This window comes from Bidens hawaiensis, unplaced genomic scaffold, assembly GCF_021521415.1.
Source record: "Bidens hawaiensis isolate Kalapana, Puna unplaced genomic scaffold, B.hawaiensis_p1.1 tig00002343_1, whole genome shotgun sequence".
Taxonomy (NCBI): domain Eukaryota; kingdom Viridiplantae; phylum Streptophyta; class Magnoliopsida; order Asterales; family Asteraceae; genus Bidens; species Bidens hawaiensis.
In genome coordinates, this window is record NW_027491127.1 from 2,488,009 (window position 1) to 2,559,845 (window position 71,837).

At 40.1% G+C, this 71,837-nt stretch overlaps 3 protein-coding genes and 2 pseudogenes across 9 annotated transcripts; 1 reads left to right on the forward strand and 4 right to left on the reverse strand.

The window, feature by feature from the left end:
• Window positions 1-159: 159 nt before the first annotated feature.
• LOC143618889 (sulfite exporter TauE/SafE family protein 4-like) lies at window positions 160-4,861 on the reverse strand (annotated as a pseudogene). The gene is made up of 12 exons (XR_013151099.1): window positions 4,534-4,861; window positions 4,293-4,452; window positions 2,944-3,143; window positions 2,648-2,709; window positions 2,498-2,543; window positions 2,354-2,406; window positions 2,169-2,255; window positions 1,880-1,930; window positions 1,557-1,796; window positions 1,376-1,469; window positions 452-592; window positions 160-367 (listed from the first exon to the last, which is right to left on the reverse strand). The product of XR_013151099.1 is annotated as a sulfite exporter TauE/SafE family protein 4-like (transcript).
• A 23,036-nt stretch (window positions 4,862-27,897) lies between these two features.
• On the reverse strand, window positions 27,898-29,872 carry LOC143618890 (uncharacterized; annotated as a pseudogene). The gene is made up of 3 exons (XR_013151100.1): window positions 28,645-29,872; window positions 28,438-28,567; window positions 27,898-28,272 (listed from the first exon to the last, which is right to left on the reverse strand). The product of XR_013151100.1 is annotated as an uncharacterized LOC143618890 (transcript).
• An 8,022-nt stretch (window positions 29,873-37,894) lies between these two features.
• On the forward strand, window positions 37,895-48,026 carry LOC143618954 (E3 ubiquitin-protein ligase UPL7-like). 5 transcript variants are annotated; one of them, XM_077091005.1, is made up of 15 exons: window positions 37,895-38,060; window positions 39,210-39,332; window positions 39,525-39,765; window positions 40,584-41,152; window positions 41,632-42,513; window positions 43,050-43,384; window positions 43,658-43,936; window positions 44,025-44,277; window positions 44,357-44,527; window positions 44,617-44,709; window positions 44,782-44,889; window positions 45,040-45,156; window positions 45,436-45,525; window positions 45,622-45,729; window positions 47,827-48,026. In XM_077091005.1, the coding sequence occupies exons 1-14, from the start codon at window positions 37,932-37,934 to the stop codon at window positions 45,703-45,705; spliced, it is 3,474 nt and encodes a 1,157-aa protein (XP_076947120.1). In that variant the 5' UTR covers window positions 37,895-37,931; the 3' UTR covers window positions 45,706-45,729; window positions 47,827-48,026. The 5 variants fall into 5 exon arrangements, 4 of the variants coding, with proteins under 4 accessions (XP_076947120.1, XP_076947121.1, XP_076947123.1 ...); XM_077091006.1 differs by having other exon boundaries at window positions 45,622-45,717; XM_077091009.1 differs by lacking the exons at window positions 37,895-38,060; window positions 39,210-39,332 and having other exon boundaries at window positions 39,642-39,765; window positions 40,592-41,152.
• A 2,334-nt stretch (window positions 48,027-50,360) lies between these two features.
• Window positions 50,361-52,611, reverse strand: LOC143618891 (threonine dehydratase 1 biosynthetic, chloroplastic-like). The gene is made up of 7 exons (XM_077090946.1): window positions 51,907-52,611; window positions 51,614-51,820; window positions 51,295-51,543; window positions 51,117-51,190; window positions 50,907-51,024; window positions 50,672-50,806; window positions 50,361-50,591 (listed from the first exon to the last, which is right to left on the reverse strand). Exons 1-7 carry the CDS (start codon window positions 52,180-52,182, stop codon window positions 50,451-50,453), a joined length of 1,200 nt encoding a protein of 399 aa, XP_076947061.1. The 5' UTR covers window positions 52,183-52,611; the 3' UTR covers window positions 50,361-50,450.
• A 4,102-nt stretch (window positions 52,612-56,713) lies between these two features.
• On the reverse strand, window positions 56,714-58,794 carry LOC143618823 (aspartic proteinase 36-like). The gene is made up of 8 exons (XM_077090910.1): window positions 58,760-58,794; window positions 58,244-58,471; window positions 57,977-58,139; window positions 57,821-57,894; window positions 57,603-57,699; window positions 57,389-57,452; window positions 57,178-57,249; window positions 56,714-57,109 (listed from the first exon to the last, which is right to left on the reverse strand). Exons 1-8 carry the CDS (start codon window positions 58,792-58,794, stop codon window positions 56,955-56,957), a joined length of 888 nt encoding a protein of 295 aa, XP_076947025.1. The 3' UTR covers window positions 56,714-56,954.
• Window positions 58,795-71,837: the final 13,043 nt, after the last annotated feature.

Here is a 71,837-nt window from a genome sequence, read left to right on the forward strand (position 1 = left end):
TGGGTCATAGTGTTATATTTTTGGGTCATGATTAATTTATATATAGCTTAATTTAAACGAGCCAACGATCCTGCTAAACGAGTCTAACGAGTGAGCCAACTAGCGAAGGTTACATTGGCTCAGCCTTGGCTTGTTTACAAACTGAGCGAGACAAAAGCCGTGTGCTTCTTGAAAAGCCGTAGTCGTTCTACATACCGAAACTAAAAAACAAAACTATCCTACCTAACCGTGGTAGAAACATAAGCCATCTACATTCTGTACATGCAAAACATGTTACTCTAAAACTATTAACCGCTACAAAACTCAAGAAATCCCATGAACTCATGATTATGGATCATCCGGATGCTTTTGTCCACACCAATGACCCCTGCATATTTATCCAAGTTCATCATATAGTAATAGTACATCTTCTCAAGCATAAAGTACAAGAAAAATGGATTTAGAAAGTTACCCATTGTAAGAGCACTGACAAAGATGACAGCTGAAAGAATGAATACTATAAGTGAAGCTCTTTGCAGAAATGCAATAAGTCTTCTTATGAAGAACTGACCCCAGAAGCCAGCCATAACGGATACCGCCATCAAATATAAAGCTAAAAGTCAAAAAAATTCGTAACATGAGTGGGTTAACTTTGGCAGTGTTTTTTTTTTTATCTCAAACGAGCCAAACAAAAAATAAAAATCCATATTTTTAACGGATACGTCCTATTTAGGGGTGGCAAATGTGACCCATTGGGTTGTGTTAAAATGTATATAATGGGTCAAACTAAAAAAAGAATTTGATTGAGGCGGGTCAAAACGGATTGACGTTTCTCGAGTTTTTTTTTAAATGGAGTGAGAAAAACGGATGAAACTTTTTAGTACTTTTACTTTTTTAGTTTTTTATTTATATTTCGAGTTATGATTTTTTAATTATTTTTTTTGAATTTTTTAATAAGAGGTTTTAAAATGGGTCAAAATGGGTTGAGATTTCAGAAACCCCTCACCAAAAAATTCAAAAAAAATAATTAAAAAATATAACTCGAAATATAAATCAAAAACTTAAAAAGTAAAAATACCAAAAAGTTTCCTCCGTTTTTCTCGTTCCATTAAAAAAAACCCCGAGAAATGTCAACCCGTTTTGACCCGTTTCAATCATTTTCTTTTTTTAGTTTGACTCATTCTTACCCATCATATACATTTTAATACAACTCATTCAACCCAATGGGTCACAATTGCCACCCCTAGTCCTATTAATCTTATATAGAATCTTACTGTAATAATATTGTTTTTGTAACCATAATTGAAGCATTATTAATTTATTATCTAACAAAAACTGAAAATGGACCAAAAAATAATGTTTGCGGATTGAAATCAAAGGGTGATGAAGACGATACCATGAGGAATCGGGAAACGCTTTAGGAGGTAAAACTCGACCACAGATAACGATGACGAAAACATCATCACAAATGTAGCTGTCGCACTTGCAACCTATACAACATCACATGTTACAAGTCTATCATAAAAATTAAATTTTTATACATTTTATTGAATTAAAGATGTTTACAAGTTGTGTACCTGTGGCATGACACCGATCTCAAGTAAGAGAGGTCCAAGAATGAACCCGCCACCAGACCCCAACAGGCCGCCAACAGTCCCACCCAAGATCCCACAAAATGCACAAAACATAAGGTTGGGTGCGGTCCAGTCGATTGCAGCCTCACAAACCGAGTCAGGGTTCCCTGTGTTTTTCCTTTTTTTGCTTTCTTTGTACAACTTAATGCATTCATACCCGAATACAGCTGGTGCTACTGGGAACTGCAAGAAACATAATTAAATATTGCTTGAAAAGAATGTACAAAATGATTATTAGATATTTATTATTTGTAGCTTCAAATTACCTGTATTATGGTGACTACCCAGTATGATGTACTGCATATTACTAAGCCATTCTGCAGGAAAGCACAACTTTTGAAAAGTCAAATGTTTGACTTATCGAATTCGAATTTCGCGTAGGTGAGCTTAATGTTTTAACTCGAAATGCTTCTAATGTAATATTCTTCCGTTATATAAATGTTATATGATTTTTCCCATAAAAGGTTTCAACTGAAGACAATTTAGAAACAAGAATGAATATGTTTGACTCCTGAAAGTCAAACTGAGATGAGACTGAATTTGAAAACTGCTTGCCTTAATGATCTGAAGAGCTAGAAAGGCGGCCCATACAACTATTAGAGCTGTAAGCATCTTCCAACGTAAATTGAACCGAAAAATTTGCTGTAAATTTTGTTAAAATCATAAAAAAGGATTACACGATTTAATAAGTTGGCTGAAAACGTGAATTATCAAACAAAAACGAAGTTATCGATGATCACCATTGGCGTTTTCTCTTCTTTAGGAATCAGTGGCTCGTACGCGTCTATTAGCACTAAACACAAAAAAATAACATAAAGTCAAAGAATAAGATTCATGGAATATTCATAGCACAAAAAAGATTCATTGATATTCATTCGACTTACATTCCCCTCGAGAATTAACGAATTCTTTCGGCCTTTTAACTTCTTTCTGTCATAATATCAAGAACAAAAAACGCGATCATAATATCAGTAAAGTTTGTCTTTTTATCAATCTTTGGATGCTATAATCCAAATCAAAATAATTATTTTTACCTTCATTATTGTCTCTTCCTTCCACATATCAATAGCCTTGAAGAAAGACCTTAAAGATGTCCCTATTAACAAACAATACATCATTACACAAAAGTGAATATTTATTTAAGACTCATTTGGTTAGAAAAACAAACATCTAAATGACTAAATCTATCTTTGGCCATTAAGAGGTCTACAAACAACTGCTAAAAAGGATAATTAATAATATTATAACAGACAATTCTCTGTTTGTTGGCCGTTCAAAAAATAACATTATAACAAAAGTTTGCCTAACGGTAACTAATGAGAAACTTTACCTGAAAATAAGAGGATGATGAGAATAGTGATGAGCCAATAAGGAAACACAACACTAAGAGTCACACCAAGAGTGATTCCAGCATGAGCATAGGCTGAAACAGGAGTGCTAAATCATAATCAATGATTGGTACTTCTCTGCATGGATGTGGGATTCTTAGATTGTACCAAACTGATGAAGCTGATGCTCCCATGATCATACCTTCAACACAACCCACATCAAATTTCAATCATAAACTCAAATTAAAACCAACATTTAACCCCCAAAATAGCTGGCAATTCGTGTCTTAACAGGTTAGAAACGACACGCTTAATACAAGTATCAAACATGAATGCGACTCGTTTAAGTTTTAACTATTTTATGTGTCATGACTATAAGACAAGTTTAAGTTTCATGTACCAATAAGGGAAAATGATAGTCTAGCATACTAATTTCAATTATTTGAAAAAACAAACAAATCAAATACCGCACTTTTTTTATTAACAGGTATTATCGTGTCTTAAACAGGTACCCAATTACCAGCTCTACGCAAAATACCCATATTAGAAACCAGAGGGATGAATATAGATGAAATTGATTCAATCAAGAAACAGAGTATCAAAAACCCAACATTTCAACCCCAAAATACCCAAACTAGAAACTATAGGTATGAATAAAAATGAAATTGAATCAAACAAGAAACAGAGTAACAAAAACCCAATAAAACCCACATCAAATTTTAATCATAAATAATAACTATAGGTATTAATTTGATTAAATTGAATCAATAAAGAAACAGAGTAGCAAAAACCCAATTCTGTTTTCAACCAAATTGATGATTTCCTTTCCCTAATTATTATACATTCAACACGACCCACATCAAATTTCAATCATAAACATAAAATTAAGTCAAAATTCACCCCCAAAAATACCCAAATTTGAAACTAAAAATGATCAATTTTGATGAAATTGAATCAATCAAGAAACAGAGTAACAGAAAGGCAACACAACCCACATCAAATTTCAATCATAAACACAAAATTAAGTCAAAACTAACCCCAAAAACACCCAAATTAGCAACTAAAATGATCAATTTTGATAAAATGTGATTAATCAAGAAACAGAGTAACTAAAACCCCAATTCAATTTTCACCAATTCAATCAGTAATAGTACTAAATTGATGATTATTTAGCACCCATTATCATAACCAATAACAAATAATTCAAAACCCACCTCCAAAATACCCAAATTACAAACCTTTGAAATCAATTTTGACAAAATGTGATTAATCAAGAAACAGAGCACCAAAACCCCAATTCAACTTTCACTAATTCAATCCCAAATTGAAATAAAAAGAGTGGAATACATACACTTTGAAAGAGCAGCAGCTGATTTAGCATCAAAACCGATTATTAACGTAAGCATTGGAACAAAAATGCCGCCGCCACCGACACCGCCAACCGTCCCAAAAGCAGAGCCCAAGAACCCAATTACAGTTGCCAACACAAGTCTCCAATTCAACTCCAATTCCTAAATTAAAACAATAAAGATTAAAACCCAATTCAAAAATAATGTGAATTGATGAATTAATGTTGAAATGAGTAATCTTACGGGCCAGATTTTGTCGTCGGGTTGTTCGGGATTTGGGGAAGAATGGAGGAAGGGTTTGTGGGTTTTGTGAATGATGTAAACGGTGAAGATGATGGCCGAAAAGACGATTGAGAGACCGGAAACGAACCCGCGTGTCGCCATTGATGTTATTGTTGGATTGATTGTAAGCTTTGGGGTTTTGAACAATGGCGTCAATTTATGGAGGTCATGAGGATGAAGAAGAAGAGCGGTGCTCACGTGTGATTCAAATATGGGAAAGTTATATAATAAAATAATAAGAAAAAACCGGGTTTTAACTCTGGACGAGACTCGTACTGGTATTGAAAATGTTCGGGTCGGCATTGATATTATAATATTATAAGAAAGAGTTCGATAAATACTTGTACTGGTACCCGTAGCGGACTAATCCTGATTTTCTTAAAAACTTGATATTGGTATTGTAACGCTTATTTTCTAATACCAGTTGCCAACCCGTAATTTTAGTAATCTTAAACTTTTCCCAACTTAGAATATTCTTATCAACATCTTATCATCGCTCCCAACTACCATTTGTCATCAAGAGTATCCTATATAGGAAGATCAAGATTAGATATTTTGTTTTTATTTGAATTGAAGTTTATGATTTTATCTTATTTGGGTTTTTTAGTTGAACTATTATTATCTCATGTAAGTTTGAGATCTAGGATTTATTTTTGTTATGTATTATTATGAAGAGCACCTATGAGTTTGAGACCTTTGGTGTTTGGGGAATATGTAAGGATGAGATCGGGATTGTACCGGTACCGACCGGTCCCGGTTTCGAAAATTGCGAATTCTTGGTACCGGTACCAGTACCAAAATATTCGGTTCGGTATCGGTACGGGACCGGGACGGTACCGGGATTGAAGGCATAAATTCGGGAAATACCGGTTCCGTCCTGTACCGATACCGAAACTTAAAAAATTGGTACCGATTGGTACCAAATCGGTACCGGTACCGGTACTGATTTTGCTCATCCCTAGGAATATGTAAAAACAATGACATTAATTTTTTTACCTATACCAGCCTAGTGTCACGGACCAAATATTTAAAGATCGAGATGCTTAATTTATGTTGAAATGTTTGGGTTTGTTGGCTTGTACCAGACTTCATCGGGCACGCCCTTAGCGGTAAAGGATGCGTACATGCCTAGTCGTACTTGCACGACGAATGCATCGCTGGTAGCAAGCTGTTGCAACTCGCCTGACGAGTCCAAGGAAGTAGAAACCAACAGACCTAGATCATAAGCATACCGATTGGCTAGCCTTTGGACACCACGCGGAGTCTAAGAATATAACTCCGTGACAATAGTCTAAGTTGGACAAGGTGTTGAGCGATGTTTTCTCCTAGGCTATGCTAACCAACAGGTCAAGGTAAACGCCGAGCCAACGTAGCGTATATGTTGGCTTACCCATATTTGAGAATTTTCTTAATTTTAAGTTGTCACTTATGTGTAAGTGATTATATACACTTCTTATACTAATAAATGGTGATTATTTGCACTAGGTAAAGCTCAAGATTTAATGGATGATGGATTGAGAACTTGGACAAACCATGTACTCGACATCTCTTGTTATCTATTTCAGTGTTTTGTGAGTTAACAATGATGCCATTAGTCTTTGAAATAACTTAGTTAAGTTAGTTTGAAGGATATGGTGTTTATGTTTTTTAAGAAAATCACTTAGTTTTCTTGTTAAACACTTTCGAATGTTGGTGAAGTTATTTTGGAATGATAGGGTGGCCATCTTAAGTGGCGTTTGTTATTACAAAGGAATTTGAACCAATTTATGCACCACTCTTATAATAGTTTAGCGTATTTAGACTTAGCACTGTCATCTTACACGACCCGAAACTTGACACGAACCCGACATGGAAAATTATAGGTTTTGGGTCGGCTTACATGACCCGTTTTCTTAAACGGGTCAACCCGAACTCAACCTATCTAAAAAATGGGTCAACCTGACCCCGACCCGTTAAAAAGCGGGTTGACCTGTTAACCCGTTTAAGAATTTCAGAGAACTTAATATTTTGATTTTAAAGATAAGAAGTGTTAAATTTTAAAGTTAAATACTTTAATTTATAATTTTTCATATACCTATTAACTTTTTAAAAATTAAACTAATTACTTTTTAAAATATTTTTATCCACACTTCACTTCCTATATGTTTATTTTATTAGTCCTAACCATCTTTTTTCTTATTATTTCCATTCATTTGTTCTTATCTTGAACAAAATATGTGAACATAAGTTTATTAATCGGGTATGAGAGATAAATACATAAAAACAATTACATTTATCATAAAAAAATTAAGATGTTTTATATGAATAAGATTAATTGATTGACTACGTTATTATTAAGTCACTAGGTAATACTCGCATTCGTAAATGAACGTAAAATGGGTTGACCCGAAAGTTCGAAACACGACACAAATTTAAATAGGTCGACACGACACGACACAACACGAATATATATATATGGGTTGGGTTAGGGTTGAAGAATCTCAACATGCCAACCCGCTAACCCGAAACCTATTAACCTGCCAACCCATCAACCCGACACGATTGACACATCTGTTAGACTTACAATGTTAAATCATTATACTATATATAAAGGCAAATGTAAAGCTACAGTACTCTTAAAAATTTGACAAGTTTAGTCCTTGAGTTCTAAATTTTGTCAACTTAGCCCATACAAGTTTTAGAATAATTTAAATGAAGCTCCTACATCCTACTTTTGTTACTTTGTTTAAATTGTTCTTTAGTCTCTCATATTTTCATGGTTTTAGTTTGTGTCATATTTGTTTTTCTTCTCACACAGTTTTTTTCCATTATTTATATATTTAATTTATTGATTCTATAAGACCAAGCGTACTGGCACGTTGTGCAGTGCGTTATAGGCTATAACACCGGGGGGCACACCCCCCCCCCCCCCGGCGTTTTGTTTTTTTTGGAACGTTGTATATATAACGCGGAAAAGGGCACACAAATAAAAAAAATAACCGTTGGGGCATGTATCCGTTGGAATTTAAAAAAAAAATTATTAATTAAATTATACTATAAAAACAAACCAAACTCATTTTTAACACATTCGTTTCTTCCTTTCACTTCTATACCAATTATATTTTTTACTCAAATATTTCTACCAAAATGTTTCCGAATAACAACCAAAATGTTTTCGGTTTCGGTCAATTTGCCCGTCAAGGCAACCAAAATCCACAACCGAACCCATCTACCGCCCCGATACCAACCGTACCCGTCCCGCATATGATGGACCCGCAAATGGCCGCATACATTGCATTTTTGCAAAACTCTATGCCAAATGCGGTGCCCGGTTTTCAAAACCCAACGGCAAACATTTTTACACGAACTTGGAACCCAACGACTTAAAGTAAATTCGGACGCCGTCGAACTACTTAGAAGGAATGAAATGGACAAAGACATCGAGATTTTATCAAGTGAGCTAACCGAAGCCAACCCGAAAGTCCGATCTCTAAAAGCCGCTCGACAAGTGAAAATTTTAAGAAAATATAACATGTAGTTTTATTAGTATTATTTTTGTGTTTTTTTTTATTTTGATGTATTTTTTTTATTTTAATTTAGTTTTTAGTTGGAAGTTTAATGTATTTTTTAATTTTATGTTTATTTATTTAAATGATTTATTATTTAAAAAAACAAATAAAATTAATAATGATTGGACGCCACGTGGCACATAACGCCTGGGGGTGGAGAGTTATGACTACACCCTGTTTTTGTACAAACCCATAACTCTGACTGGGCGCCACATGGCGCATAATGCCTGAGGGTGGAGAGTTATGACTACTCACGGTCTAATAACATTTAACACACACACACATATATGTACGTATATATATATATATATATATATAAATTTTTGAGTATGATGATACAACATGTTTATTTTTATCTATGTCTCACCGTTAAAACAAGAGTTTTATTCGCGATAAAGTGCATAAGTTTCATTGAAAACGAGTTCATATTCGTCATAGAGTATCTTTTTTTTTAATTATAAATCAATATCATAATAAGCTGAATTGATACGAACCAAGTTCTTTTGATATTTAGATAAACTTTTTTTTGTAGTGTCGAAGCGATAGTCGTCTTGATGTTTTTGTATATACATATATTAATATTCGGGTTTGTTGTCAAATTCCTCGCGCGTAGGGTACACACTAGTTAACACAATTCGACTTTCGACGGACGTGTTTGCCACTAGCCTTATGGTACACATATCGTGTACTAGTAGCTTCTAATGCTTCTTAGAATTTTAATCCTTCTTAGCTTAATCATGCATCTTATATATATTTTATTTATTTTATGTTTCAACTGCTATTAGGATGATGCCATGTGTTATTTACGGAGTAATTTCATGAAATAATAATTTAGTTTAAATTATAAAGCCACTAATACTTTTTCTTAAAATTAAAACCACTCAAGATTTATTATTATTTAATAATTTTGAAACTTTTGATAATTCTTTAATTGGAATGACCTTTAGGTAGTAATTGGTGTGTAGAAATAAGAGCATTCACATCTTAATAGGGATGAGCTTTTTTCCCCGAATATTCGTATCCATACCTGTTTAGTACCCGTACTTGTATTCGTATATGTACCCGTACGTGTCTATTGGGTACGGGTATGGGTACTCAAATTTACTGATTATAGGTACGGGTACTTGTGGGTACAGGTACGGGTACAAGTACGGGTATTACGGGTACTGGTTCCCGTTTAGAATATGTAGGACTTTTATGTCACACCCCCGTCTAAGGCCTAGGAGCGTGACCCATAAGTTGGTACCGTAATTGTTAATAAATCAAAGTTGCGTTAGTTTGCGGAAGACTTATATACTTTAAGGATCAAAAGTGTAACTTTAATATATATATTCAAAAGTCGGGATTATAAAATACCCGTTTGCGTTAACAAAATTTATGTGTTTATAATTACAAACCACGATATTAAGTTTACAAAAGAAATCCGAGCCATCGGATATATATGTAGCACTTCGACATTCCAAGCGCTAAACTTGTTTACCTGCAAAATGTAAGAAAATACGTCAGCAACGAATGTTGGTGAACACGCTGACGCAAAATAACTTCTTTTACTTTATTACCCCTCGACACTACGCCTGTCTCGGCCCAACGTGGCTTAGGAATAACAAAGTCAAATAACACATTATAAACTAAAGCCTCTACACTAGGTCACCTCACAAACACCACAGCGTTCGACTTAGTTAAGTACCCGTAAATATACACAACGGTCGTACTCCCTGCAGGAGAGCATCCTACGACCAAGGGTGGTGGGATCATGCCCATACATCGCATAGTACCACCTATGTAAGGATCCAGACATATGTATACCACAGCCTGAGGGCGAGGTTCACACCCATAGTTATAACGGTTTTAGGAACACATAGTTCCTTGTAAACAATTTCATATAACAAGTTTGACTCGTTTGAAAACCAGTTTAAAAGTTTGGGGGCGTATTCACCTTATCTCTTTAGGATCGGCTTCACTCACCGTCCAAGGGTCTTTCCCTTTCTTTATCTCGCACCTATAGTACGAGTATAAATATTTGTTAGTCGGATACACGATCCGGCTTAAGACCTTTAGTCTTATATCTCAATCCTCGATTGAACCTTTAGTTCAATTCTTATTTACTTGAAAACCTTTAGTTTAAAAGAAAATTATAAACCTTTAGTTTATAATAAAAACCCACCGTTTCTTCTTATCTAAGAATCGTAATATTTTCTTTTATTATTTAAGAATACTTTTTATTCATTAAATAATATTTTCATAACAAAGAATATAATCATATATACTTACACACATATATATGTATCACAATATTCAATAATCAAACTTTCATTCGTTTCTTTGTTACGTTTTATTTTCTTTTCTTTTATCGAGGCATCGAGTATAACCTTGACTTAAGGCCTAAGTCTTTAATATAATATTGAATTATATTGAATTCATTATTACGCCTAACCTTAGTGGCGTATCGAAACTCTAGGGACTCGAGCAGCACTCCAACGCCGCTTGATCTCTTTGGTAGTCAAACGGTAACGCCAAACTTCAATTCTCGACAACACGCTTATCGAGATTCATTTCCATTTCAACAACACCGTCTTGGTATGTGGGTGGAGGGTAGTACAAATTCTAAGGAAACGTTGGTATACAAACGAGAGATTCGAGGCACGCTTATCGAGGAAACGAGGCACGAATTTCGAGGTATTCTAGTGAGAGAGTAGAGAGATGTGAGAGCTGAGTTGGGATGTGAAATGTGAACACCCCATGGCTGCTATTTATAGGCGAAATTTGGTTCCAATCGCGGTACGCGATGGGTCCCTCAGCAGACCTATCGCGTACCGCGATATAGGTCTGCTGACACACAGCGTAGACCTGCCACGTGTCGACACGTGGCAGGCGCCGCTCCACGTGGCAACACGTGGTAGCAGTGTTTCCACGTGGCAGCACCTAGTGCCACCGTGTGCCACGTGTCACACTCTGTCAGCCACCCCATCGCGGTACGTGAGATTGGATTTTGCCGCCGGACACGTGTCACACTCTGTTAGGTATATACCTGAGTTAAAAAGAAATCTTATTTCTTTTGGAACTTTTGAGAAAAATGGTTGTTATATAGGTTTAAAAGATGGAAAGATTAAAGTTGTTAAGGGTTCACTGATCATTATATCTGGTACTAGGAAAGAGAATAATATATATGTCTTAGATGGACATGTAGTTGAAGGTTCTGTTTCTGTGGCAAAGGGTAGTTCTGTAAATTGTGCAATGTTATGGCACAGGAGGTTAGGGCATATGAGTGATCAAGGTTTAAGTGAACTTAAGAAACAAGGTGTTATAGAAGATCTAGTAAGTTGTGAGTATGGTGAATGTGGGAACTGTATGCTTGGAAAAGTTAAGAAAGTTAGGTTCTCTAGGGGTATTCATAGAATAAAAGGGATCCTAGATTACATTCATGCAGATCTATGGGGGCCATCTAAGGATTTGTCACTTGGCGGTGCCTCATATTTCTTGTCAATAATAGATGATTATTCACGAAGGGTGTGGGTATACATCATAAAGAACAAGTCTGATGCATTTGATAAGTTCAAAGAGTGGAAGACTCTTGTTGAAAATCAGACTGAAAAGAAAATAAAAAAGTTGAGAACAGATAATGGGTTGGAGTTCTATAGTGGTGAATTCAATAGATACTGTAAAGAACATGGGATTGATAGGCATCTTACTATACCAGGAACTCCACAACAAAATGGATTGGTGGAAAGAATGAACAGAACATTGTTAGAAAAGGTCAGGTGTATGCTATTTACTGCTGGTCTGCCAAAGTCTTATTGGGCAGAGGCATTGAAGACTGCTGCATATTTAGTGAACAGGTCACCATCTTCTGCTATTGAGATGACGGTTCCCATGGAGAAGTGGTCAGGTATGAAGAGTAACTATGATAATCTAAGAGTGTTTGGGTGTTTAGTATATTCTCATGTAAGTAAAGGCAAGTTAGAACCTAGAGCTCAAAAATGTATTTTTTTGGGATACCCTGAGGGTGTGAAAGGGTATAGGTTGTGGAGGTTGGAAAATGGTAGTCCTAAGATAATTGTTAGTCGAAATGTGGTTTTTAAGGAAAATATTTTGTATAAAGATGTTAAGGGTAAAACTTTAAATTACCAAGATGATGGTAAGAATGTTCAAATTGAGGTGGAGTTGCCTCAGGATGAACACAAGGACACAGTTATTACTAGTGATCAATCTGAAAGTTCTTGAACAAGTAGTACAAGGCAGAGTATTGCAGCTAATAGGCCAAGAAGGAATATAGTTCCACCTATTAGGTTCAGAGATGATTTGTCAGCATTTGTCTTTTGTGTGGCTGCAGAAGAATCTGCAAGTGAACCATTGACTTATCAAGAGGCTGTAGAGTCTAAAGATAAGGAGAAATGATTAGCAGCCATGAAAGAAGAAATGAGTTCTTTGCTCAAGAATAAAACTTGGGTCATTGTAGATAAACTAGAAGATCAAAGATGTGTGGATTGCAAGTGGATCTTCAAGATAAAAGAGGGTTTAAAAGGAGAAGAACCTAGGTATAAGGCAAGATTAGTTGCCAAAGGATTTACACAAAGGGCTGGGATAGACTATGGTGAAGTGTTCTCACCTGTAGTCAAACATGCCTCTATAAGGGCAATTTTGTCATTAACAGTTGTATTTGACTTAGAGCTTGAACAACTTGATGTCAAAATAGCTTTTCTGCATGGTGATTTGGAAGAAACGATATATATGAGACAACCTACTGGTTTTGAGGTTGACAAAGAAGGGAATAAAGTCTGCTTGTTACAAAAGTCTTTGTATGGTCTCAAGCAATCACCAAGGCAGTGGTATTTGAAGTTTGACAGACATGTAGTAACTCATGGGTTTAAAAGAAGCAGTTATGATATATGTGTGTACTTAAAAGAGTATGGTGACAAGCAGTACGTGTATCTTTTACTCTATGTAGATGATATGCTAATAGCTTGTAAAGACAAGCAACAAATTGATGAGACTAAAAGGTTGTTAATGGTAGCTTTTGATATGAAAGAACTTGGAGAAGCTAAGAAGATTCTTGGCATGGAAATCTGTAAAGATAGGGCTGCTGGTACTAAAAAGCTATCTCAAAGCTCTTATGTCAAGAAGGTGCTTAAAGATTATTTCATGGACAACTGTAAGTCTGTCATTACACCACTTGCTTTACACTTCAGATTGTCTAGTTTGGATTCTCCAACTACTGATGAAGAGAAGGGTAAAATGGTGTGTACAAGACCAGATATTGGTTATGATGTCAGTGTTGTTAGTAGATATATCAGCAATCCTGGGAGACAACATTGGGAAGGTATTAAATGGATTTTTAGGTATCTAAGTGGTACTATGCATAAAGGTTTAGTTTTTGGTAAAACTGATAATTCGGATCAGGTTATCAGTGGGTATGTGGACTCTGATTTTGCCAAAGATTTAGACAAAGGGAGGTCCATTACTGGTTATGTGTTTAAAGTTTTAGGTGGAGTTGTAAGCTGGAAGGCAACATTGCAAAAGGTTGTTGCCTTATCCACCACTGAGGCTGAGTTCATTACGATGACTGAAGCAGTTAAAGAGTGTATTTGGCTTAAAGGTTTCATGTCAGAATTGGGTCTTGAAATAGAAGATGGGCTGGTGTATTGTGACAATATGAGTGCTATTCATCTGTCAAAACATCAGGTCTTTCATGAGAGATCAAAACATATTAGCGTAAAGCTGCATTGGATCAGAGAAGTTTTAAGTTCTAGGGAGATCAGGGTTGAGTATGTTGATACAAGACACAATGCAGCTGACATGTTAACTAAGAGTGTGCCTGGAACTAAGTTTATACATTGTTTGGAATTATTGCATATTTCTTAGGTTCAGGGGCAGTTTTGGTATTTTTCAATTTCTACTCAAAGGTGGAGATTGTTAGATATTGAGCTAAATTGAATAGATGGCCAAGAGTTAGTCAATGACAGTTGAGTTAGATTGGTTATGTCAAAGTTGGTAAAGTTGAAGATGTTACTCAGCTGTAACATCAGGGACTGTTTTGTTACTCAGTTGTAACTTCAGGGACTGTTTCTGTTATTCCTTAAAAACATTGATGCTGAAGCCGTTAGCAAGTGGTTAGGGTTATAATTGGGTTTTTTTTTCAATTTAGTTTTAATTCATTTTTCTTGTAATCTTTCTTAGTACTCTCTTAGATTTCGATTTCATTGTAATTGTTCTGATTGTTTATAATAATAGACAAGTAATCTTTTGATCGTGTTCTTCTTCTGGTGCTTTGTAATTCCGCTAAATAGTTAAAAAAATAGCTCATTGATTTTATATCATAGCCTTGTATTATGTAATAGAATCACAATTAGCTTTGATACGTCGTCATCATAGCGTTACATCATCCAAAAAAGTTAGGGTTCATGCATATAATTAAATTACAATATAACTTTAAATGAGTGACAATGTTGCCCAAAGTTCACTTGCAATGTATCATGTATGTTAGCTTCACCATCTGCTCTTGCATTTCTGTATTAACTGCATACGACATTATAAAAACCTTGTATTATGTGTGATATTTTGTTTCTGTCAGATGCATCAATACCAGCCTTCAAATTTTGGCTTGTTTATATAACAAAGAAATTAAAACATCACAATAATTTGACTTTTAGTTCATGCCTTTGAATCTCTTTGTTCTAAAAGTTTAGATTATAACTGTACTAATATATATAAATCTTTTGTAATCAAATGTGATCACTGATACATTAATTATTTCTGAAGAAACACTAAGTGAACCCACGGGCAGATTATAGATAATCTGGGGGTTAAGTAATGTTTCCCACGAGTATGAGGTCCAGCAGAGAAGGTTGTTCTTCAGGGGACCTGCAAAACAGACACCGTAAGCTCGTCACTGAGAAGGGGAGGTTCCTCCTTGTGACCACCCTCCGGCGTGAGAATCAGACTAGATTGCTCTGAATATAAGTGTATATTAAGAGATTGCTATATAAGATTGAGATATCAGATGATGTCCTTACCATTCCAAGGTGTTGGAGTATTTATAGCCGAAGGTAGGTTTCCTAGAAGGTACAGCCGGCTGAATAGTATTCCTGTTCTACCAACAGTGGACTACGCACAGGCCATGCTGGTTGGTGGATAGGCTACGGCCAACAGTAAAGGTTGGCTGTATACTGTTCCTTTACTGCCGGCTACGCACTGTTCCACCAACTGTAGGCTGCGCACGTCCCATCGTAAGGGTTGGTGAGTAGGCAGCGGCTAATAGTGACAAACAGTACTAGAGGGTGCTCCTCCTCGTATTGTTGTCGGTGAGCTGTCACCCTGTGATTGGTTCATGGGCTGCTCTGGTCAAATTGTCTGTTCCGCCCATACCTTAGTAGGTATAGTACGAAAGACCTTCCAGAAGCATACGGACTGGCTCATTTAGGCGGGAGTATTCCCGCCTTGCTCATTCCTTCATGTGACTACTGAAGTAGCGAATGCCTTGTGCGTGTAGCCTTGCTGTTAGTGCGGGTAGCCTTCCCTGATGGCTTGTATCCGCAGCTGCGGGAACAGGCGGGGTACTTCGCCATTGGGAGGCTTTCCCTGCGGGTACAGCTGGCGTACTGCGCGTAAGGTTCTCTGAGCATGGTGGGCCCTGCTGGAGCAGTTGGTTATTGCGCAGACGTCCCTATTCAAGGTGAGTCTTGCGGGTCCAACTGGGCTCTGCTGGGACCTACCTCTTCAAGTCCCCCCAGTCCAATGTTCTTCTCATGAATTATTAATAAGTGAGGTGAACTTTTGGACTTAGCAAGGAATTTTTTGAAAAGGGTTTAGTTTTTCGGTTTTCCGTGGTGATTCTTCCCGCGGTTTTCCTGATGTCACGCAGAAATTCCCGACTTTTTTGCTTGATCTTTGGGTGTGAAGCGGGTAGGTTTGTAACCTCCTCGTACGTCAGGAGCGTTGAGTCCCACTTGTGTGGATTCTCCGTGGGGTTTTGGTAGTTTTCAACATACTGATCAATTATGCTAAAACCACCAATCCCATCATGGAGTTTCGAACAATATAGTTCTCGACGTTCCCGTCATGCGGGGATGTTATTCCCGTTCCCGCCAGCATGGCCCAGAAGATCCTTCTTGGTTTGAATTCCCTGCAGAGTGCTAAGTATGTGAAGGGTTTTGCCTTGACACCGTACCCGCACTTGTCTTACGGTTACTTTACTTCCAAGGTATTCCTGGCGTCAATTCCCTGCGGGTGCTAAGTATGTGAAGGGTTTTGCCTTAACACTGTACCCGCATCCGTCTTACGGTTACTTGGTTGCCGAGGAATTCTTGGCTTCAATTCCTTGCAGGTACTAAGTATGTGAAGGGTTTTGCCTTAACACTGTACCCGCACCTGTCTTACAGTTACTTGGTTGCCAAGGTAAGGGGTATTTTCCCGCTTACTTTTGAATCTTTTTGAATTTTGAATTTTGAAATTCGAAGAGTTGGTGGAAGGATAAGAACAGTCCAAACCTCTGACACGTCGTGCGACGGTTTCTTCTGACTGTGTCAGGACGTGCAGGAAGTTATGGTGACGTGACAGTACATGGTCATTCCAGACGCTTTTTCAGGCGCGTGGGCGCGATTTTTCGGGCGCGTGGCCGCGAAATTAATGGTATGCGTCCTGTCAACAGCTGTTGCCAGCTTGCTTTTTGCCACGTGTCATAGTTTCATTGCACCTTCGTTTTCTCTCTCTTCCGCATTAATTTCATCGCATTAATTGCGATTAGTATATAAAGGGGGAGAGGGTTCTTTGTAATCCATACTCACTCTTCTCTTCATCTTCTTTGCGATTTCCGGCGAATACTCACCTTTTCAGGCTAGCATTCTCCCGAAATCGTTTTCTTTTTCTTTTACAAGATGTCTCGTGATCTCGAATCTACAGGTGATGACCATAGTACTGCTGGCGAGTGCCAGTGTGCTCTGCCTGGCGATCTGTATCGGTACGTCGTCAGGAAGTTCATGCTCGAGTCTCTCGAGCCTGAGTTTCCTGAACCCCATCAGACGGTGTACGATGCCCCCAGAGGCAAGATCGGGGTTTATGCTGCATTCTTTGTTTATGGGAATCTTAGGTTCCCATTGACAAAGTTTGTTTACCGTGTCCTTGAGAGGCACGGTGTTCATTTGACCGAGTTGCACCCCATGGCGATCGCCAAGATTCGCCACTTCGAGTGGGTGTGCCGGATTTTGGGCATTGAGCCCTATGTTGACCGCCTGATGACCTTCTACACTTGGAGGTGCATCCAGGGGTGGTACACGTTGATAACCCGGATCAAGGGTTTGAAGATTTGCGCAACCGAGCGCAGTCTTCGCGCGTGGAAGCGGGAGTTCTTCTTCATATCCGCTCGCGCCATCCCCATTGCCATGAAATTCAAGAACGGGCAAGCACTTCCCAGCCTTCACGCCTCCAACTACGAGGAGGCGGAATGGTTTTCGAAAATATCCCGGGTCCAATCTCCGGTTTACCGGTTTGCGGAGTCCGGGATGGTGATGTTGGGGATGAGCCGGGTGTGGAAGGAGGCGGATGCGCGAAAGATTCCGATCGTCCTCGAATACGGTTCGAACTCTGTTCCTTACGGTATGCTTCGTTTCTTTTTTGTTTATTTAGAATCTCTTCTAACTTTTCTTTTTTTTTTTTTTTTTGTTGTGTATTTCAGAGGGGAACGACTTGCAGTCGCTCCTGTACCCGCGGGAGGCTGACGGTCCCGCTCGGATGGGTACTCGCGCTCTAGACGAGAACGAGTTGCCCATCCTAGAACAAACGGCGGATCGGTTCGTGGAGGTCTATCCGCAAGGCCATGAGATCCTTAGCGCCCGTCGGCCAGGTAAGGCGCTATTCGACCCTCGACCCCTCAATGTTGAAACCTCTGCTGGAATTCCTCTAATCGTTTGTTCTGATGAGGAATCCGCAGATGGTCCTCCGTTGGTGCGGAAGAAGAAGGCTGCCGGCGGGAAGGGGAAGGAGAAGGTGGCCTCCACTGCCGATCCGGCGCCTCGGTCTGATTCGGAGACCGAGAGCGAAGAGGTGGCGGGGAATCCCGGTGGTGATAAGACCACCGCTCCGGAGGCTGCGACTGTCACCTCCGGAGAGCCCAAGAAGACGACGGTAACCGGCGGAAAGAGGCCGGCTCCATCGGGTTCGTCCCCGCCTCTCCGTACCTTTAGGCTCAAGAAAACCCGTAAGTACAAACTTCTTGTCTTTTAACTTCATAGCTTAATATCATTTAACACTTATCTTCTTTACGCAGGCGTGGATGTTGACGCATTCCAGGGTGGAGCGCAGAGGAGTACCTCTCCGCCAATGACGGTAGGCTTGGTCAGCCTACCTGAGGCGTCGACCCAGGCGCCTGCGCCTGCTTCCGCCGGTTCAGTTGCTCACTCCTTTGAGCCGACTGTTCCGGCTGAGATGACGTCACCGCCGGCTGTGAGTGCGATTTTTACAGCATCCTTCACCGAGCCGGCGGTTACTATTGCTGCGGCTTCCGCAGCGGCCACCGCGGCGGCCGCCACCATGCCTCCTCCGTCATCGGCAACGACGGCCGGTCCTTCAGGTATGCATGGGGCGTATCGCCAAACTCTGCCACCTTCCCATCTGCCTGACCTCTTGGATAGATTTCCCTTGGGTTCAGGTGATGGGTTCGGCGGCTATCGGCCTGTTATTGACCCTACAGGTGCATAGGGTTCTTTTGGCCTATTTTATATTTGTCAATCATCTTTTCCTAACTGCTCTTTGTTTTTTGCAGTGTCGGATTCCAATGAAGTGTATGTTCCACGATGGAACATTCGCCGAGGAACAACCCTTCGCACACCTGTGGAGTGCGTGGAGTGGGCTCGTCACGCTGCTCCCAGTGGTGCGTTGGGGGAAGCCATGGCTAGCTACCAGGAGGGTAGGCTAAGCAATGAGCTTCGGGTTCTCCTTGCCCGGATGCAGCCGCGCGTCGAGCTGCTTTGTCGTGAAAACGACAAGTTAAAAGCAGCTCGCATTCAGGAAGTAGCTCAGGCGCGGGCTGTCCGGGAGGAGAATAGGAGGCTTTCCGCCGCGGCGGCGGAGAAGGAGAAGGCGTTCAAGGCCCTTGAAGTCGAGGTTCAGGCCCGTCTCGAGGCTCGCTCCAAGGCTGCCCAAGCTGTTAATGAACAGCTTCGGCTGGCTAAGGAGACTGCTAGGAACGCGACTGAAAGGGCCACCAAGGCTGAAGCTGTTGCTGAGCCTCTACGCCTGGAGAATGAAGAGCTTAAAGCCAAATTAGAGGCTCTCCAGCAGGCTCATGATGCCTTGGCGATGGAGGACGCTAAGAAGCTTCAAGAAATCCTGGATCAGAGGGGGGTGCTTGACCATACCGAGCGTAAGCTAAAGGGCGTCGAAGAGGCTGCGGCTAAGGATGTGTTGCTTGCCAACCTCAACAAGAGTGAAGCCGAACGCGCCCGTAACGAAGCTCAAGCTGCCCTCCAAGAAGCTCTGGTTGCCAAGGAATGGCTTCTTCGAGAAGCGTTGTCTTTGTAAATAGAAAAGGTTCTGATACTTGTATTTTTTCTTTGTAGGTTGTGCATCGGGTCTTCTCAGAGACGTCTTATGACGATGCTATGAGCGCAGCCCTCAACGCTTCTCATGAGGATGGGGAAAAGACCGGCTTCCTGCTTGGTCTAGGGTTCGTTGAGAAAGGCATCCCGCCTTCCAACTTCCCTTTGTACGATGTGGATACTGAAGCTATTTACGACCAAGCAGTGAACCAGTATGCCGCCTTCCCGCATCCTGTGGTGGAGAAGGTGAACGAAGTCGCTGCTGCTGATGATGTGCTAGCTATTCTTAAAGCCTTCCTTGAACCACCACGCTCTACTGATGGAGCGGGTCCAAGTGGAAGTGGTCCTGAAGCCTGATTCTGAAGATCCCTTTCCACCATTAGCGTAGATTTTTGCTTTTGTATAGCTATCTTTGTAATATTTGAATTTAATGAAATAAAGATTGCGTTTGCTCTTTGCCTTGTTTATTTTACGCATGTTTTGTTCTAACTTAGTAATTTCTTTAGTGCTTAGATAAGTTAACTTTTTAACGTGGTAAATTATAAGTTTGTTTCGCTTCCTCTTTCATGATTGTGCGGGTATGACCGTCACTTACACTTAGTAGGATGGCTTAACTTTACTTATATCTGACCTGCGTGGAAGTTTTCCTCATCTTTTCCTTTGAAATTTTCTAAGTGTCCAGAATAAGTTAACCTTTGAACGTGGTAGATAGGTTGAAGTTTTGCTTCCTTGTTCGTGATTGTGCGGGTAAGACCGTCACTTGCACTTACAAGGATGGCTAAACTTTACTTACATCTGACCTGCGTGTAGGTTTTCCTTATTTTTATCGTTGTGTTTATGCGGGTTTTGCCGCCTTCCACACGTAACGACTTACTTCTTCCCCCATTTATGCGGTGATTACCGGCACCAGTGTGGGAAGTTCATAAGTATAAAGGTAAGGCTATCAACACATTGTGAAAGGAGAATCATTTCCATTAAAGTGGCTTTAGGCCTTTTCTTTACAAGTTTGGAATTGATCTACATATAACATTTGCGTAATTGAGCTCCATTCCATGTTCTTGGGATGGGAGTGCCATCGAGCCTTTCGAGCCGGTATGCGCCCTTTCCCAGGACTTCGGCCCTTCCCAGACCGGGGCCAACTTTCCTGGGCGTTCTTGGTTCGAAGCCTCGTTGTTACGCAGTATGTAGTCTCCTACATTGAAGTTGCAGAGTTTTACCCGCGTGTTGTAGTACTTTTGCATTTGTCGCTTGTAGTTCTCTTCACGCACTGCGGCTAAGTCTCTGCGTTCCTCAGTTAGCATAAGGTCTAACCGTCTTTCCGCATCATTGTCTTCTGGCTGAATCAAGACCCTTGGTGAGGGTAAACCAATTTCGACCGGGACCATGGCTTCAGTGCCATAAGTGAGACTGAACGGGGTTTCTCCCGTACTGGCCTTCAGCGTTCTGTTTGCCCAAAGGACGTGCGGAAGCTCGTCCACCCAGCCGGATCTGTGTTCCAAGAGTCTTTTCTTTATGCCTTCGACGATGCTCTTATTTGCTCTTTCCACCTCACCATTACCTTGCGGGTGTGCCACTGAGGTAAAGGTGTGGGTGATTTGAAGTTCTTTCAGCCACTGTTGTAGCTTCTTGTCAGCAAAGTTGGTGCCGTTATCGCTCACCAAATTCTGTGGAAGTCCAAAACGACAAATAATAAATTCCCAAATAAATTTTTTGATATGTTTCGCGGTTGTTTGGGCTAAAGGTTTTGCTTCTATCCACTTGGTGAAGTAGTCGATGGCTACCACTAGGAACTGAACATTTCCTGCTGCTGTAGGAAATGGGCCTGTCACATCGATGGCCCACTTCTGAAATGGCCATGAAGAAGTGACTGGAACAAGTTCATTATTCGGTCTGTGCGTGTTGTGTGCATAAAGCTGGCAAGACCTGCATTTTCTGATGTATGCCAGTGCATCCGTATGCATCCCCGGCCAAAAGTATCCCGCGTTGTTTAGCTTAGCTACAACAGCGCGGGGACCTGCGTGTACTCCACAGATGCCTTCGTGTACTTCCCTTAGGAGGTAGTCAGCATCTTGGTTGTCCACGCATCTTAAGAGTGGGCCAAGAAAGTTACGTCTGTAAAGGATGTCATTGATGAGTTGATAATTCAGTGCTTTACAGCGTAGTTTTCTTGCCTGTGTTTTGGATTCTGGTAGTGTACCTGCCGCAAGGTATTTTATTATTGGTGTCATCCACGTTTCCGTGCCGGTTTGGATGACACAAATTTCCTTGTGCGGGACCGAAGGTGTCTCAAGGAGTTCAATGCGGATATCCTTTCCTAAGTGGGTGAAGGCTAATGATGCAAGCTTGCTTAACGCATCCGCAGATTTGTTTTCACTTCGCTTGACGTCTATGACTTTGCAGTCGTTGAAATCGCGCATAAGGGATTTTGCTTGTGCGAGGTACAGGGCCATTGTGTCGTTCACGGCCGTGTACGTCCCGTTGATTTGATTGGCTACTAACATGGAATCCACGTGGGCTTCCAAGTTTTTCACTCCCATCTTACGCGCAATTCTCAGCCCAGCCAAGAATGCCTCATACTCGGCTTCGTTATTCGTACTTGGAAAATCCAGTCGAATAGCGTAAGTGTATTCTTGGCCCGCTGGGTTGGTTAGTTTCAGCCCTGCACCTGAACCCTCGTTACTGGCTGCTCCATCAGTGTAGAGTCGCCAGACATCATTGATGTCTTGTGCTGGAGAGGGTTGAGCCTCTTCCTGGCACTCTTTTTCCCGCGATACAGGCACTTCTGCAATAAAGTCGGCCAGAACCTGGCCTTTTATGGCTGGTCTTGGCTTATACTTTATCGCGTATTCCCCCAACTCAATTGCCCATTTGGCTAGGCGTCCCGATAACTCGGGTTTGCCTAGAACGTTTGCAAGTTTGAAGTTGGAGAGAATGGTGATTGGGTGACCCTGGAAATATCGTCTTAGCCTGCGTGAAGCGTGTATAAGTGCTAAGACTAATTTTTCGAGGGTAGAGTACCGGGTTTCTACGTCTGTTAGGATACGGCTGACATAATAGATCGGCATCTGGATGCCTTTTCGTTCTACTAGCAGGACTGCCCCGGTTGCTCTATCAGTTGCGGAAAGGTATAGAATTAACTCCTCTCCCGCTTTTGGTGCTGTCAGCGTTGGGAGTTCGATCAAGCGTGACCGAATCTCCTGAAAAGCTGCTTCCGCTTCTGGTGTCCAGCGGAAGTGCGTTTTCTTTAAACAGTTTCTCAATGTTGATACGAAGGGAAACGACTTATCCGCGTGGTTTGCCAAAAAGCGATTAAGTGCCACTAGTCGTCCATTCAGTGTCTGAGCCTGTTTGATGGTAGTAGGTGATTCCATTTTGATAATGGCTTCGACATTTTCAGGGTTCGCTCTGAAGCCATCTTTAGTGACGATGACCCCCAAGAACTTCCCTTCTTCCATTCCAAAGGCACACTTGCTCGGGTTGAGCTTCATGTTTATCTTCCTGAGCGTGTTGAAAGTTTCTTCGATGTCTTTCAACATCGCTTCTGGGTCAGGGCTTTTGATGACCAAGTCATCCATGTAGACCTCCAAGTTCCTCCCAATTTGGGCATGAAACTGGCTGTCCATCAGGCGTTGGTATGTGGACCCGGCATTCTTAAGTCCGAATGGCATCATTTGGTAACAAAATGTGCCATCGGGCGTCCGAAAAGCGGTTTTGTCCTGATCATCAACGGCCATGTGGATTTGATGGTACCCCTTATACGCGTCCAGGAAGCATTTAAGGCGGAATGGTGCCAACGAGTCCACCTTAAGATCAATTTCAGGTAACGGATAACAATCTTTTGGGCATGCTTTGTTCAAGTCTTTGAAATCTATGCACATGCGCCATTGTTTGTTATTCTTCGGTACCATAACGGAATTTGCAACCCAAGTTTGATATCTACTAACGCGTACGATGCCTGCGTCAAGGAGTTCCTTGACTTGGGTTCTACACGCGTTAGTTTGTTCTGGCCCCATTACTCTGCGCTTTTGTACGATCGGCGTAACAGCCGGATCGCATTTGAGCTTATGCTCTGCCTTACTTCGGGGTACACCAGTCATGTCAGCTGGTGTCCACGCGAAGATGTCAGCGTTCTTTTGTAATAAGCGCTTGAGTAAGGTGCGTGTGGGATCAACAATTGTTGGGCCAATGGTGACGGCCTGGTCAGGGTACTTGCCGTTGAAGGCCCATCTTTCTGGTTCGGTGATGGTTGGTTTAGCCATCTTTGGTTTGGGTTTAGATGAGACAGATGCGATGCATACCTGGGGAATGCCGGTGATCATCGCTACACCCTCAGCTGTTGGCCATCCCATCATGCCGTGGACTGAGGATACCACGGCGTTGAACCTTGCCATCCCGTCTCTCCCGAAGAGGATGTCGTATGTATGGTGTGGCTTCCTCATCACGACAAAGTCCACATCTTCTGTGCGGGAGTGTTTCCCATCCGTAAGAGTGACGGGGAAAGATAGGATACCCAGGGGGGTGTTTTTGCTGCCATCAAACCCTTCCATCGAGGCGCAGATCGTTTCCAGGCGTTCCTTGTCTTCGTCATCTAGCTTGTCAAAGAACTGCCTGTACATCACCGTTAACGAGGCGCCGTTGTCAGCAAGAGTGCGGGAAGTGATGTAGTGCCCCAGCTGGCTTTTGATGACGATAGGGCCTTCTTTGCTGGGTCCTCCTGGCACTCGCGGGAAGCGCACCTCAGCTTCCTTCCACGCACATGGTTCTGGCGCTCGCCTTTTTCTTCCTCTGATCTTACCATGAACCATGTTGATGCTGATGTCAACAGGCTTTCGTCCGTTGCCTCGGTACCGGTTGTCGTTTCTTCCTCCCTTCTTGATTGATGCCACCAGGTGTGCCAGTCTTCCATCCTTGACGAATGCTTCGATAATATCCTTCAAGGATGTACACTCTTCCGTACTATGACCTTTTGTCCCATGGAAGTCACAGGATTTGCTCTGATCCGCATTAGGTCGCTGCCGGATCATTGGAGCTTTTGGCCACGGTAGCTTTTCAGTGGCAAATATCTCCGTGACGCTTTTGGTGAGTGGCGTCCACCGGTGCTTTTGGTTTGAAGGGTGTGTGTGATTTCTTCCGCCAACAAGAGGGTGAGAGCTGGATGAGGTGTCAAAGTTTACTCTTGACTGCCAGATACCTAGCTTCCTCTTTTTGTTCTGCCGGGCGATCCGAACATTGTTCTCTCTTGTCCTCTGCGTGTAGAGGTGTGTACTCTGGGGAAGATCCCTTCCCAGTTGCTTCTCCGTCTCGGCAAAGCGCTTAGCCGCCGTCATGATGGCATCCCATGTTGATGGCATGCCATCCTTACCCGTCAATGTGCGGATAAGCTCTGGGTATTCGGCGCCTTGGATGAAAGCGGCGCGAACAAGATCCTCACTTATGTTGCCGAGACTTAGCTTTTTGGAGTTGAAGCGGGTGATGAAGTCTAGTAAAGATTCATCCTCCTCTCTAACGCAGTTGAGGATCGTCCACTGTTCTTCAGTATATTTCCTCTGTTGGCTGAAGTGCTGGCTGAACTTGTTCTGAAAGTCCGCCCAGTCATATATGTGGTGGACCGGTAAACGATCGAACCATGCCCTGGCCGCTCCAACCAGAGTCATCTGGAACATATAACACCACGTGGGTTCCGTCCAGTTATTGACGGTTGCCCCCGCAATGAATCTGTTCAAGTGGTCGTCTGGGTCAGATAGACCATCATAAGTGCCAATGTTGGACATTTGTTTGGCACTTCTCGGGGAGATTGCTTCCGCAATGTCCCTTGCGAACTTTGACTTTCCTGCATTTGTAGCAGTTGGCCTAAAGGTTTTGGAGAAGTCACGCGGGTTTCTCTCCGCATTCGTTGGTTTAAAAGCTTCCCCAAAATTCCTTTTCGGCTGGAAGTCCGTTTCCTTACGCTTCCCTTTCGCCTTATGGCGAGGGTTTGCGTCGGTATCGGATTCTTCCCTTTCGTCGTCTGAGTACTCGCACTCGCTGTTCATATTGAGATGTTGGCGAGTACTGCCGAATTCGTCAGCCTGTTGAACTGAACGCAAGCGTTCATCCAATTCAGCTTGGAACTCTCTCTGACGTGCTTCGGCCCACGCCTTCACTTGATCCAGTGTTTGGCGAGGGACCCTCGTTCGTTTTTCCAACTGGGCATCAGTGAACCCTAGTGGAATATTTACTGCACTTGCCCCGGCTTGGGTAGTCGGGGTAGTGTTCGTAAGATTTGTATAACCGCCGGTGTTCCCCCCAGTTGCTGGGGTTGTGGTTACCGGTGTTTCTTGGTCGGTTACTGGCCTTGGGACCAGAGTAACGTTAACCATTTCTTCAGAAATTTTGAAAAAACTAAATTAGTTCTAGCTTTTATGCATGGATGGCGCCAATGAAGAAACACTAAGTGAACCCACGGGCAGATTATAGATAATCTGGGGGTTAAGTAATGTTTCCCACGAGGATGAGGTCCAGCAGAGAAGGTTGTTCTTCAGGGGACCTGCAAAACAGACACCGTAAGCTCGTCACTGAGAAGGGGGGGGGGGGTTCCTCCTTGTGACCACCCTCCGGCGTGAGAATCAGACTAGATTGCTCTGAATATAAGTGTATATTAAGAGATTGCTAGATAAGATTGAGATATCAGATGATGTCCTTACCATTCCAAGGTGTTGGAGTATTTATAGCCGAAGGTAGGTTTCCTAGAAGGTACAGCCGGCTGAATAGTATTCCTGTTCTACCAACAGTGGACTACGCACAGGCCATGCTGGTTGGTGGATAGGCTACGGCCAACAGTAAAGGTTGGCTGTATACTGTTCCTTTACTGCCGGCTACGCACTGTTCCACCAACTGTAGGCTGCGCAGGTCCCATCGTAAGGGTTGGTGAGTAGGCAGCGGCTAATAGTGACAAACAGTACTAGAGGGTGCTCCTCCTCGTATTGTTGTCGGTGAGCTGTCACCCTGTGATTGGTTCATGGGCTGCTCTGGTCAAATTGTCTGTTCCGCCCATACCTTAGTAGGTATAGTACGAAAGACCTTCCAGAAGCATACGGACTGGCTCATTTAGGCGGGAGTATTCCCGCCTTGCTCATTCCTTCATGTGACTACTGAAGTAGCGAATGCCTTGTGCGTGTAGCCTTGCTGTTAGTGCGGGTAGCCTTCCCTGATGGCTTGTATCCGCAGCTGCGGGAACAGGCGGGGTACTTCGCCATTGGGAGGCTTTCCCTGCGGGTACAGCTGGCGTACTGCGCGTAAGGTTCTCTGAGCATGGTGGGCCCTGCTGGAGCAGTTGGTTATTGCGCAGACGTCCCTATTCAAGGTGAGTCTTGCGGGTCCAACTGGGCTCTGCTGGGACCTACCTCTTCAATTTCTAAAAAAGTATATCATATAATTATGAACAAAAAAAAGGTGTTCCCAATTCAACCCAACCTTCCCATTTTGATATGTGTAACATACTGAAAAAATAACTCGTTTTAACCCAAACTCGAGTTATAACCCAAACTCATTAAAATGATAAAATGATCCGTTTCATGAAAATGATCCATTTTAACTCAATCTTTTCACCCACCCATTTCAACTCAAAACTCGTCACCCAACCCATTTTAAGTCAAACTCCGTCACCCAATCCGAACATATCCGTTTCAACACCTCTAAAGGATGTCTTAATAAAACCAATGCCATATTTGTACCCTCCCGAACACATCCGTTTCAACACCTCTAAAGGATGTCTTAATAAAACCAATGCCATATTTGTACCCTCCGTTTTAACCCAAACTCATCAATGTCATTTGTACCCAAAATGTAGTTAAAAACAAATTATTCGTTTTAACCCAAACTCATCACCCAACATGAAACCATCCATTTCAACACCTCTAAAGGATGTCTTTTTAAGAAAACCCATGTCATATTTGTAACCAACAAAATAGTATGTTTGCAAATAAAGAGAAAAAACTAATCCGTGATTTTATTTAAATTTTTTTGTAGTTCCTTGTTAATTGTGTCTTGAAAGTAAAATTTACACCAATGAAAGATACCCATAATTCAATTTTTATGAATGTGAATACTCCGTAAGCCAGTATAAAGATCCCACTTACATGACCACAAAAGTCAATCCACAAACCCAAACAATAACACACACCCCTCTCACATTAACCATAACCAGCAGCCCGCTTAATGATATTGTATTATTCTAGTAAGTAATAACATATATGTTTAAATATATTTTATATCAACATATAGAACAAAAGAAACAAACTAAGTGACCATGTCCTTAAAAAACCCAAAATGCACAACAGAAAACACAAACCACATAACAAAACAACCCACCAACAAAATCCACAAACCATAAACCAAACATCAAAACAACCCTATTGCCTACGTGTCTCATCCTCTTCAACCTTTCTTATGTGTGCCTGCCGGAGCACCTCTCCGGACGCACCCAACGGCGTGTCGGAGACGTCCACCACCGCCTTCATCCCCGTCCCTAGCCCTCTCTTACCGACTTCCACAGCCGCCACCGTGGCTTTATCAGCATCGTCTCTCAGGTTCATAGCCTCCATCCGCTTCCTTGCATCCTCTTTTGTTACATCATCAAACATTTCCTAACCAAATAAATCATTCATATTATTATTATTAATTAATTACTTCAAATACTATTTTTATTACACAAGATGTACATTATGATACATTATTATTTATTTGCTAAGCTAAAAAATTTAAAAATAAAAATAAACTAAAAAGTTTGGTTTTAATCACATCTTACTAACCTTTGTGGACTCACTACTTTCAGACAACTTCTCCTTAGCCTCCTCTTTCTTTCCGGTTAATAGATCCATGGCTTTTCTCGCGGTGTCGGCCGCGGCGTCCTTTAATCCGACCATCCTTTTCAGCGGTGTAGTCCTTTGCATCAATAGCCTTTTGAGCGGCGTAATTACCATATTCGGAGGTCGTGTTCACTGTGGCGTCTTTTGCATCTTTTGCCTTTTGCATCTTTTGCCTTTTCTGCCGAGTAGTCTTTGGCCGCAGCCGCCTTGTCCATTGTGTAGTCCTTAGCGGCAGCCGCCTTGTCGACCGTGTAGTCCTTGGCTTCTTTAGCCTTGTCCATGGTGTAGTCCTTTGCGGCAGCCGCCTTGTCCATTGCTTCTCTTGCCCTCTCAACCCTGTAGTCCTTCGTGGCAGCCGCCTTATCAAACGTGTAGTCCTTGGCCGCAGCTGCCTTGTCCATGGTGGTATTTTTGGCGGCAGCAGCCTTATCAACCGTGTAGTCCTTCACGGCAGCCTCCTTGTCAACCGTGTAGTCCTTGGCTGCAGCCGCCTTGTCCATGGTGGTGTTTTTGGCGGCAGCCGCCTTATCTGCTGTGTAGTCCTTAGCAGCAGCTGCCTTATCAACCGTGTAGTCCTTAGCTGCTGCTGCCTTGTCCATGGTGGTGTTTTTGGCCGCAGCCGCCTTGTCAGTCGTGTAGTCCTTAGCGGCAGCCGCCGTATCTACCGTGTAGTCTTTAGTGGCAGCCGCCTTATCAACCGTTTAGTCCTTAGCTTCAGCCGCCTTATAAACCTTAGCTTCTTTCGCCTTCTCCGCTGTCACATCTGCCGCCTCCTTTGTTTTCGCCGCACTATAATCCTTATACTCCACCGCCTTATCCTTCGCCTCCCGCCCTTTCTCCGCGGTATAATCCTTATACTCCACCGCCTTCCCCATTGCCGCATCCTTCACTTCACCCGCTTTCTCCACCGAATAATCCTTATACTCCCCCGCCTTATAACCCGCCTCCCTCCCTTTCTCCGCGGCAAAATCCTTCCCTTCTTTCGCCTTCTCCGCCGTAACATCCGCCGCGTCATTCGTCTTCCCAGTAACCGCCTCTTTCGCGTGCCCCAACGTCCCGGTCACCGTATGAATAATACTACTAATAATCCCGGGACGGTTTTCATCACTTATTGTATGCTCACTTGTTTCCACCACCACTTTACCAGTACCGCCTTGCCGATTAATATCCCTAATCTCGTCCGCAGCCGTCCGAGCCGCCTTCTCCGCAACCTCTTCTTGCCTTCTAATATCCTTATTTGAAGCCATTTTTGATATAATGTAACACACAACGTGACTGAAATATTTAGAGAAAGTATATATTATATTATATGATTGTTTGTTTAGGATGATAGAATTAAAGGGTGTGAATGAATTTATAGGAAGGTGTGGTTTTATGGAAGGTGTTGTTGCTAAGGAACCGAATACGAAAGATTAGGTTTCATGGAGGTAAGGTGGTATGGCTGGTTGCCACGTAGCTTTGTGGATGGGCACGTGGACATCATGCAGAGTAGTTGGGTGGCAAGTTTACTCTATTGGATAAAGTAAGAAGAAGTGCTCGAAATAGATACGTGAGCGCTTTTACGTCTCTAGACACTAAGTTCTAGTATACGTGGTTTATTAGAAAGAAAAAGAATAAAATTGTTTTTAGTTAATTCAAGGTTTTTAAATCTTTCTTAAAAAAAGAAAGTGTCAATTGATGATCTTATTAAATTAAGTGGGCATGGCATGTATATAATCCGCGCGTTACAAGGATGTTAAAATTTATAAGATTTGAAAAGAAACGTGTTGCGGCAGGAATTATAATGTCGGTCACACTCTGAATACGATTTATATTGAAGTGTACATGAAAATAAGCATTTTAAACGTATAAAACATTGTGTTTCAAAGTAAGTAAAGTTAAAGTAATCGGAACCCATATCTGTTTTGTTTCGTGATAAATTTTATTAAAAAAAAACTAAAGTTAAATCTATATTGCATGTTAAGGGTAATCCGTAATCATTAAATAGTAAAAGAAGTGAATTTAGACGATAAAAAACCAAAAATAAATGAAATAAGACAAGGGAGGGGTTGTATTCTAACTCGGGACACAAGAATGGAAAGGTGGGACGCATGGATGTGTGTTTAAAATCATCATCATTGACAAGTAATATTACAACTCATAATATAATCTTGATCATTAACAAAACCAAAGGATTAATTAAAGTGTAAACACAATAACAATATGCAAGAGCATTCATATGCATAGTGAGTGTCTAGTAACATAACGTATTTGGTGACAAATTTGATAGGGAAGAATGTGGTGTCATGTGATATTCTGTTAACATTAAGAAACATAATGAGATTATGTGTTTACACTTATATATGCAACACACAACATACATTTTGCATGACTCAGCAAATAGGAAAAACTTAATGGAGGCTCTTATATCACTTTTTCGTGTAATGGCTGTATTTTCTTCTATAGTGTTTTTCAAACGAGTTGGAATATTTATTTTCTGTTCATTAACAGCATTATTGCTAGAGTTATGGCAAGCATTCGCATGTGCTCATATAGGTTGTGATGTACAATTCAAGAAATCTGTAATCAGGGCCGGTCTTGAGGATTAAAATACTTCGGCTGAGCCTAAATAAAAAAATGCCCGTATAGGTTAAACGGATTACGGATAAAAAAAGTTTTAGAACCAATATAATTTTTTTTTGTTGCGTATAGCTTAAACGGATTAGACAATAGACTAATAATCATTAATCGGTTAATGTAAAACAGGATCACCAATAAATAAATTAAAAAAAAAACCTTTTTAGCCTCTTTGAGTTTCGCTTTCATTGGTATTTAAAAGATAAAATACTCCGTATAACTCAATTATTGTTTAAGGTTTTTTTTTTTAAAAAATATTATTTTAAAGAAATAAACATGCTTATTAATTAAAACTAGAGTAAGTTGAATAAATTTATAGCCATTAAAAATTTTGATATAGAAGGTACAATAATCAGATAAAATTTAAAAGAAACAAACCATTACTCATATCAAATAATATATATATTAAATAAAAACTAAAAATAAATTACCCCTTTGATTAAGTTAGATAAAAGAAAAAAATAAACTATGTGTATAAAGTGATTGTTGAGTTTGGTGTAGAAAATAATATTCTCTCTTTCAAAACATCTTCTTCTTCACCTTGCCTCCACAACTCACCTTTGCCGGAAAACTTCTATCACTTCTTAAAAAAACAAAAAAAAAAAACGGGGGGATATGCGTAAAAAAATTTCGGCCCCAAAAATATATGTGTCTCGGCCGGTTGTCCAGCTCGCAATACCCTAGGGCCGGCCCTATATGTAATATATATGTTATTCTTTCAAATTATTGATGTAACTTTAGCCAATAATACATTTTGCGTACGTATTAGATTTATGATAAAAGAAAGCGGTTTCGACAAAAATTAAGAATTAAAATATCCAAAGCTAACATTAGGCATGCCTAATACATTGCACCCATGTGTTATAAAGGGGCGTCTTGTAACATCACGTAAATTTCGGGTCAAAAATGTCAATTTTCAAAATCAAGGGACCAATTCTGCCAATTTTCAAACTCCAGGGGCTTAAATGAAAAATTTGTTTTCTTGACCCATCGTGCTACGCGACAGGTCAAGAGAGACACCCATCGCGTACCGCGATGGGGTGTCTGACAAATTATGACACGCGTGCAACGTGGCACACGGTGGCAACGTCTTCCGCAACGTGTCACCATGTGGCAACACGTCTGCCACGTGTCACCACATGCCACCACGTGACGCGGCGCCTGCCACGTGTCGCCACGTGGAAGGTCTAGGTATTGACTCAGCAAGCCTACATCGCGGTACACGATGGGCTTGCCAAGGGACACATCGCGTACCGCGATGGGGTCCAATTTCAGCCTATAAATAGGCAGCTACGAATTCAGATCCCTCACACCTCAAAACACACATTACTCTCTCACTACTCTCTCCCTAAACCTCGAAGTTTGTGCCATCGATCCACCTCGTTTTGCGTACCCGATTTCTCGTAATTCTTGTTATACCTCGATAATCGTGCCACCCCCCGATAATGTTAAGCAAGAAAATGGTGTTGGAGTGATGTCCCGACAAGATACCTCGTAAAGCGTGCCAACGTAGAAGAGTGTCTCGATTTGCATGCCGAAGTGAAGTGTTGATCAAGTAAAGCGTTGAAAAGCAAGCGGCGTCGAAGTGCTGCCCAAGTATCTAGGGTATTTCCAAGCCAAGCAAGGTAGGCATAATGCCCGACCGAAACAATAATAAAATATTATAAAGGCTTAACACCCCAAGTCGAAATTATACACAATACCTCGAAAATAAAAGAAATACATATAACAAAGAAAAGATAGAAAGAAAAAGAAATATATATATATATATATATATATATATAAGTATTCTTTGTTATAAATATTATTTAAGTATAATGAGTAGACTTAAATAATAAATAAAGAAATATGTTTCTTACAGAAGAAGAAGAAACGTAGGAATTTATAAATAAACTAAAGGTTTTTAAGTTACTATTAAAACTAAAGGTTTTAAAATAAAAGAGATTATACGAATTAAAGGTTCGTCGAGGTAGAGTTTATAAGACTAAAGGTCTTAAGCCGGATCGTGTATCCGACTAACAAAAGTTATACTCGTACTATAGGTGCGAGATAGCAAAGGAAAGAACTCAAGGACGGTGTTGGAAGCCGATCCCATTTTAAAAGGTGAATACGCCCCACTTTTATAAACTTGTTTTCAAACAAAACATGTTATGTGTAAAACTTTACATGAGGCTACGTGTCTCTAAAAATATTGTAAATAAGAGTATAAGCCTAGCCCTCAGGCTGTGGTATACGTTTGTCTGGATCCTTACATATGTGGAACGCGGTGGGCACATCGCATCATGCCTGGTCACGACCTCCAGCCACGATGGGCCGAACCAAAGTATGTTCGAGTGAGAATGACCTTGTGTATATTTATGGTACCTAAGTACGTCGAAACGCTGCGGTTTGAGGTGATTTAGTGTAGAGACTCGAGTTTATAATGATTGTTTAACTTGATTATTCCTAAGCCAAGATGGGCCGAGGCTTACGTGGTCTCGAGGGGTAATTAAGTAAAGAAAATATTTTTAGCGTCAGCATATTCACCAGCATTCGTTGCTGACGTATTTTAATACATTTTGCAGGTAATCAAGATTAGAGCTTGTGAAGACGAATAAGCTCAAGAATCCGATGGCTCGGATAATTTTGTTTAAATATTAAAATATGATCTTTTTGTAAAACATATAAACAAGTAAATATTAAACGAGACTCTCGTCTCGTCTTTTTGTAATGTAAATATTTATAATATCGATTCTTATGTTTTTATAAAGACTTCCGCATTAACCCGCTACTCTGATTTATTTACAAACATGGTACCAACTAGTGATCACACTCCTAGGCCCGAAATGGGGGTATGACACGTCTCTCGATCCACACACAAATGATTTAGGTGTTGTTTGTTTTTTAAGAGGTAAAATGTCTGCAGTCTGCGGACCACATCTGCAAGCTTCTGTAGCAGAAGAGGTGGACCAACCTCTGCAGTTTGCAATAAGAAGATTGTTTGTTTTTTAACGTATGCAGACTTCTAAAATATAACCGAAATTTTTAAATAAGATGAAATTTAAATAAAAAAGTCGTTTAACATATAAATGCCGGAAAACACCATGCCGTCGTCGCTAAGGGGTTGCCGGAGACTATGCCGGAAACTTGCCGGAGAATAATTCTCACACTTTTTAACACAACAAAACACAATAATTAATCAAAATGAACAAACACATGTAATTTCTCATTAAAATCGGGCAAATTACAATATTACAGATCTAAAACATGGTGAAACTGAAATTGAAAAATAAATTATAATGTTTACATATATTTAGCTTAGATCTTGGAACTTGGATCTTGACGAGCGGGTGAACAGGTGGTGCCCGGTGGTGGCAGATCTTGAGCTTGACGGTGGTGGACAGGTGGTGCCCGGTGGTGGCAGATCTTGAGCTTGAAGGTCGGATGTGGGGGTTGGGGTGCGGCGGTCGGAGGTTGAGGTTGGGGGCGGAGGCCGGAGGTGAGGGTGGGGTGCAGCGGCCGGAGGTGGGGGTGGAGGCTGGCCGGCGGTGGGGGTGGAGGGTGGAGGAGGCGAAGAGAAGGAGAAGAGAGGGTGGAGCTTGGCTAGGGTTTGAGAGAAGGGTTCGAGAGGAGCTTTGTCTGATGAAAAATAAGAATGAAGAGGTGGGAAGAGGTGGGAAGAGGGTTGAACAACACTTCTAGGAGAAGAGGGCGCGAAGATGTTTTTTAATGAAATCTCTTCGGGAAAACAAACACACTGCAGACAAAAACCTCTACGCGTGTTCTGCGCGGCGAAGAGGAAAATGGTCTGGAAGAGCTTTTGAGGAAAAACAAACAACCCCTTATACTTCTACTTCATATATGCTAGACACATGTTCTAAAAATATATGTGAAAACTACGGATCATATATGAACTTGCAACAGGTTGTGAACCTTTTGTTAAGTGGGGAAGTTACAAAGAACATTTTTAGGATTGAGTTTCATAACATATGACTTATTGGATTTTTCAAAAAAACATATTGAAAAGTCAAGATTTGTGGCTTTTAGAAAACAACTTTTTAACTTATTCAAAAAGACAAAATAAGAAAGATTTTTGTAATTGCCAAACATGTTTTTAACTTCTTGTCTTTTAAAAAAACCAGTAAGTCAATTTTTGTATGCAAACTCAATTCCAAATCCCAACTTGGGTATTGTACATCTCAAAAGATACTTGGACAAGCTTGAAGAAACAATAACAAAAAAAGCCATGTTAATTCAGAAGCTAATTAAGAAGCTAAAATTCTAATAGACGTCGTTGTTCAACCACATTTGTAGTAGTGGGCAACGTAAGAGTCATAATTGAGCATATATAAATAAGAGCATCCCTCAAACTTTTGGTAGAGAAAGGAAAGACAAGTTCAATATCTTGGTATTTTAATCTTATTATGATATTAGAACTTTAAACGCTTTTGGTGGCCAAATCATTTCTGCTTGTTTGTTTGAATCGACATCGACGGAGAATTTCAAAAAACTATAGCACAAAATGCAACACTAGTATGCAAAGTAGAAGAAGGGAAAGAATAAGAAGCATGTGAATGAAAAAGGAAGAAAAGGGAAAAAAAATCATCTCAACAACCAAGATCATTCGTATTTTGGTTTCTACCTCAAAAACCTACTTATCATGGCTATTTTCATTTTCTTTATTTTCTTTATTGTCTCAAGCTTCCATGTTTTTACTTTGAGTAGGCATGTTAGAGCTTCTCCGGCATGGACGTCCGACTCTTAAATGAAGTTGAGGCAGAGGACTGAGAGGCAAAAAAGAAAATAGAGAGGGTCGAATGTGTCTAAAAATTCGGACATAAAATCAAACGTTTGGATGGGTTTCGTGAGGGGGAAAAGGAGAGAGATGTGGACAAGAGGAGAGAATAGAGAGAAGCAGACGGTGGTCTTTCTATAACCACAAGTTATTCTTATAGAGCACTTGATTTATTGAAATTACTAGGGTAGCATGTAAGTGCTAAAAATGATCATTCTACAATTTATGAAAGGCAGGTTCCATGAGTAAGCTCTCATAAATTTGATTAGATAATTGTTCTTATGTAATCAAGTCGTTCTACGTCCAAAGGGTCATTGGCCTATCGGTATCAAGGTGATTGATGAGAGTTTGCATTTTCAAATGGTGAAAAATAAGTCCCTTGATTGTAAAAATGTATAATTTAGAAGTAGAGTTATAAAGTATATGAGTTTATATTATTAAAAAAAAGCGACAACAATTTTATCATTTTAAACCCTATCACAAGATGTTTATAGTAGAAAGTTATTACTAGTGGTAATTTTAGTGTCTACTGTATCACCTTGAAATAATATGTTTCTCCATCAATATGCAAGTGAAATAGAAAATAATACTTCATTACATCATGTTTTAGCTATCACATCTCATTTCTAATGAACAATACCATATTTTCTTAATATCAATAAGATAAAACATCAAGCTAGGTATATTAAGCAAGCGAACATTGCAAAATAAGTTCCACAACGCCAAACAATCACAAGCACACAATACTCAAATTCCGTCACTTTTCCCCCTTGTTTTAGGTATATACTCCCCCATCAACCTTTGAAGCCAACATAACACTATTGTCCAAGCTCTTGGCCAAAACTAAAGTTGTGTCATTTCAAACGTGCTATAATCAAATTAAAATATAACCATGCTCAATCGACAAAATTCAAAAAGATTTACCAGATGTTTAATATACAAAGGAATTCATTTTGTTGCATATAGAGGGATTGTTATGGATTAGATATAGATCTGAAAGGTTTGAGGGATCTTGGACCGAAGGTAAAGAAACAAAGATGGAAGATCTAATATGAGATATCAAGTCACTGGGTATTTTATGAATTAGATATAGATTTAAAAGGTTTGAGGGATCATGGACCGACTAGTGTAAAAATGGCCTTATGTAAAAAAAATTTTATGATGGTTGTTTGCTTTCCCGAGCTCTGTGGAGAAACTCAACCCGTATAATTGCTTTGATGGTTTTTAATGAAGTTCATTGTTAAAAAAGGGGGCTTGTTATGGATATATAATGTGTTTTTATGAGAAAAATATAGTGATATTTCATATTTGGGATGTCAAGGTTCAATTTAGATTAATATTAAACCGAGCTTTTATACTTTTTTAAAATAAATTAAAATATTTACTGTATGATGTATCAAAATTTAATTTTTTTTCTCTTTCTTCCCAAAGAGGTCCATAATACACATAGATCTGGTTTAGAGAGTTTTATGTCTAAATTTTTTCATATAAAATATCTAAGGGTTGTTTTCTAGAGATTTCATCAAAATATCCAGCAACTTGAAATATCTTTTGGGCTGTTCAAGCAGCTTTGGTCAGCCTTTTCTAGGCCTTTTCATGTATTAAATATCTTGGTATTTAGATGACGGTTCAAGGCTGGTCTAAAGCTTTTCTCGGCAACAACTTTGTGATCGAAGTATGTAGCTCTAGAAGCTTCTTTAGGTTGTTTCTGATAACATCTTTTGGGTAGATTTGTGCAACCCTTCTAGCCTATTCCAAGATGTTTATTGATTGTTCTAGCAAACAATCTCATTTGCCTTTTGGTCTAGCACGTTGCAAATACTTCTTACAGCCTTGTTAAATAGCCTGAAATTTAACCGTGCGTGACACTATGCTCTTATAGTTCATAAAGTTTTTATCCACGTATATATTTTAAAATAATAACTAATTTAAAGGTTAACAACCTTTTAACTTAAATCAATCAAAATCCCAAACACCAGGTAATCAATCAGTTAGGTCAAAAGTGCAAGCCAAGCCAAACATACCCGGTGATGGCGTAATGTAATATATGTACTTCCAATTCCAATGCAGCAAATGGATGACCTCATCATCATCGATCATCTGCTCTGATTCAACTCAAATTACGTCGATCTTCTGCTCTGATTCATTCGCCATGGATAGGCTTAGTAAACAACAGGTTACTTTTTACCTCCACTATTATCATCACATGTTTAGCGTAATTCATATTAATTCGATATTATAGTATATAGATTAATCAATTTGTGGACTCTAGGTCATCAATTTGTCTCCTATTTGACTCAAATTACTCCGATCATTTGCTGTTAATCGCCATGGATAGAGTTCGCAAACAACAGGTTACTTTCATCTCTGTTGTTATCGAACATGTTTAGCGTAATCAAATTAATTCGATATGTAGGTGTAGTTAGCATATAGATTAATCAATTTGTGAACTCTAGCTTATACTTTTGTCTCTGATTTGACTCAAATTACTTCGATCTATGGATAATAAACTTTGTAAACAACAGCTTACTTTTATCTCTGTTGTTATCGAATACGTGTAGCACAGTTTAAGATGATCCGATATGTTAGGTGTTGTTAGCATATAGGTTAATCGGTTTGTGTTTAATTATCAGATAGTTTTTTGACTTTAGGTCATCCTTTCGAGTTTCGTCTTTGATTTGACTCCAATTCGATCGATCTTCTGATTCGAATCGTGATGGATAGACTTAGTAAACAACAGGCTGCTTTTATCTCTGTTATAATCAAACATGTTTAGCGTAATTCAAGTTAACTCGAGGTGTAGGTGTTCTTAGCATATAGATTAGTCAATTTGTATTCGATCATCAGATAGCATTTTGACTCTAGGTCAAACTTTTGAGTTTCATCTTCGATTGACTCCAATTCGTTCGGTCTTCTGATTCGAATCACCATGGATAGATGCTTTTATTTCTGTTGTTATTGAACATGTTTAGCGTAATTCAAGTTAATTTGATATGCAGGTGTTTTTCGCATATAGATTAATCAATTTGTATTTGATCATTCGATGAGTAAATGGTGCCAGTTAAGTCATAGACTCTTGTGTCTGATTCGACTCATAGTTTCGTCGATCTTCTGCCTTGAATCGCTATGGATAGACTTTGTAACCAACATGTTACTATTATTTGTTCTATTATCGAACATGTTTAGCATTTAGATTATCAGTTTGACTAGATCATGACCGTATTATATTGAAATTGTATCTGTATTCAAGTGGTGAATTAGTTGCAGGTTGGTTGGTTGAGTGCTTCTGTTATTTTTCTTCTGAATGATGTTTTGGTTGAATTAGGTCTCTCTTCGGGGAGCTAGTGCGAAAGAGATCACTAGGGATGCTTTACTTGAGAAGGTTGCTCAAGAGAGGGAGTTTCGCAATTACATGCGGCGAGCTACCACAGCTTCACTTTTTATTCAGGTTTTTGTTCTCAAAATAAGAGGTGTATGATTTAAAATTGGTTTTTTAATTTCATTGAGAAGAATTTGAAAACTTATGTTATTATCAAGAACAAAAGAATTGGTATCATGATTTTGTTCAACAATGTTGTGCTTTTTACTGCAAGCAAGTCTTCAGGTATCATGGCATGATTTTTTGTCAAATTTTATGTAGAGGGTTTGGAGACGCTATGTTTCAATGAAGATGACAGCTGTACATCTTAGAGAAGAGTGGCTGGAGATGGTCAAATGTCTTCCAGTTCCTATGAGCAGAGTTTGGATTTCCAACAGCCTATTGAGACCTTTTCTTTTCTTTGTTACAACTTTAGCAACTCGAGGCCGAAGGTTTGAAGATAGGGATGTAGATTGTATGCAGATTTGCTTCAGAATTCTTTTGGAGAGCATAAATTCCAGTGGTATGGTTTTACTGTATTAAATGTGAGATTCTTGGAAAACTTTATAGCACAATCTTTGTGCTTATCAGTTTTTATCTTTAACTTAGCTGGTTCTTTTGTTTTGTTTATAAAGTTTTGTTTTGTAAGGCATAGATTAATAATCTTAAAAGTTAATCTGCATTTTCAAAGTTAATAATTTAATGCTTTGACATATCTGTCTACGATTAGGGGTGTTCACGAGCCGAACTGAGCTCGAACCAGAGCTGGCTCGGGCTCGGCTCGAATTTTGATCCAGTTGGCTCAGCTCGAGCTCGAAATCTAAATCGAGCTGAAAACCTGAGCTCGAGTTCGGCTCGGTTTTAAAACGAGACAGCTCGGCTCGATTCGAATTGGCTCGAAATACAAAAAAATATTGCAATTTTTAAGCTTAATAGCTTAACTTAAGATATAATATTTAATTTAATAAACCATATGCAAAAAATGTTCAGCCAAATAGATAGATGTCCAAATCAAGTCCATATATAAGAGATAAATATAAAATAATTAATATATACATATATATATATACATTATTAATTATATATATATATAACCACCGAGCCACGAGCCGAGCCAATGAGCCGAGCCACGAGCCGAGCTGACCATGGCTCGGGCTCGGCTCGTTTCAAAACCGAGCCGAGTCGATCCGAGCCATTTTTGTTCGAGCTTTTTTGAGCCGTGCTTTTTTCGAGCGAACTTCGAGCGAACCACGAGGCACGAACTTTTTGAACAGCCCTATCTACGATATTAAACAGTTAAAGCTGAATTCTATTTCCTTAATTGAACCTTCTCTTTTGAAGATCCACAGAAAAACTTTTGCCCTCTTGCTACATCTAGCATCGAAGAACGAAGTACATGGAAGTATCAAGCAAAGAAATTGATTTCTTTATGTGTACTCATTCTTTCAAAATGTGACTACTCAGACAAAGAGGGAAACCAGTTTGTTGTTCTTACATCTATGGCAATGCGGTTTGTTGTTAGCTTGACTGATTTAAAAAGTTGGAAAGGTCATAATGATATTACCCTGCAAGATGCAGATACAGCAGTCAAAGATCTAGTTTGTTACATGTGCAGTGACAAAATTCAACTTTACATTTCCATCAGAAAATACCTTAATAGATTGGATGTTCCTTTTTCTTCACCGACAAAAACAGTTGGCCATACAGATGATAGGTTCTTGATTACTGCAAGTGCAATAACTTTGGCACTAAGACCCTTCAATAATCACAACGTGAATATGCGGTTTACTGCTGAACAATACTGTGTGCTTCTGCTCACAATTCCTTGGTTTACTCAACGCCTGCCAGCTGTGTTGTTATCTGCTATAAAACATAAATCTATCTTATCACCTTGCTTCAGGGAAATATTGGTAAGGCTTACGGGAACGCATTCTGAAAGCATGTTATAACATCATAAATGATAACTTTATGTATATTATATCACCTCTTTTCATCTGCACATGCAATTAAGTTTTCTAAGTGCACTATTTTCATTTTGTGGATCACTTTATTAGGTGCAGATGTGGTTTTTGGGGGACTTTAGTATAGTTTTAAGCTAGATTTTATTTCTCTTCATAAATTTTATGTTCATATTGTGAACTAGTAAGGATTTAGAAGTTGGATTGACTTCGATAACCATTTCTAGCAATAGAATTACACAGCACATCATGTTATCCTAATCATATTCCTTGGACCAACCGTGTGACAAAGTTTTAATGTTTAAGTGATATTTTAGAATATTTGAGCTTTTATTCATTAGTCACACAGATTTTTTTGTCAAACTTTAAAATAATACTGCATTAATATATAAGGCATGAGAAGCTGATCAATGTTTGGCAGGTGATGGCAGATGTCGAAAGAGAGGGTTTTAAAAGAGATTTCAAATTTAAATAGTTCGGAACAGAGTTCAAGTCCAAAGATTTTGCCACCTGTTGGTTGGGCACTTGCAAACGTTTTATGTCTTGCAATCGGGTCAGACAGCAATTCAAAGGATTCTGGAAGGTTCACTCAAGATCTAGACTTTTCATCTTTCATTCGGGTTGTTATCATTCTTGCTGAAAACCTGATAACTTACTTTGAGAAAGTTAAATGGACCCAAGTTAATAGCGAGTCATTGGCTGAGTTATCCCAGAAACAGTCAAATATGCTATACACTGATTTACTGAAGCCCGTTTGTCAACAATGGCATTTGATGAAGTTGTTGACCTTGGTCAAAGACCCATCCATTCAGAAAGCTGATGAGAAGTGTGAATTAACAGATGTTGCGTATTATTATTCTTGTATGCTTAGAATATTTGCCATTCTTAATCCAGTGGCCGGGTCAATGCATATTCTTAATATGCTCGCTTTTACCCCTGGATTTACTTTAAATCTATGGGGACCACTTGAAAAGTCTTTTTTTCCTATATTAAGTTCTGCTTCTGAGACTAACTTATCCAATCATAACACTATTGAAGACTTAAAGGATGCGGTTTCCAAGAAGAAGAAAAAGTGGGTCAATGTATTAAATAAGATAACTGGAAAATCCCAAGGAGATATTGAACAAACAGAGTCTGTTAGTAACCTCAGTATTCAAATTGGGGATGACTCTTCTGATGTATGGAATATTGAGTCTTTGAGGAAGGGTCCTGAGGGTTTAACAGCTGATGATTCTCATCTAATCCACATCTTTTGTGCAACTTATTCACACTTGTTGCTGGTTATTGATGAAATAGAGTTTTATGAGAAACAGGTTGTGTGATTCTTTCCCAAAATCAATATCAATATGTCCTTATTTCTAGGGGTGTGCAAAACTTACGGGTGCGCATGGGTCAGTTTTAGGCTAAAACTGAACCGAAAACCGAAATTTTGGTTTTTGAAAACCGCTTTGTTTTCTGTTATGCCATTTGGGTTCAAAAATTGTGCCGAACAAAAAAAATTGGCTCAAAATAATGAATTTGGTTAAATCTTTTTGTTAATTAATACATAATTATTTATTATACATTTAGGCTGAAATATATAGGTTGCACGATGTTTGAAATAAAAAATGAAAATCTGTAAATTTGGTTCAGTTTTTTCGGTTTTTATTACATGCAAAACCAAAACCGAAGAAAAAGTTCGGTTTTTACGAAAACCTAAAACCAAACCTTCGTTTTTGGTTTCAGTTCGGTTATTTTGGTTTTTTTGGTTTCCGATCAGTTTGTTCGGTTTCATGCACACGATGTTGCACGCCCTATTATTACTATTGTTATTCCTATTTGATAACAAGTCATATTGGGAAATGCGTAGGTTCCATTTATACTGGAGCAGCAACGCAGAATTGCATCTATGCTGAATACTTTAGTTTATAATGCTCTGTCCCATAATGTTTCCCGCCAAAACCGTCCTCTTATGGATGCTGCTGTGCGCTGCCTACATTTGTTATATGAAAGAGATTGTAGGCACCAGTTTTGCCCTCCTGATTTGTGGCTTTCTCCAGCTAAAAAGAATAGACCGTCAATTGCTGTTGCTGCAAGAACTCATGAAGTTATGTCAGCTAATTTAAGATCTGATGATGCATTGGCAATTGCAAGCATGCACTCTGTTATCACTACCACCCCACATGTTTTTCCGTTTGAAGAGAGGTAATTGCAAGTTAATGTGGTTAGTTAAATCCATCGTTTCATAATTTTCATACTATGAAGATTTAACTGGCAAATATGAAGATAAAAGAGTTGATATTCTCCAACACCATATTAGACACAGTAAATATTAGACGTTGATATTCTCCAACACCATATTAGACACAGTAACATTTTCTTAAAAGTTCTACCCATTGAATTGTTTTTTTTACAAAATCAATTACTGTTTTTCTCTTGAAAAATTAAAATACTGAAAGATTTCTGCTTGTTTGGCAGAGTTCAGATGTTTAGAGAACTTATCAGCATGGACAAGGTATCTAGGAGAATGGCTGGTGAAATAGTTGGTCCAGGCCCACAAGCTATTGAGGTAGTAATCCGCCGTAGTCATATTGTCGAAGACGGATTTCAGCAATTAAATCCTCTAGGGTCAAGATTAAAGTCAAGCATTCATGTATCATTTGTTAGTGAATGTGGTCTCCCTGAGGCTGGACTAGACTATGGTGGTTTATCTAAAGAGTTTCTAACTGACATAGCAAAAGCCGCATTTTCCCCCGAGTAAGTCGAAAATAATTTCATATGTTCCACTTTTACACCACTTTTTGACTTTTAAAGTTATAATTTCCCTGATTTTTGTATATTGTAGTTATGGATTATTCACACAGACCTCAACTTCAGACAGACTGCTAATTCCAAGTTCAGCTGCAAGATTAGTGGATAATTCCATACAAATGATTGAGTTTCTCGGAAGAGTTGTTGGCAAAGCACTTTATGAAGGGATATTACTAGATTATTCTTTCTCACATGTTTTTGTACAAAAGCTGCTAGGTCGCTATAGCTTTATTGATGAGCTGTCAACACTTGATCCAGAACTCTACAAGAATCTTATGTATGTTAAGGCAAGCATTTATTATATACTAAACTGTGGTAGTAGAAATCTTTATTTTGGTTGCAATAAATAGCATGCTCATATTGCAGCATTATGATGGTGATGTCAAGGATCTGTCACTAGATTTTACAGTTACTGAAGAATTACCTGGAAAGCGGCATGTTGTAGAACTTAAAGCTGGTGGTAAGGATCTCAGTGTAACAAATGATAACAAGTTGCAATACATATACGCTATGGCAGATTATAAACTTAACCGACAGGTATATATAATATTATGTTCATTATATGAATATGATACTAACATGTAAACCCTTTTAGTTGATTTGTGTTCTTGATGCACATATGCCAGGTGTTGCCGCTTTCAAATGCCTTTTGTAGAGGATTAACAGATCTTATATCTCCGTCTTGGTTGAGATTGTTTAATGCCGGTGAATTCAATCAGGTATTGTTCATTTGGGCTGTATTTGAGATTTGACTTTTAAGGGTAATACTGATAGGTGATGTCTCTTTTAAGCTTCTTTCTGGTGGCAATCATGACATTGATGTTGATGATTTGAGGAATAATACACGTTACACTGGTGGTTACACTGAAGGAAGTCGCACAGTAAAGCTCTTCTGGGAGGTATACATTTTTCTATTAACTATAAACTATAAAGGGACTTTCCATCTTAAAAAGCTTTTTTCTCAAGCTCTAATAGTTGGCTACTGACTATACAAATTCTATTCATTTCGGGTAATGATTAATGGCGTGTTGCTGCTTACTCTGGCTCAGGTTATTAGAGAATTTGAGCCAAAAGAACGTTGCATGCTCATGAAGTTTGTGACAAGTTGTTCTCGAGCTCCATTACTTGGCTTCAAACACCTGCAGCCAGGATTTACCATTCACAAGGTTATTTTACTTTCATAATCTATGTTGTTACCTCTGTATTTCTATACCTAAAGTCTGTGACTGAACCTTCATTAATAATAAAATGAATTAAAGAAAAAAAAGGCTTTTGAGATTATTGCAAAATAGCAAGTTGCTCATTAGATTTTGATTTGATAACGGATCTTTCTCTCTCATTTGTCTGGTAGAAAATGATATAGCATCTAAGGGGTTAAACACTTAAATGTATATTATGAACCGGAGAGAAAAAGGAAAATGACTTTTGATATAATCTATTTATAGGTTGCATGCGATTTACCTCTTTGGGCCTCGTTTGGAGGGCAAGATGTGGATCGTCTTCCATCAGCTTCAACATGCTATAATACTCTTAAGGTATCTTATTTTATTAATGCAAACTTTTCAAACACTCACTCATGTATTCATACATATTTGGTTCTGTTATCTTGACCTTTTTTTCATTGTATGTAGCTCCCAACTTACAAACGATCAAGCACATTGAGAACAAAGCTACTATATGCCATCAATTCCAATGCAGGATTTGAACTTTCATGAACATTCAAAATTGTATGTGCATAGGTAAACCCCCTTTAATTACTTCCGAATGTCATTAGATGTCTTGGTCAAATTTAATGAAAAAAGTGGAGCATGAAAATTTGACCAAAAAGAAAACAGGAAAACCGTAGAATTCATGATCCTAGACGAGCTTCCTTTTAATTTTGTGGAGATAAAGGTTTTAGACATGATTGTAATAGTTCTCCACCATTGTTTAAATAAAGACGCTGAAGATCGTGGGAACTCACCCAACATAACAGCTAGAGTAGGGTATGTGGATTTTACTTATAACTGAATATTCCGAGTTCTGAATGAGAAGATCGGTTTGGGTACTTCGGGTTAGCATGTGATCGGATTTTGGTTAAACCATTCTAGTTGTGTTCAATGAATGGGTGGTAATAAATTGATTTGGGTTATAACCTGAACAACTTTAAGTGGCGGCTTTCATTTGTGGGAGAAGTAGGGTTGCCAGAGAAGAAGTGAGTGTTAAACAAATTCGGGTTAATCTGAATCAACCGATGGTATTCAGGTTATTTGGGTTTTTGTTTGAAAGTGTAACAGATAACTGACCCTGATTACAATAAGGTATCGAAGGTTGGTTCGGTTTAATTGCTTTCAAGGTTTTAATGAATTAGTGGACTTGAATATAGTTTTGATCCCATTGTTTAATACCCAAAATCCGATTAAACCAACCTGATAATCGAGTGCCTGATTAAACCGTATGTAATTAAGGCCTGTTATCTGCTTGATTTTCAAGCATAGAATAATTAAATTCAAACAACCCAAACCGATCAACCCAAATACCAATTGTTTATTCTAGTTAGCCCGAAACTGTTTTAACACCAACCTTTTCTCCAGCGGCCCTTCTCCCGCAATCTGAAAGCCGCTACTTCTGGTTGTTCAGGTTAACCTAAATTGATTTTTTTACCATACATTCACCGAATGAAGTAGATCAGTTAAACTGAAACCCAATCACATGCCAACCCGATGCCCAAACGATCTACCCCTTCAGGATTCTGCTTACCGGTAAAATCCACAGGCCTACTTTAAATTTCATCAAATCTACATTTTTTAAGGAAGTCCCAACAATCTTTGACTGGAAATTTAGATCTAATATCACCGTTAAGGCTCTTTTCTCCTTAGTTATTTCTTTTGGGAGATCTTTTATGTTTTCTGCAATTCAAAGTGTTTTCTGCAATTCAAAGTTGAATTAATGTACAAGATATATTAAAAGCTTACAAGATCTAAACAAAAGGAAACTTACCTACAAATGGTACATAAAACTAGTTTGTAAATTGTAGATGTAGAATGGTTTAAAAAAACTTAACTACAATTGAAACAAATTACAAAAATTTCTAATCTTAAATTGCCAAAACATTGTATTAAACCGTTAATAGTTACATACTTACATAAACCCTAACACGTAACCTCAGGAAGCATCATAATTCACAAAACCAAAAAATAAAAAATAAAAAGTCTTATGGTTGAACAAGCAACTTTGGTTCTCTGTTCTCATCCTAACGGGAAGCTTACAATGTGCAAATCCTAAGGAAGGCGGAAAGTAGCAGACTTGGCAGATTATATGCATATAAACCATACTCAAAATAAAGGACAAAAGGGTAAATCTATTTGAGTAAAACTTACATTCACAGAATGATCTGAACCACAAACAGTCGGGAGAAACCGTGACTTAGTTAAACTGGGGACATGGTATTTTGCTGGTTCGGTTTGGGGGTAAGATTGTGATGAACTGATGATGAAAATAAAAACCGTACATAGGAAATATGGGATGCATGGAAATATATGAAGTAATAACTAATGACAATAGTAAAGTTTGTTACTTTACTAGTGGTAACCAGAATTTAAAGTCAACATGAGTAATTGTACAATACAATCGTAGGTCGTATATTTGTCACTCCTGCTGCAATAACTTAACGATCAGGTGCTTAACGATAACTGCTCTTGAAAGAACCTTACTGTTGCATGTAACATGATCATATCGTACCAGTTATTAAATTAGCACTTTCCCACAAACTACTTGTAACTTGTAGTTTTCGATTTTAAAGATTAATATGGATGGTGTGGAACTAATTCACAAGTGTCTTAAATATCTTTTCGCAGGGAAAACTGCCTGGTAGGTCGAATCTCATGCTGATGTAAAGACGTACAGACCGGAATCTCCGTCTACTGCAATCTTGTGTTATTGTAACTATATTGAGAGTTGTATAAGTTGCTTTGCAGTGTAAATAATATCACAGATTTTTGTAGACATGTGTGTCTAAACAAGAACTAACACAAAACCTGATCTAAATTTTCGTACATTGGCTGGTGTGTTTTGTCATCGGTTGCTTGCTTAATCACAGTGTTTTTTCCCTTCACTTTTTTTGGGTTTTTAGTGAATTGCTACCTTTTTTGTTTGACTAAGAAAAACCTGAGCTATTTGCAATCGAGGCTTCTATTTAGTGTGCCGTAAAAAGGTTTCGAGCATTACTCCGAGTGTTTGTAACACCCAACCCTGTTAGGACTTACGTGTCTTGGTATATAAATGCTCAACTTGTTACAGTATATGTAAGGACCACTTCAATAACAATTATCAGTTGTATTGGTTAACTTTATTTTACTCACATTAACCTTTTACAAGGGTGGTAAGTTATATAGAAATCATGAACAAATAAATATGGATCAAGATGCAACCTTTTAAGATAAACTAGTACTACAACTAAGGGGCTGTTTGGCAAATGCCGAATCATTAAGTGCTGAATGAATAAGAGGTCTGAATGGTTAAGAGACTCTGAACCAGTAAGTGTTGAACCAGTTAAGTCTGTTTGGTTGGACCTCTGAATAACTGTGCAAAATGACTATCTTACCCCTCTGAACTATTTCGTGCTGAATGAAATGTATGTGTTTCGTTAGAACTCTGAATGGTAAATAATTATAAAAACAAACGAAGCATGAGAGAAAATCCAAAGTACACATTATTGCTTCAAAATCCATAAATGGTTTCATAGGTATAAACAATAACGTAGAAGGTAAAGAAAAAAATAAGAATACAATTGAAAATTATAACTATCAAGTCTCATGGCCAAACACCACCATAACTTCCTATGATATCTCCATTGGCCGTCACTTTAGTTTCCACCTTAGCCCATCGGTTGCTTTCCATATACTCGCCTGCAAAAGCCAATTCTGACCAAAAATAAACTTTGACCAAAAAGTCAAATTTATCTAAAAAGTCAAAAATCAATATATCCACTCAATACCTAAATCCGTTCATACCCATACCAGTCATCAATGAGTGACGAATAACATATAACTTTTACTAATGGGTCGGACCAGTTTGACCCGCATCCCTTTTTTATTTCCCATCTTTTATATATAAAAATTTTACTGAGGATTAGTATGTTGTTAATTTACATGTTCATAAATCATAGAAACTAAGATGAATTGTAAGCATCATCTTTTTTAGTTATGTATTAATGCTTGAGTTGCTAACGGGTCAAACTGTTCAAGTCAAAAAAGGCGAATACAAACAAATCTAAACCTGATCTCAAAGTTGATTTGTGCGTTTTAGTAAATTCAGTTAAATTCATAACCTAACGTTTTCATTGATGATTTACAATTACAAATGTATATTTGGCCACTATAATACCTTCTCAATTAAATGGAATCACACAAATGACATAAACATGAAAAAAATAAAACTGACATAGAATTCGTTCACATTGTACACCCAAGTTTCTCATAAAATGACATGCAGAATTTAACACGCAAATTCCTAAATCATATCTAAGGCAAGTAATTAACTTCCAGAAAGCTTTATAGCATCATCTATGATATAAATACTGAATTTAATAATTTCAGGTTTTCTAAGAGAACTGATGCATATTAGCAAAAGTCTACCATCAGTTGTTAAAATCGTCAAACCTAATCAATGGTACACACAATATTAAGCTATATCGATTAACAATTGCAAAAATTGAATGATAATTAGGTTAAGATAACGAGGTTTACAATAATAAAATTGACCTAATCCCAACTTCCTCGGCAATAGCTCTTTGCTTGATCACATCCTCTTCAAATTCTCTCCGTCTGAACAATTACAAGAGGAAGATGAGGACACTGGATGGAGGCGGAGGAGAAGAGTGATCGATGGTGGGTAATCAGGTAATTTTTCTCATTCAGCGTTGATTTATGGCTGAATGGGTAAGATCTAGAGGTGAGGGCTTTTGATGAAACAAACAAGTAAATGTCTGAGCGAATCGGATCAAGTCTCCGAATGAATCCATTCAGACCCAAACAAACATGGCCTAAGTCTCTCTATGAACAAACATAACCCAAGTCGACGAATATGAAACAGAAAGTGTGCACGTTTTGTTTTAGGTCCGCAAAAGCTGATCACGCCAAGCTAGTAGCGTGTTATTGTGTTAGTTTCATGGGTTAATGGCTGAGATCTGATGTTAAGCTAAGACGATCCACTTATCTTACATCCCAACCCACACACACGTTTATCAAATAGGTTATATGCATAACCCGTTTCCCTGTTAATCGTTTTGGGTACTACAAACAAAAACTGCAAGAATCAGCCAACGAGCACACCCTAGATAAAGCCTATTATTCTGAGACACGACACATCGTCATGTTTCGGGTGACATAAATTAAAAGTTACACAAGCACCCATATCTACAACAATGTCATGTTTCGGGTGACATAAATTAATGTTTGATCCTTAATCACTAACACGCATCTTAACGCATTAAAAGTTGGAATGCTTCATTATGGGTCTCAACTGCATACTCGTATCCAAGATTGTTTGCATGATACCGAAACTCATCCAGCTCATTCGATGGAACTTGAATGCCAACTAAAACATTTGCCCCCATTTCTCCCTACAAACACGAAAACAAGCTTTAGAATCGCTAACATCAAAAGGGTAAAATAGGAATTTCACTTTGTTGAAAACTCAAACCTGCGCACGGTAATGAAACAAGCTTATATTCCAACGCGGGCTAAAAGCGTGCAAGAATTTCATCAAAGCCCCTGGCCTCTCGGGGAAAACAAACCGACAAAGAAGCTCATTTTCAACATTAGTTCGCCCTCCCATCTGAAAAGACGAGTGGTTTTTGGTTTAACTATTAAACCATATTAACCTACTAAATAGCTTTTATTCCAAGAATATATAAATAAAGTAAATAAACCGTTACCAGATGGCGTAAATGATCTTTAACCATGTCGTTATTTGTAAACTCGATAGTTTTTAGGTTATATGACTCCATTCTTTCCACCATTGCATGAAGTTCAAACTTTGTATGAAGACCAACACTATAACAAATCACAAAAACAAATATAAATTTATTAAGATTAAAATACCAGAAAATAAACTTAAAAACTTACAATTAATAAAATATTCTTGCCTGTATAGAACTAGAGCTTGTTTCTTTTCAGATTCATATCTGTACTTGAACTCAGTAATATTCATCTTCCCAATCTGCCAACAAAATTATTAACATTATGCAAAATTTAAGGGGTATATATGACATTTTGTCCATAATAATGACGTTTAATAGTTTTTGAAAAATACAAAAAACTGACCAGTTCGGCAAACTGTTTAAAACTTCCAGGTTCCTCGGGCATTAAAGTTGCAAGAACAGCCTCTTGTTGTCTACCAACGTTCGCAAGTTCGGTTACTAATCTTAATCTATCAAAATTCATGTTGGCCCCACTAGTTATTGCTACAACATTAATATCCTTAAGATTATAAAACTTGCAATATGCTTCTGCACCCGCAAGAGCAAGTGCACCTCCCGGTTCTAAAATGCTCCGTTTCTCCTCAAACATGTCCTACAAAATACACACTTTAATGATAAAAAGTTCTATGAGAATATTCCACACCGCACGTAAATGAACTCACTTTTATGGACGCACAGATGGCGTCACGACTAACAAGAACCACTCCATCTATCAATTCCCTGCATAACCGAAACGTTTCTGAACCAACTTCTTTAACCGCAACACCATCTGCAAAGCCTCCAACTTGGTCAAGCATTACCCTTTGACCATGATGTAATGATAACGCCATCGCATTTGCATCAGCTGGCTCTACACCAATAATTCGTACCTATATGATAAAGTTGATTAAAAATCTTATACGGTTATACAAAGAAAATAAAAGCTTATACGGTTATAGAACATTTGAAATATTACCTCTGGTGAAACTCTTTTCTCATAAGCACCAATACCAGCTATTAAACCGCCACCACCAACAGGCACAAATATGGCATGAATGGGACCTTGCATTTGGCGTATGATCTCCATTCCAACCGTCCCCTGGCCCATTATGATATCCGGGTGGTCAAAAGGTGGAATGAAAGTTCGGTTCTCACTCTCGCATCGTTTTTTAGCATATGCTTGTGCTTCATCATAGGAATCACCTTCAAGAACAACTGTTGCACCTAACCTCAACCGATTCCCACTAATCATTTAACAAAAAAAAAACTACTTAAGATCGTATAAGTTATATGTAATATGTATAATGTATTCATGTTACATCAAGCAAGCAAACCTTGATCCGGGGTGTGGTGACTGGCATGACGATCACAGCATCACATCCCAGTGTCTTGGCTGCTAATGCAACACCTTGAGCATGATTTCCCGCAGACGAACATATAACACCTTTTGCGAGTTGTTCTTTTGGAAGCTTTGCCATCATGTTATATGCTCCACGAAGCTTGAATGAAAAGACCTGCAAACTCAAATTTGGAATCTTAGAATTATTATTATTTTTGTTGAGTTATGAAGCCTTGGTTGGCCTTTTGCATGGTCCACATAAAGAAACAAGAAAATGGGGGCAATCTTAATTATTTTAGGCGTAGCTAATAAATACCCTAGTTGCAACTAGGGGTGTACACAAGTTAAATCACGCCTAAACTCCTCTAGGCTCGAGCTTGGCTCATTTTGACTTACAAGAGATCAGCTCGCTTCGAGCTCTTCTCCCAAAGGGAGTCATTTTTTCAAGCTTGAGCTCGGCTCGTTTTGACTTAGAAGACATCAGCTCGCTTTGACCTCTTTTCCTAAAGCTCGAGCCCGGCTCGTTTTGACTTAGGAGACATCAGCTCACTTTGACCTCTTTTCCTAAAGCTTGAGCCCGGCTCGTGAGTCGTTTTTTCAAGCTCGAGCTCGACTTGTTTATTATTTACTAACTAATTTAACATATTTTAAATTATTTTTATATGTTGAGAAAAACCTTAAACGAGCCTACGTTTGGCTCAAGCTCATGTCTAGTACCTTAAAGTCTTAAACAAGCCAAAGCTCGACTTAAGCTCGGTTGTGCAATGTGAAACTAATACATAGAATTCTAGAAAAGTTTATACTTAAAAATACCCAAGACTCGAGCTCAGGATCGATAACTAAACGAGCATTATTCATTTATTTAAGACTCAACTCTTTTTGAGCTTTTTATCGATCCGATCACAAGTAGCTCACGAGTGGCTCGACTCGTTAGCACCCCTAGTTGGAGCCATGGACATAGGTTTCACATCACAACCAAACCACATTATATTGACATGTTCGTTTATTTTCCATTCCACACGATATTCATTTGCGTGTGTCTTGTTTTAATTCCTAACAATTATGCTAATAGCTAAACTAATTAATCAAACTAATCAAAATTAAGAAATTTGTGCACATCTATCAAAACCACCAATTTTCAATATCAATAAAGGAGTTCACGTTTTTCTTTTTCCTTAAAGGCTGAAGATCTTCACGTTTAAGCCAAACATTCACCCCTAACCTCTCCGAAAGCTTTGGGGCACGATTCAATGGCGACATCATAAACCCGATTCGACGACAAAATATTCGTCAAATACTCCATCTCCGTCAACGCCCCATTCCCATCCTCCACAGCTCCCAACCGTCCCGATTCGTACGGTGTGAAGCACAGAGCGTGCTGCATTATGTTATATTTATATGGTGTTGTATGACTTATGGGTGTGGAGGCGGGATTGTTGTTATAATGTTTCAGAGAAAGAGAAAGGAATGGAATCAGGGTTAATTGTTAAAGGGACAGGGAGATTATTGGTTTTGGTAATGAAAGACAATTAATTTGGCAGCCGCCGGTTTTTATTATTATTATTATTATTATTATTATTATTAGATACATGTGTTTTTATTGAATTCAAACACGACTGCACGAGGGTTTGTTAATTACTAATTAGGTCGAGGTTACGGATGGTGATGGTGATGGTAACGGGACAGGTTTTGATGGTTACACGTTCATTTTCGGTTTTAAAATTATGTTAAAGCAATGTGTTATACGTTGATCTTCATTGCTTTGGGTTACTCATCGCCTAAGTGTCGCCTCAGCTTAGTGGTAAAACTTGGACATATACGTCGAGAGACCGGACTCAATATGTATACAAAAATATCATAAACAAGAGGGGTCCGGGCTCAAAGTTTCGGTAAAAACGGATAGATTTACATTACGTATAAAAATTTTCGGCCGAAAAATGATAAATTTACACTACCGAATAAAAAATCGAAAGGGACCGGAGCCCAAGGCCAACTAAGCTACGTTTTTTGCTTCAACTTTTGGTCCACTATTCAACCTATGTTATACTATATTATTCACAACCATTTCATTATTTTATTATTTAAATGAAAAATAAATCATAAAAAAAGGGGGAAATGTGTTTGGGTATGGTGCTCAATGGATTCCGTGAGCTGGCGGTGTTTCGATGAGGCCACTAGTGGTGCTCAATGCCATCCACACCAGTAGTGGTGTCAATAGAGATGTAGTGTTTCAATGAGGCCACTAAATCAGTAACGTTATCTCAGCACCAATAGTGGTGTTGCCCAGACAATACCGCATAGACTAATCGGTGTTCTAAGACTCATTCTACTTGGTCGAGTATTCACTACTTGACATCCTTCCAAGGCGGGTGTTTTTTTCCAACTCGGCCTATATTACTAGGACTCGGATATAGGCAGTCAACTCAACGCTACTCAACGATTACTTGGATCTAGTCAATGGCCCGCTGGGAAATACTCGAATATTACTTAGATCTAGTCGTTGGCAAACTCGGAACTACTCGGCGATTACTTGGAGCTACTTGGTGATTACTTGAATTTAGGCGATTCTGAACATGTGCTTGTTTGATTAATATTGATATTCGCGTATTTTGTTATAAATATTAGTAAATTTATGATAATTGACGGCAGATAAAATTTTCTAGAAATTAATTTCTTTATAATTTACCATGTCCAACTACTCCTCTCCTAGGCCGAATACTCGCGATTTCCTTGTCTACCGACCTAGAAGCGCCTAGCAAATTCTCTGGTTCAATACTCGTTTGGTTCTATCATGTAATTACTTGTAAGGCGCTGGATATACCTATTAGTTTGCTAAAGTTACTCGTTGATATTTTCAAATACATTTCATAGTATTTAAACTTTTATGTAACTCTGCCACCAAAGAAAATTAAAGTTAATGAATTAGTAGATTGTTTTATTATTCAAGGACAAAGAAAAATAGAAAGAGGGAATTTTTACGGTATTGTTCAGGTAAATAGGAACCTTTGTTTTGTTAATTGAAGTGGGCATCATCTAATACCATGACCGTCTCATGCCCGTGAAACATTTTTAAGACTAGTCTAATAAACGGTCCCATATGGCCATACCCAAATCCCCCCACCCCACCCCAAGAAGGAATTTTATCGTTTTTAGTTTTGCCCGTTAGGTTCTGGTTCATTTCCCTTTTGTAACCGAACTGAACAGGGAAACGTCACTTGGTAAATGGTACAAGCTAGGAAACGGTCTAAAAAGTCACAAGTCTCCTAGATTAATTAAGCTTGTATATAGAATTCCTGCTTTTCAAATGTCTACATGTTTGGTTGTCATTTAAGAGCCTCATTAGTCTTTATTATGACAATAATGCTGTGATAAGATTCTAAAGGGTAAACAAAACATGTTAATAACAAGTTGTAAGAATCTCATAGGATTGGAATCTGATTCCATGCCAAAACGGAATTATTTAAATTTCTTTGCGAAGTGATGGAACCTATGAGTTAAACCGGATAAAACACGTTGATAATTAATGTAATATACTATACCACGCTATACTATATACACAGTAAAAAATACAGGTACAATTGCTAGTCTGAAATTGATTTATGTGTAATCATATCAATCCTAACCGAAACACAATTAAAACCTTGAAGCTCAAAATTAAATTGTGTACTTTGATTATTTAAATAGGCTAAAGGGGTTGGCGGGCCAAATAAGTAAGCGGTTTTGTAATGATGATTCATAAAAAAAAAAAAGGTGTAAACATGTTGACGTGCTGAGCTTTATAAAATTGTATATTTTTAATTCTAATATTAAACAAGTTGATGGATCGACCCGTCTATTTACATCACAACTCATTTATTGAACGTATTAGACGGGTTAGCCCGTTTACAACCCGAACATAGACCCAACTTATTATCTGTCTAAAGTCCCAAACCCTAGTTAAAGCACAATAAATACAATATACAACCATATACATACATACACCCATGATTGAGTGTTATGTGCCTTACAACCATATACATACACCCATGTGGTGGCGTTGATAGCCGAAAGACAAGGGCACATGCACCAATCAGCCGGTGTCCCGATGATTGAGTGCTATGTGCCTTATGTCCAAGGCTTGATGCAAAACTACTATCGAGCCAAGGGTCTCACCGGAAGCAGCCTCTCTATCCCTATGGGATAGAGGTAAGGCTGTCTACATCTTACCCTCCTCGGACCCTACCATAGCATTGCTATTGGTGGGATATACTGAGTACGATGATGATGATATATACATACACCCATAAAAAACATATAGACATACATTGTAAGTTAACATGAAAAATCAATATTAATAAATATGGTATTTAGTTACTTTACAAAAAATAGTTACATAAATCATCACTAAAAAGTGGCTCAAAATGACAAAAAAAATATCTAATAACTTTGAGCATGTTACCACAACATGAAAATGGAAAAAAAAACCAAAAGATCTAAAACCGTGTTCTAAACAACTAGGACGACGGGCCCCTTAACTCGAACCAAACTTAGCCAGAGTTCTCATCTTAACTCAAGACCACGATTTAAATCTTTCCACACGCAGCATAGTGCCGCCTGCTATCGCCAAAACATTGGCCGACACAACCAACGGGCCAAAACAATGACTTTCGAGTTATTGACTTTTTGAATCATTTGTACTTGACTTTTTACCGTAGTGAAGAACCTAGAGTAACTGCTACTATATGAAGCAAAAGAGCTTGAATAACACTTATCGTTCTTGATGAACCACTCTCACTCAACTCTCCTGCATACCGGGATTCATCTGTACTTGAAGTTATCGACACGTTTACATCATTTGAACCTGAAGGTAATAGATGATTTTATATCATTTGGTATAAAAAGAATGTTAGGTAAAAAAAAGACGCTTACAATCATAATCAGTCCATCCAATTCGTTTCTTCGATAAATCATAAACGAATATCTTATCTTTAAGAACAAGATCTGCATCAAAAAATAAATAAATTGGTGATCAAGAAGTAAAATATGAAAAATTAAATGAGCGGGTCAAGTGAAATATTTTTTTTATTATAATTAACTAATTAATTAACGTTTGATTTTAATCCAGACTATTTTAACTGACCTCCAAGAATCGATACGCTGTTTTGAACTTTTTGGAAGCCAATGCACCATGGTGTACCTCCGTCCTGTACGCATTCGTGCAATCAATATTAGCTTAGTGCTTTTTAATACGCTTTCGTTTAGAATTTATAGAAACTGAATAATAATAATAATAATAATAATAATAATAATAATAATAGTAACATATATTAATAATTGATATTAGGAACACTTACAACGGGGTCTCCATGTACGAGATAATTCTCGGGCTTAAGGATCATAGCTGCACCGCCAGCAAAGTTTAAAGAAACATCCAGGAAAATCTCATTTATGCTTTTTTATGCAAAAAAAAAATAATAATAAAAAGAAAAAAGATCAGTTGGATGTCCAAATGACTACAAGTAAAAACCGAAAAAAAATAAAAATATATATATATATAGGCATCAAGAAGTACCTTGATGTAACCAAATAACATTGGGTGTCCTTGGAGATAACAGGTGTTGCTAATTGTGAAACAGCAGCCGTTATCTACAATGTTTAACGTTCAACGAATCTGACATACAACACGTTTGACCACCAAAGTCAAAAACATAAAAAAACCGAAACTTACAGCATTGACAAAAGGTTCAAATGCTTCTGCAACAAGGTATGTCAAAGTTGTTCCAGAGTCAACAATGGTTCCTCGGTTATCTGACGTGGCGAAAACAGTCGGGTCAATTGGCAGCATCTGTCCGTTGACTGCAATGCTTTGCAAATCCAGATTGTAATGAGGCCTAAAAGATTAAACAAAAAATCCAGCATTTACTTATTTGCAAACTTTAACATTTGACTAATCAAAAAGCCGCGATTAAAAATATTAAAAAATAATAACACGTACTGTGACGGGACAAGGGGACTATAAACCATGGCGGGGTCCAATATTTCACCAAGAACAAGCTTCCCACCACCCGTTCCGTCTCCTTTTAAGCAATGTGAAAATACCTTTGGAGTAATCCCGTGTGACGAGAGTTGTGACACGACAGATAAACGTTGTTGACCAAAACCAAAGATCCCGTCAATCGCTTTATCGGGTTTGGTCAAACTACCTGTTTGATATGTTCTACACCTATTACAAATTATATAAAAAAAATATATATATAATGATAAAATGGTTAACATTTTATTGAATGGTGAGACTGAAATAAGACACGAGCCAAATATTATGTGGCGTTTTTTGTTAATTCTAATATAGGACATAAATCACATTTAAAAATATAAAACAGGTTACACGAACATGACCCGTTTAGCTAAACGAGTTTGCGTGAAAAGATTATTAAGCTTTCCAATACGATCAAGTCACATTGCAAGTGAAACAAAGCTTTTAAAACACGTGACAAAAAAGCGAGAAACTCACCCGAAAGTGATGTAAGCCGAAGAGTTAGCGACCATGGAGGGTCCCACAATCGTGTCAAAATAAAACAAATCCGTGACATAATGACCCGAAGTTCCACTACTGAAGAGGTAGGTCCCAGCAGAGCCCAGTTGGACCCGCAAGACTCACCTCAAAGAGAGACGTCTGCGCAGTTGGACCCGCAAGACTCACCTTCAAGAGGGACGTCTGCGCAAAGACCAAACTCGCAAGACTCACCTTGAAGAGGGACGTCTGCGCAAAGACCAACTGGATCCGCAGGACCCACCACGCTCAGAGACGCGACGTCCTTACGCGCAGTATGCAAGCTGTTCCCGCAGGAAAAGCCTCCCAATGGTGACGTACTCCGCCTGTTCCCGCAGCTACGGATACTAGCCATCAGGGAAGGCTACCCGCACAGCAAGGCTACACGCACAAGGCACTAACTCTCAAATAATTCAGTAATGTCACCTGAAGAAGGAATGAACAAGCCGGGAATACTCCCGCCCAAAGCCGGGAAAACTCCCGCCCAAATGAGCCAGTCCGTACGCTACTGGAGGATCTTTTGTACTATACCTGCCAAGGTATGGACAAAAGATCTGACCAAAGCTGCGACAGCTCACTGACAACAGTACGACGAGCAGCACGCTCTAGTACTTAATGCCACTATCAGCTGCTGCCTACTCACCAACCCCTGTCATGGCACGTGCATAGCCTGCAGTTGGTGGAAAAGGAATAGTACACAGCCGGCCATGTCACTATCAGCCGCTGCCTACCCACCAACCACTAGCATGGCATGTGCGTAGCCCACAGTTGGTCGAAAAGGAATACTATTCAGCCGGCTGTACCTGCTTGGAAACCTACCTTCGGCTATAAATACTCCAACACCTTGGAACGGTATCATTATCTTATATCTTCATATATTATCTGATATTTTCTCTATAGCTATTTCTCTTAATATACACTTATATTCAAGAGCAATCTAGTCTGATTCTCACGCCGGAGGGTGGTCACAAGGAGGTACCTCCCCTTTCTCAGTGACGAGCTCACGGTGTCTATTTTGCAGGTCATCAGAAGAACAACCATCTTTGCCGGAACTAACCCTCGTGGGAAACATCTATTTAACCCCCAGATTATCCGTAATCTTTATTGGCGCCATCCGTGCATAAAAGCTAGAACTTATTCTTTTTCAGTTTTTTCAAAACTTCTGGAAAGATGGTTAACGTTACTCCGGTCCCAAAGCCAGCGAGTGACCAAGAAACCCCGGTAATCACAACCGCAGCTACTGGGAGGAACACCGGTGAGTACACAAATTTTACGAACACTACCCCGGTTACTCAAGCCGGGGCAAGTGCAGTAAATTTTACGAACACTACCCCGGTTACCCGAGCCGGGGCAAGTGCGGTAAACAATCCTTCACTGGGATTCACCGATACACAGTTGGAGAGACAACAGGCGAGGCTCCCCCGCCAAACACTCGATCAAGTTAAAGCGTGGGCCGAAGCACGTCAGAAGGAATTCCAAGCTGAGTTGGATGAACGCTTGCGTTCACTCCGACAGGCTGACGAATTCGGAAGCACTCAACTGCTCAACATGAGCAGTGAGTGCGAGTACTCGGACGACGATCGGGAGGAATCCGTCACCGACGCAAACCCTCGCCATAGGGCAAAAGGGAAGCGTAAGGAAACGGACTTCCAACCGAGAAGGAATTTCGGAGAAACCTTCAAACCAAGGAGCGCGGGGGGAAACCCACATGACTTCTCCAAAACCTTTAGACCAACTGCTGCAAATGCGGGAACGTCCAAGTTTGCAAGGGACATTGCGGAAGCAATCGCCCCGAGAAGTGCCAAACAGATGTCCAACATCGGCACTTATGATGGTATATCTGACCCAGACGATCATTTGAACAGATTCATAGCGGGGGCAACCGTCAGCAATTGGACGGAACCCACGTGGTGTTACATGTTCCAAATGACGCTGGTTGGGGCAGCCAGAGCGTGGTTCGACCGTCTACCGGTCCACCACATCTACGATTGGGCAGACTTCCAGCAGAAGTTCAGCCAACACTTCAGTCAGCAAAGAAAGTACACCGAAGAGCAATGGACGATCCTCAACTGCATCCGAGAGGAAGATGAATCTTTGCTAGACTTCATCACTCGCTTCAACTCAAAGAAGCTGAGTCTGGGCACTATTAGCGAAGATCTTGTTCGCGCTGCATTCATCCAGGGCGCGAAAGATCCAGAGCTCATCCGCACCTTAACGGGTAAAGACGGCATGCCATCCACATGGGATGCCATCATGACAGCAGCTAAACGCTTCGCGGACCGGAAAAGCAACTGGGTAGAGATCTTCCCCAGAGTACAAACCTCTACACCCAGAAAACAAGAGAAAACAACGTCCTTACCGCCCGACTGAACAAAAAGAGGAAGCTAGGTATTTGGCAGTCAAGGATAAACTTTGACACCTCATCCGGCTCGCACCCTCGGTTAGGCGGAAAGGATAACATGCAGTCGTCGAACCGGAACTCCAGATGGACGCCACTCACCAAAAGCGTCACTGAGATATTCGCCACCGAGAGGCTCCCATGGCCAGAGGCTCCAATTATCCGACAGCGTCCAAACGCTGATCAAAGCAAATTCTGTGACTTCCACAGGATAAGAGGCCACACCACCGAGGAATGCTTAGACTTGAAGGACGTCGTCGAAGCATTTGTCAGAGATGGGACGCTCACGCACCTCGTGGCGTAGTGAACGCTGAGCAGGCTAATGCGGGTAGAACCCCAGTTGGGGAAAACACGAATAAAACTGCAGCTTCAATATTGGAGACTACATACTGCGTAAACAACGAGATTCCGAACCGGGTGCATGTCGGCTCGAAAGGCTCGATGACACCCCCATCCCAAGAACAGGGAAGGGAGATTAATTACACAGGTTGCATGTAGATCAATTCCAAACTTGTAAAGAAAAGGCCCAGAGCCACTTCTAATGGAAATGATTCTCCTTATCACATTGACGCTCATGGTCTTACATTTATACTTATGAACTTTCCACACTGATATGCCGGTATTCACCGCATATATAAGTGTAAAAAGGAGGTCGTTGCGTGTGGACGGCGGCAAAACCCGCATAAACACAAAAACGGCAAAAATTTCTAAGGAAAAGATGAAAAACACCTTCACGCAGGTCAGTTATGGGTAAAGTTTGGTCATCCCACTAAATGAAAGTGACGGTCCTACCCGCACAATCATGATAGAGGAAACTGAACGTTAACCTATTGACAACCGCGCGTCGAACGGTTAACTTATTCAAAACACTGATGCCGGTTTTCACCGCATAAATAAGTGGGGAAGTAAGTCGTTGCGTGTGGACGGCGGCAAAACCCGCATAAGCACAAAAAACGATAAAAATTTCTAACAGATAAGGACAACCTTCACGCAGGTCAGTTATAGGTGAAGTTCGGTCATCCCACTAAATGAAAGTGTCGGTCCTACCCGCACAATCATGAGAGGAAACTGAACATTAACCTATTGACAACCGCGCGTCGAAAGGTTTAACTTATTCAAAACACTGATGCCGGTTTTCACCGCATAAATGTGAAAAGAAGTCGTTGCGTGTGGACGGCGGCAAAACCCGCATAAACACAAAACGACAAACCTTCACGCAGGTCAGTTATAGGTGAAGATTGGTCATCCCACTAAATGAAAGTGACGGTCCTACCCGCACAATCATGATAGAGGAAATTGAACACTAACCTATTGACTACCGCGCGTCGAACGGTTAACTTATTCAAAACACTTGAAAAATTGCTAAGTTAAACTAAAGTATGCACGAGCGAATTATATATTGTTTATGCGGCAAAACAAGTGCCAAATTAACCTATAATATGCATGAGCAAGTCATATAACGTTTATAAAGCAAGTCATCCAGTGAAAGTGGCAGTCCTACCCGCACAAACATTTATATTTCATAAAAAATTCAAACATTACAAGAATGGCCGGGTATCTACCCGCCTACAGAAATATAAATCTATCCTAACGGTGGGAAGGGATCTCAAGGTTCAAACTTCAGGACCACTCCCTCCAAACCCACTTATACCCGCACCATCAGTTGGCTGTGGCGGTTCAAGGAAAGTCTTGAGAATGGTTAGCCCATCATCAGCAGCAGCAATCTCGTTCACCTTCTCCAGCACCGGATGCGGGAAGGCAGCATACTGATTCACTACTTGGTCATAAGCAGCTTCAGTATCCACATCATATAGAGGGAAGTTGGAAGGCGGGATGCCCTTCTCAACAAACCCTAGACCAAGCAGGAAGCCAGCCTTTTCCCCATCCTCATGAGAAGCGTTGAGGGCTGCGCTCATGGCATCGTCATAAGATGTATTCGTGAAGACTCGATGCACAACCTACAAGAAAAAATACAAGTATCAAAACCTTTTCTAAGCACAAAGAAAAGCGTAAAGATATTATGAAGCTACGCATACCTGCGACAACGCTTCTCGTAGAAGCCATTACTTGGTAATCAGAGCTTCTTGGAGGGCAGCCTGAGCTAGGTCACGGGCGCGTTCGGCTTCATTCTTGTTAAGGTTGGCAAGCAACACTTCCTTAGCAGCAGCCTCTTCAACGCCCTTCAGCTTACGCTCAGTATGGTCAAGCATACCCCTCTGATCCAAGATCTCTTGAAGCTTCTTGGCGTCTTCCATAGCCAAAGCATCATGAGCCTGCTGAAGCCTCTCTAGTTTGACTTTAAGCTCCTCATTTTCGGCGCGCAGAGGTTCAGCAACGGCTTCAGCCTTGGTGGCCCTCTCGGTCGCGTTCCGCGCAGTTTCCTTAGCCAACCGAAGCTGTTCGTTAACAGCTTGGGTAGCCTTGGAACGGGCCTCGAGCCGGGCCTGCACTTCAACCTCGAGGGCCTTGAAGGCCTTTTCCTTCTCCGCAGCAATTGCGGAAAGTCTCCTGTTCTCCTCCCGGATAGCCCGCGCCTGAGCCACTTCTTGGATACGCGCAGCCTTTAACTTGTCGTTTTCACAACAAAGCAACTCGACGCGCGGCTGCATCCGGGCAAGGAGAATCCGAAGTTCATTTGTCAGCCTACCCTCCTGGTAGCTAGACATGGCTTCCCCCAACGCGCCACTTGGGGCCGCGTGACGCGCCCACTCGACGCAGTCCACAGCCGTCCGAAAGGTTGTTCCCCGGCGGATGTTCCACCGTGGAACATACACCTCATTCGAATCCGACAGTGCAAAAACAAAAGGCAGTTAGGAAAAGACGATAAAAATATAAAAAGGCCAAAATAACCCTACGCACCTGTAGGGTCGACAACAGGCCGGTAGCCGCCAAACCCATCACCCGAACCTAACGGATAACCATCCAAGAGGTCAGGCAGATGGGAAGGAGGCAGAGATTGGCTAGAAGCCCCGAACATACCTGTTGAATCGGCCGGGGACGAGGTAGTCGCCGGTGCCGGAGGCACGGTTGAAGCCGCCGCGGTAGAGACCATCGGAGGTGAACTCACTGGAGGTGAACTCACAACCGTGGCCGCCGCTGCGGAGGAGCCCGCGGAAACAATCACCGCCGGCTCAGTGAAGGATTCCGTGAAGATCGCACTGACAGCCGGCGGGGATGATGTTACAGTTGGAACAGTTGCCTCAACAGGATGAGCAACTGAACCAATACTGCAAACAGGCGTAGCCGCCTGGGTCATCGCCTCGGGTAGGTTGACCAAACCTACCGTCATGGGTCCAGAACTGCTCCTCCCCGCATCACTTTGGAATGCAGTAGCATCCACGCCTGCATGAAGACAAGATATTAAAAACAATGGCGGAAAGAATTGCGGGTAAGATTAATTTACACTTACGAGTTTTCTTGAGCTTGAAGGTTCTGACAGGCGGGGACGAACCCGATGGAGCCGGCCTCTTCACGCCGGTCACCGTCGTCGCACTGGGCTGCCCGGAGGTGATAGCTGTCTCAACCTCCGGAACAGTGGTCTTACCACCACCAGGGTTCCCCGCCGCCTCCTCGCTCTCGGTCTCCGAGTCAGACCGGTTGCCCCGATCGGCGGAGGCAACCTTCGCCTTGCCTTTCCCGCCAGCAGCCTTCTTCTTCCTCGCGAAGAAAGGACCATCTGCGGATTCCTCATCAGAAGATGACAAAATTAGAGGAATTCCAGCAGAGGTTTGAGCATTGAGTGGGCGAGGGTTAAATAATCCCTTACCTGGCCGCGTGGCGCTTAGAATCTTGTGGCCTGGCGGGTAGACCTCCACGAACCTATCCGCCGTTTGCTCAAGGATGGGCAACTCACTCTCGTCAAGAGCACGAGTACCCAACCGAGCGGGACCACCGCTCTCCCGCGGCTGCAGGAGATACTGCAAGTTGTTCCCCTCTGAAAATAAACAGAAACAGTTAGAAGAAAAACCCTAAATCGACAAAAAGATATGAAGCATACCGTAAGGGATAGAGTTCAAACCGTATTCGAGGACGATGGGAATCTGTGGCGCCTCTGCCCCAGCATCCTTCCACACCCGGCTCATACCGAGCATCACCATCCCAGACTCCGCAAAGCGGTAAACCGGAGTCTGGATCCTGGAGATCTTGGCAAACCATTCTGCCTCCTGGTAGTTGGAGGCGTGAAGGCTGGGGAGTGCTCTCCCGTTCTTGAATGTCATCGCAATAGGGACGACACGGGCAGAGATATAGAAGAACTCCCGCTTCCAAGACCGAAGACTGCGTTCGGTAGCACAGATCTTCAAACCCTTGATCCGGGTGACCAAGGTGTACCAGCCTTGGATGCACCTCCAGGAGTAGAAGGTCATCAGGCGGTCGACATGGGGCTTCACACCCAGAATGAGGCACACCCATTCAAAATGGCGGATCTTAGCGATCGCCATTGGTGTACCTCCGTCAGGTGCACACCGTGTCTCTCCAGAACACGGTATACAAACTTCGTCAATGGGAACCTGAGATTCCCATAGATGAAGAATGCAGCATACACCCCTATTTTGCCCTTGGGGGCATCGTACACCGTCTGGTGAGGCTCAGGGAACTCAGGCTCGAAAGGCTCGAGCATGAACTTCCTGACGATGTACTGATACTGGTCGACGGGAAGAGCACACTGGCACTCGCCAGCAGTACTCTTATCGTCCTTATCAGAAGTGGACGTCGGGTTCTCGGAATACACGTCCGACTCTTCAGCAGTAACTTCAAGATCATGAGTAGAAGACATGTTTTGGAGGATGGAAAGGAACGATTTCAGGAGAATGCTCGACGGAAAAGTTAGAGTATTCACCGGAAATCGCTTAGAAGAAGAAGTGAAACTGTGAGTTGAGATGCATCCTCTCCTCCCTTTTATATACTCATCGCAATGAATGCGATGAATTTAATGCGGAAGAGAGAGGAAAACGCAGGTGCAATGAAACTATGACACGTGGAAAAGGCAAGCTGACAACAGCTGTCGACAGGACGTGCGCCGTAAACTTCGCGGCCACGCGCCCGAAAACTCGCGCCCACGCGCCTGAAAGAGCGTCTTGAATGACCATATACTGTCACGTCGCCATAACTTCCTGCACGTCCTGAAACTGTCAGAAGAAACCGTCGGACGACGCAACCGTCCCTTCAACAGTTTGGACTGTTCTTATCCTTTCACCAACTCTTCGAATTTCAAAAAGATTCAAAAGTAAGCGGGACTATACCCCTTTACCTTGGTAACCAAGTAACCGTAAGACAGGTGCGGGTACAGTGTTAAGGCAAAACCCTTCACATATCTAGCACCCGCAGGGAATTGAAGCCAAGAATACCTCGGCAACCAACTATAAGACGGGTGCGGGTACAGTGTCAAGGCAAAACCCTTCACATACTTAGCACCCGCAGGGAATTGAAGCCAGGAATACCTTGGAAGTAAAGTAACTATAAGACGAGTGCGGGTACAGTGTCAAGGCGAAACCCTTCACATACTTAGCACTCCGCAGGGAATTGAAACCAAGAAGGATCTTCTGGGCCATGCTTGCGGAAAGGGATATAACATCCCCGCATAGCGGGAACGTTGAGAACTAGATTGTTGGAAGCTCCAAGATGGAATTGGTTGTTTAACATAATTGATCACTATGTTTAAAACTACCAAAACCCCGTGGAGAATCTACACAAGTGAAACTCAACGCTCCCGACTTGCGAGGAGGTTACACACCTACCCGCATCATACCCAAAGATCAAGCAGAACAGTGGGAAATTCTGCACGTGACATTAGGAAACCCACGGGAAGAATCCCCGCGGAGACCTTAAAACCAAACCCTTTTCAAAACCCTTTGCTTAAGTCCAAAAGTTCACCTCACTTACAATTCATGAGAACATTGGACTGGGGGGACTTGAAGAGGTAGGTCCCAGCAGAGCCCAGTTGGACCCGCAAGACTCACCTCAAAGAGAGACGTCTGCGCAGTTGGACCCGCAAGACTCACCTTCAAGAGGGACGTCTGCGCAAAGACCAAACTCGCAAAACTCACCTTGAAGAGGGACGTCTGCGCAAAGACCAACTGGATCCGCATGACCCACCACGCTCAGAGACGCATCGTCCTTACGCGCCGTACGCAAGCTGTTCCCGCAGGAAAAGCCTCCCAATGGTGACGTACTCCGCCTGTTCCCGCAGCTACGGATACTAGCCATCAGGGAAGGCTACCCGCACAGCAAGGCTACACGCACAAGGCACTAACTCTCAAATAATTCAGTAATGTCACCTGAAGAAGGAATGAGCAAGCCGGGAATACTCCCGCCCAAAGCCGGGAAAACTCCCGCCCAAATGAGCCAGTCCGTACGCTACTGGAGGATCTTTTGTACTATACCTGCCAAGGTATGGACAAAAGATCTGACCAAAGCTGCGACAGCTCACTGACAACAGTACGACGAGCAGCACGCTCTAGTAATTAATGCCACTATCAGCTGCTGCCTACTCACCAACCCCTGTCGTGGCACGTGCATAGCCTGCAGTTGGTGGAAAAGGAATAGTACACAGCCGGCCATGTCACTATCAGTCGCTGCCTACCCACCAACCACTAGCATGGCATGTGCGTAGCCCACAGTTGGTCGAAAAGGAATACTATTCAGCCGTCTGTACCTGCTTGGAAACCTACCTTCGGCTATAAATACTCCAACACCTTGGAACGGTATCATTATCTTATATCTTCATATATTATCTGATATCTTCTCTATAGCTATTTCTCTTAATATACACTTATATTCAAGAGCAATCTAGTCTGATTCTCACGCCGGAGGGTGGTCACAAGGAGGTACCTCCCCCTTCTCAGTGACGAGCTCACGGTGTCTGTTTTGCAGGTCATCAGAAGAACAACCATCTTTGCCGGAACTAACCCTCGTGGGAAACATCTATTTAACCCCCAGATTATCCGTAATCTGCCCGGGGTCGATTAGTGTTTCTTCAACTACCATCTCCATACTGAAACTTATAACTACATTGATTGCCTTCAGAACACAATGCATCCGAGGTTTGAACTATTGAAGAACACATTGAGTCTGAACATGATACCGTAGAAGCAGTTGTTGAGCTTCCAATATCAAAGAAGTTGAGATCAATCTATACATTATAAACCAAAAAAAAAAACCATTACAATAAACACATTTTTACTAAAAATTTAAAAGCAAAAGAATAAAGAAGTACCGAATCCGCTTGACTGAGGGCAGTCACTGCAAGAATTACAAGTAACCCATAATATGTCACTACCAGTGTCAATCTGAACATTGAACTCTTTCGGTGGAGAACCCAATTTCACTTTAGTAAAATACAACCTGTAACACAGATAAAATTACACATTTTGACTTTTTTAGTCAAACAGTTTCTTCAAAAACTTCATATTTGTTCTAAAGTAGGGGTGCAAACGAGCCGACTGCTCGCGTGGTACTTGAGCTCGGATCAATAAAAAGCTTGAAACGAGCCGAGCCCGAGCCTTAAATAAAGCTCGTTCAGTTATCTAGCCCTAGCTTGAGCCTTGTATGGGAAGCTCGTTTAACGAGCCTTATGTATTTTTAAGTTTTACCTCTTGTGGACTTCTATGTATTAATTTCACATTGTACAGCCGTTTAAGGTTTCTCTCAAAATATATACAAATAATTAAAAATGTACATAAATTATTCAATTTAATTAAGACAGAATTACAAATTTTGTCCTTTAAAAAAAGCCAAATTCCGGTTCGTGTCCTTTTCTAAGTTTCCTTGCAGGCGGTGTACTTTAAACTTTTTTTTTCTACATGTTATGTCCTTTACGCTAACTGGGTTAGAAAAACTCAGTTAAATGCCCTCACGTGAGGCGCATGTGAGGGCATTTTTGTCTTTTCGTCTCTACCTGCAACTTCTTCTTCTTCTTCTTCCTCTTCTTCTTCTTCATCTTAAACCACGACCGCCGCATCTCCCACCATCGGCTTTACACAACCTGATTTAGGGTTTTGTTGTGGTGCAAGGTTGGTTGTGTAAACCCGATCAATACCCATTTCAAGAAAACCCTAATTTCATCAACCAATTGGGCGTTTTCACACCCGACAAAATTAACCCAAACCCCATTACAGAAACACCTAAACCCACTCATTACACAACCCCATTTGCTCACTAAGCTTCTTTATTCCATTAGACACCAACCCAGAATCGCAATTAGGGTTTTTTATTGGGTTAGTAAACAACACGGTGTTCGGGTGTCGAATTGCTCGGTTATCGCGGTTCTCGAGATCCTCGCGGAAGCCGGTTTGATGAATCGAGCGTACCCGGTTATGGAACGGGTGGTTTGTCTGGATTTTGATCGGGTTTTGGATGATTTGTTTGATAAAAAGATGATTTGTTTGATAAAAAGATGAATCCAAATGTTGCAGATAAGATGAATCCAAATGTTGCATCGGGTTTTGGATGATTTGTTTGATAAAAAGATGAATCCAAATGAATCCAAAAATGAAGAAGAAGAAGAGGAAGAAGAAGAAGAAGTTGCAGGTAGAGACGAAAAGACAAAAACGCCCTCACATGCGCCTCACGTGAGGGCATTTAACTGAGTTTTTCTAACCCAGTTAGCGTAAAGGACATAACATGTAGAAAAAAAAAGTTTAAAGTACACCGCCTGCAAGGAAACTTAGAAAAGGACACGAACCGGAATTTGGTTTTTTTTAAAGGACAAAATTTGTAATTCTGTCTTTAATTAATTAATAATAACGAGCTGAGCTCAAGCTTGAAAAAACAACTCTCGAGCCAAGCTCGAGCTCTCATAAGTCAAAAAGAGCCAGGTTCGGCTCGTTTACACCAATAATAATCTAAAGTATGCAACTTTTAAAATAAAATTAATAGCCATATTAAAGTTACAACCAGCAGCTCCAAATGAACTATGTAGGTGATCAATAAGTGACAGAATCCATATTAATTTTGTGTTTGTAAACCAAAAACTTTGACTCCAAAAGGTCAAAATGTATCCAACTGTCAGTAATCATTAAGTCACATTTTTTAAAGAATCTATACATATCCATATTCACATTCATACCCAAAATGTTAAACAAATACCAGACAAACAAAAACATGATCACCGACAATTATGCATAATTCACACCAACAATATAAAAAAAAATACCAACTTTATAATAATAAACCAAGAAAATCAAAACCCATTCATAAAATCAATATTAACGGGTTTTTAATAAAATTACATAATTCACATCACCAATAAATAAAAATACCAACTTTATAATAAAACAAGAAAATCAAAACCCATAATATAAATAAAATCAAAAAATATTTTTGGGTTTTTAATAAAATTACATAATTCACCCCACCAATAAATAAAAAATAACAACTTTATAATAACCAAAAAATCAAAACCAACTAATAAAATCAAAAAATATTTATGGGGTTTTAATAAAATTACATAATTCACACCACCAATAAATAAATAATACCAGCTTTATAATAAAACAAGAAAATCAAAACCCATTTATAAAATCAAAAAATATTTATGGGTTTTCAATAAAATAACAATGCATAATTCACACCACCAATAAAAAAAATACCAACTTTAATCAAAAAATACTTGTGGGTTTTTAACAAAATTACAATGCATAAATTCAAACCAACAATAAATAAAAAATACCAATACCAACTTTATAATAAACCAAGAAAATCAAAACCCATTAATAAAATAAAAAAATATTAATGGGTTTTCATTAAAATTACCCGCCGTAGTAAGGATCGGCGGTTCCGGCGACATTGAAGTCAACAATGCCACCGGAGAACCGTTGCAAGATTCTGGCGTGTCTCACACTGTCACGTGCTCTGAGGACTTCAATCTCCACCGTCTTGTTCGCCGGAAACACCCTTTCCAGTGTCAGAACTCTCGCCGGAATCCCGCCGTCGCCGGTCACCACCACGGCGGCAGCTGCCACCAGCAGAATGATTGTTATTATTATTATTATTAAGAGCTTCATGCCGGTCTTTACCGGCGGTTTAATGATGAAGTAAATTATTATTATTTTTTTTACTAATTCATTATTTGGTTTTTGTGGGTGTGTAAAAAAATTAAAGAATTAAAGAGTGTGGTGTGGATTATAACGGTTGAATGTGTATGTGTGTGTATATATATAGAGTTGTACACTAAAGCATTTGTTTTGTAGAGAGAGAGAGAGAATTGAGGTTGGTGGTGGTCATCATTGATTTTGATTGTTCACTTTATTTAAAGTTGCACTCCTCGATTGCTACAAATAATAATGGGTCTAGCGATATCGAATAGGTTCGTAACAATAACGACAATAAACTCAAAGATAAGTTAGTAAGTTTGAATTATATTGACGCTCGTATAAGTTATGATAAAAAACATATTTAAAATGATGTGTGTTTAGTTGATACAACTCATACGATGCAGCTACGAGTTGGTTTGAATTCAGTTGGTATCAGATTACATAACCAAAAAATGGCAAATACAATAAATTAATATGTTTAAAACTAGAAGAAAACATGCACATTGTGGCGACAAGCCGACACGGTTCGGTCGGTATTGGGTTATGAAATCGAAACGAAACCAAAAACTAAATTTGTTGATGTATATATACAACAAATTAACATATTTAA

Coding starts and splice junctions, on each gene's coding strand:
- LOC143618891 (XM_077090946.1), bottom strand. CDS start 52,182: ATGATTAGTGGGAATCGGTTGAGGTTAGGTGCAACAGTTGTTCTTGAA. Junction 51,544..51,613: donor CCATCTGTGCGTCCATAAAA/GTGAGTTCATTT, acceptor TGTATTTTGTAG/GACATGTTTGAGGAGAAACG. Junction 51,191..51,294: donor TTAAACAGTTTGCCGAACTG/GTCAGTTTTTTG, acceptor TTTTGTTGGCAG/ATTGGGAAGATGAATATTAC.
- LOC143618823 (XM_077090910.1), bottom strand. CDS start 58,794: ATGGTCGCTAACTCTTCGGCTTACATCACTTTCGG. Junction 58,140..58,243: donor AGTCCCCTTGTCCCGTCACA/GTACGTGTTATT, acceptor TTAATCTTTTAG/GCCTCATTACAATCTGGATT. Junction 57,700..57,820: donor TGTTATTTGGTTACATCAAG/GTACTTCTTGAT, acceptor TGCATAAAAAAG/CATAAATGAGATTTTCCTGG.
- LOC143618954 (XM_077091005.1), top strand. CDS start 37,932: ATGTACTTCCAATTCCAATGCAGCAAATGGATGACCTCATCATCATCG. Junction 44,278..44,356: donor AGAATCTTATGTATGTTAAG/GCAAGCATTTAT, acceptor CTCATATTGCAG/CATTATGATGGTGATGTCAA. Junction 45,526..45,621: donor CATGCTATAATACTCTTAAG/GTATCTTATTTT, acceptor CATTGTATGTAG/CTCCCAACTTACAAACGATC.